Here is a 72,089-nt window from a genome sequence, read left to right as displayed (position 1 = left end):
CACCTTTCTCATTCCTGCTACTGGCATTTTTTTTCTTCTAATGCCTGATTAATCTGGCTAGTTTTATCAGCTTTCTGTTGATTTCTGTTAACATGGTATGTATTTTTTAACTTATTTGTTTCTTTATATATAAAGTGTATTTTTTGTAAGCAGCATAGAATTGGGTTTTCCTAAAAAAATTACATGAGAATTCTTGACTTTTAATTGAGGTGTTTAAACCATTTACATTTAATTTGATTATTTATATAGTTAGGTTTGAGTCGATAATTTTGATTTTTGTTCTTTTTTCTTGTTTTCTTCCATTTGGATCAAACATTTTTATTACATTTCATCTTCCTTTCTGGCTCATTAACTATGTAAATCAAAAGTAAAATTCTAAGCCCATCAACCAATTGAATGGACCCCTCCTCTCAAACAAGGGCATTCTTAAGTTAACCTGGAAAATCAGTTCAGGCCATGATGGGTAGTAGAGGTCAGACATGCCACACTATACTCACCTTTCTTTGGAATTCAAGCACAGCTGACCAGCATTTAACATTAAAACAGAGACCTTACAACTGATGAAACAGACTCTTGGTAGCCATTAAGATACCAACATGACAGACAGCAAGCCCTAAAATAAATAAAAATATTTTACCTCAAAAGATGTTTCTTTTCTCGCCTTCTTCTTTTTTTTTTTTTTTTTTTTTTTTTTTTTGAGATGGAGTCTCCCTCTGTTGCCCAGGCTGGAGTGCAGTGGCATGATCTTGGCTCAGTCACCACAACCTCCGTCTCTCAGGTTCAAGAGATTCTCCTGCCTCAGCCTCTTGAATAGCTGGGATTACAGGTGCCCACCACCATTCCTGGCTTTTTTTTTGTATTTTTTGTAGAGACGTGGTTTTGCCATGTTGGCCAGGTTGGTCTCAAACTCTTGACCTCAAGTGATCTGCCTGCTTCAGCCTCCCAAAGTGCTAGGATTATAGGTGTGACTCAATGTGCCTGGCTATATTTCTTAAACATATTTTGAAATGGCCCTGCAAAGCTGTCTCTTATGGGAAAATCTACCTTCTATAGAAAATCTCCTTTTATTTCCAGGTCTTCTTCCTGATCTGGGAGAGAATTAACTGAGTTTGGTACCTTTTTAAGTCTGATAAAAAACATTTACAATCTATTCTTTCTGAAGCCTGCTACCTGGAGGCTTTATCTGCGTAATAAAAACCTTGGTCTCCACAACCCCTTATTTTAACCCTTCTATTAATTCCAGGTCTTTAGATAAAAGCTTTCAACCAATTGCCAATCAGGAAATCTTTTAATCCACTTATGACTTGCAGGCCACAACCCCCCCACAGCCCCTTCCTCCCCCTTCACATTGCTCCATGTGGTGGTTAATATTGAGTGTCAACTTGATTGGATTGAAGGGTGCAAAGTGTTGTTCCTGGGTGTATCTGTGAGGATGTTGCCAAAGAAGACTGACATGTGAATCAGTGGACTAGAAGAGGCAGACCCACCCTAAATCTGGGTGGGCACCATCTAATCAGCTGCCAGCACAGCTAAAATAAAGCAGGCAAGAGAATGTGGGAGGACTAGACTGGCTGAGTCTTCTGGCCTTCATCTTTCTCCCATGCTGTATGCTTCCTGGCCTTGAACACTGGACTCCAAGTTCTTCAGCTTTTGGACTTTTGGACTTACACCAGTGGTTTGCCAGGGGCTTGTGGGCCTTCAGCCACAGACTGAAGGCTGCACTGTCGGCTTGCCTATTTTTGAGGTTTGGGGACTCAGACTGGCTTCCTTGCTCCTCAGCTTGCAGATGGCCTATTTTGGGACTTCACCTTGTGACAGTGTATACTCCTTAATAAATTCCCTTTCACATATACATTTATCCTATTAGTCCTGTCCCTCTAGAGAACCCTAATACACCCCACCTTTCCAGACCTAACCAGTGTATGTCTTACATGTATTGATTCATGTCTTATACCTCCCTAAAACATGTAAATTCAAGCTGTAGCCAGACCACCTTGGGCAAATGTTCTCAGGACCTCCTAAGGCTATGTCATGGGCATGTCCTTAACCTTGGCTAAATAAATTTCTGAATTGATTGAGACTTGTCTCTGGTATTTTTTGGCTTAAAATTATAATTGTTTATTTTGCTAATTTTGTGTTTGCTGCGGGGTAATAGTATATATCTTAAACTTATCACAATATAGCTTAAAGTGAATTATACCATTTCACATATACTATTCAAACCTTACAATAGTATACTTGCATTTCTCCCCTCTCAGTCTTTATGCTTTGTTGTCATATACTTTATTTGTATATACATATGTTGCAATAACAACACACTGTTATCATTCTGTTTAACCAATTATCTTTAAAAGAAATTTACATGAGGGGAGGTTCCAAGATGGCCAAATAGGAAGAGCTCCAGTCTATAGCTCCCAGCGTGAGTGACGCAGAAGATGAGTGATTTCTGCATTTCCATCTGAGGTACCAGGTTCATCTCACTGGGGCTTGTTGGACAGTGGGTACAGCCCATGGAGCATGAGCCAAAGCAGGGCGGGGTGTTGCCTCACCTGGGAAGCAGAAGGGGCTGAGGAATTCCCTTTCCTAGCCAAGGGTAGCCCTGACAGACAGTACCTGGAAAATCAGGACACTCCAACCCTAATACTGTGCTTTTCCAATGGCCTTAGCAAATGGTACACCAGGAGATTATATCCTGTGCCTGGCTTGGAGGGTCCCACGCCCATGGAGCCTTGCTCACTGCTAGCACAGCAGTCTGAGATCAAACTGCAAGGTGGCAGCAAGGCTGGGGGAGGGGTGTCTGCCATTGCTGAGGCTTGAGTACGAAAACAAAGCGGCCAGGAAGCTCGAACTGGGTGGAGCCCACCACAGATCAAGGAGGCCTGCCTGTCTCTGTAGACTGCACCTCTAGGGGCAGAGCATAGCTGAACAAAAGGCAGCAGAAACTTCTGCAGACTTAAATGTCCCTGTCTGACAGCTTTGAAGAGAGTAGTGGTTCTCCCAGTATGGAGTTGGAGATCTGAGAATGGACAGACTGCCTCCTCAAGTGGGTCCCTGACCTCTGAGTAGCCTAACTGGGAGACACCTCCCAGTAGGGACCGACTGACAGGTCATACAGCCTGGTGCCCCTCTGAGATGAAGCTTCCAGAGGAAGGATCAGGCAGCAACATTTGCAATCGATCAGTAATAACAAACTTCTCCGAGCTGAAGGAGGATATTCAAACCCATCTCAAAGAAGCTAAAAACCTTGAAAAAAGATTAGATGAATGGCTAACTAGAATAAACAGTGTAGAGAAGACCTTCAATGACCAGATGGAGCTGAAAAGCATGACATGAGAACTATGTGATGCATGCACAAGCTTCAGTAGCTGACTCAATCAAGTGAAAGAAAGGGTATCAGTGATTGAAGATCAAATGAATGAAATGAAGTGAGAAGAGAAGTTTAGAGAAAAAATAGTAAAAAGAAATGAACAAATCCTCCAAAAAACATGGGACTATGTGAAAAGACCAAATCTACATCTGATTGGTGTACCTGAAAGTGACGCAGAGAATGGAACCAAGTTGGAAAACACTCTACAGGATATTATCCAGGAGAACTTCCCAAACCTAGCAAGGCAGGCCAATATGCAAATTCAGGAAATACAGAGAATGCCACAAAGATACTCCTCGAGAAGAGCAACTCCAAGACACATAATTGTCAGATTCACCAAAGTTGAAATGAAGGAAAAAATGTGAAGGGCAGCCAGAGAGAAAAGTCGGGTTATGCAAAAAGGGAAGCCCATCAGACTAACAGAGGATCTCTCGGCAGAAACTCTACAAGGCAGAACAGAATGGGGGCCAATATTCAACATTCTTAAAGAAAAGAATTTTCAACCCAGAATTTCATGTCCAGCCAAACTAAGCTTCATAACTGAAGGAGAAATAAAATCCTTTACAGACAAACAAATGCTGAGAGATTTTGACACCACCAGGTCTGCCTTACAAGAGCTCCTGAAAGAAGCACTAAACATGGAAAGGAACAACCGGTATCAGCCACTGCAAAAACATGCCAAATTGTAAAGACCATCGAGCTAGGAAGAAACTGCATCAACTAACGAGCAAAATAACCAGCTAACATCATAATCACATGATCAAATTCACACATAACAATATTAACCTTAAATGTAAATGGGCTAAATGCTCCAATTAAAAGACACAGAGTGGCAAGACCCATCAGTGTGCTGTATGCAGGACACCCATATCACGTGCAGAGACACACATAGGCTCAAAATGAAGGGATGGAGGAAGATCTACCAAGCAAATGGAAAACAAAAAAAAGCAGGGGTTGCAATCCTAGTCTCTGATAAAACAGACTTTAAACCAACAAAGATCAAAAGAGACAGAGAAGGCCATTACATAATGTAAAGGGATCAATTCAACAAGAAGAGCTAATTAGCCTAAATATATATGCACCCAATACTACAGGAGCACCCAGATTCATAAAGCAAGTCCTTAGAGACCTACAAAGAGACTTAGACTCCCACACAACAATAATGGGAGAATTTAAGATCCCACTGTCAACATTAGACAGATCAACGAGACAGAAAGTTAACAAGGATATCCAGGAATTGAACTCAGCTCTGCACCAAGCAGACATAATAGACATCTACAGAACTCTCCACCCCAAATCAATAGAATATACATTCTTCTCAGCACCACATCACACTTATTACAAAATTGACCACATACTTGGAAGTGAAGCACTCCTCAGCAAATGTAAAAGAACAGAAGTTATAACAAACTGTCTCTCAGATCATAGTGCAATCAAACTAGAAATCAGGATTAAGAAACTCACTCAAAACCACTCAACTACATGGAAACTGAACAACCTGCCCCTGAGTGACTACTGGGTACATAACAAAATGAAGGCAGAAATAAAGATGTTCTTTGAAACCAATGAGAACAAAGATACAACATACCAGAATCTCTGGGACACATTTAAAGCAGTGTGTAGAGGGAAATTTATAGCACTAAGTGCCCACAAGAGAAAGCAGTAAAGATCTAAAATTGACACCATAACACCACAATTAAAAAAACGAGAGAAGCAACAACAAACACATTCAAAAGCTAGCAGAAGGCAAGAAATAACTAAGATCAGAGCAGAACTGAAGGAGATAGAGACACAAAAAACCTTTCAAAAAATCAAAGAATCCAGGAGCTGGTTTTTTGAAAAGATCAACAAAATAGATAGACCACTAGCAAGACTAATAAAGAAGAAAAGAGAGAAGAATCCAATAGATGCAATAAAAAATGATAAAGGGGATATGACCACCGATCCCACAGAAATACAAACTACCAGCAAAGAATACTATAAACACCTTTATGCAAATAAACTAGAAAATCTAGAAGAAATGGATAAATTCCTGGACACATACACCCTCCCAAGACTAAACCAGGAAGAAGTTAGATCCCTGAATAGACCAATAACAGGCTCTGAAATGGAGGCAATAATTAATAGCCTACCAACCAAAAAAAGTCCAGGACCAGATGGATTCACAGCCAAATTCTACCAGAGGTACAAAGAGGAGATGGTACCATTCCTTCTGAAACTATTCTAATAAATAGACAAAGAGGGAATCCTCCCTAACTCATTTTATGAGGCCAGTATCATCCTGATACCAAAGCCTCACAGAGACGTAACAAAAAAAAGGGAATTTTAGATCAATATCCCTGATGAACATCGATGCAAAAATCCTCAATAAAATACTGGCAAACCGAATCCAGCAGCACATCAAAAAGCTTATCCACCATGATCAAGTGGGCTTCAACCCTGGGATGCAAGGCTGCTTCAACATATGCAAATCAATAAATTTAATTCATCATATAAACAGAACCAAAGAGAAAAACCACATGATTATCTCAATAGATACAGAAAAGGCCTTTGACAAAATTCAACAGCCCTTCATGCTAAAAACTCTCAATAAACTAGGATTGATGGGATGTATCTCAAAATAATAAGAGCTATTTATGACAAACACACAGCCAATATCATACTGAATGGGCAAAAACTGGCACAAGACAGGGATGCCCTCTCTCACCACTCCTATTCAACATAGTGTTGGAAGTTCTGGCCAGGGCAATCAGGCAGGAGAAAGAAATAAAGGGTATTCAATTAGGAAAAGAGGAAGTCCAATTTTCCCTGTTTGCAGATGACATGATTGTATATTTAGAATACCCTATCGTCTCAGTCCAAAATCTCCTTAAGCTGATAAGCAACTTCAGCAAAGTCTCAGGATACAAAATCAATGTGCAAAAATCACAAGCATTCTTATACACCAATAACAGACAGAGAGCCAAATCATGAGTGAACTCCCATTCACAATTGCTTCAAAGAGAATAAAATACCTAGGAATCCAACTTACAAGGGATGTGAAGGACCTCTTCAAGGAGAACTACAAACCACTGTTCAACAAAATAAAAGAGGACACAAACAAATGGAAGAACATTCCATGCTCATGGGTAGGAAGAATCAATATCATGAAAATGGCCATAGTGCCCAAGGTAATTTATAGATTCAATGCCTTCCCCATCGAGCTACCAATGACTTTCTTCACAGAATTGGAAAAAACTACTTTAAAGTTCATATGGAACCAAAAAAGAGCCTGCATTGCCAAGACAATCCTAAGCCAAAAGAACAAAGCTGGAGGCATCACACCACCTGACTTCAAACTATACTACAAAGCAACAGTAACCAAAACAACAAGGTACTGGTACCAAAACAGAGACAGAGACCAATGGAACAGAGCAGAGCCCTCAGAAATAATACCACACATCTACAACCATCTGATCTTTGACAAATATGACAAAAACAAGCAATAGGGAAAGGATTCCCTATTTAATAAATGGTGCTGGGAAAACTGGCTAGCCATATGTAGAAAGCTGAAACTAGATCCCTTCCTTACACCTTATACAAAAATTAATTCAAGATGGATTAAAGACTTAAATGTTAGACCTAAAACCATAAAACCCCTAGAGGAAAACCTAGGCAATACCATTCAGGCCATAGACATGGGCAAGGACTACATGACTAAAATACCAAAAGCAATGGCAACAAAAGCCAAAATTGACAAATGGGATCTAATTAAACTAAAGAGCTTCTGCACAGCAAAAGAAACTACCATCAGAGTGAACAGGCAACCTACAGAATGAGAGAAAATTTTTACAATCTACTCATCTGACAAAGGGCTAATATCCAGAATCTACAAAGAACGTAAACAAATTTACAAGAAAAAATCAAACAACCCCATCAAAAAGTGGGCAAAAGATATGAACAGACACTTCTGAAATAAGACTTTTATGCAGCCAACAGACACATGAAAAAAATGCTCATCATCACTGGCCATCAGAGAAATGCAAATCAAAACCACAATGAGATACCATCTCACACCAGTTAGAATGGTGATCATTAAAAAGTCAGGACACAACAGGTGCTGGAGAGGATGTGGACAAATAGGAACACTTTTACACTGTGGGTGGGACTGTAAACTAGTTCAACCATTGTGGAAGACAGTGTGGTGATTCCTCAAGGATCTAGAACTAGAAATACCATTTGACCCAGCCATCCCATTACTGGGTATATACCCAAAGGATTATAAATCATGCTGCTATGAAGACACATGCACACGTATGTTTATTGTGGCACTACTCACAATAGCAAAGACTTGGAACCAACCCCAAATGTCCAAAAATGATAGACTGGATTATGAAAATGTGGCACATATACACCATGGAATACTATGCAGCCATAAAAAAGGATGAGTTCATGTCCTTTGTAGGGACATGGATGAAGCTGGAAACCATCATTCTGAGCAAACTATCGCAAGGACAGAAAACCAAACACCGCACGTTCTCACTCATAGGTTGGAATTGAACAATGAGAACACTTGGACACAGGCCCCCATCACACACTGGGGCCTGTCGTGGGGTTGGGGGATAGGGGAGGGATAGCATTAGGAGATATATCTAATGTAAATGACAAGTAAATGGGTGCAGCACACCAACATGGCACATGTATACATATGTTAACAAACCTGCATGTTGTGCACATGTACCCCAGAACTGAAAGTATAATTTTAAAATAACAGTAATAATAAAAAAGAAATTTACTTAATAAGAAACAAATATTTACTCATGTAACTGTAATTTCTGATGCTTTTCATTCCTTTGAATAGAGGTAGATTTCACTGGGTATCATTTCCTTCTGCCTGAAGAATTTCCATTAACATTTCTTTGTGGTATGGTTCTGGTACTGATTTCTTTTAGCTTTTGCATGTCTGAAAAGCTCTTTATTTTGCCTTCATTTGTGAAAATCTGATTTCCCTGAGTACAAATACTATAGAACTATTTCAGTACTTTTATTTTCTTTCCATATTATAGAAAAGCTATACTTGTTTTCTTGATTGCATTTCTTTTGATGAGGAATATGCTTTCATTCTTATCTCATTCTTTGTTAGTTTGTATCTTGTGTGCTCCACATCTGGATGCATTTAACGCTGTCCATCAGTAGTCTTAAACAATCTGACTTTAATGTGCCTTGTAATTTTTTCATGTTTGAGTTTATTGAGATTTTTGGAATTGTGAATTCCATGAAATTTGTAAATATTCAGCCATTGTGTACTCAATATTCATTGTTTTTTGTTTGTTTGTTTGTTTGTTTTTTGAGACTGAGTCTCACTGTATTGCCTAGGCTGGAGTGAAGTAGCACAATCTTGGCTCACTGCAATCTCTGCCTCGCAGGTTCAAGCAATTCTCATGCCTCAGCCTCCCAAGTAGCTGGTATTACAGGCACCCACCACTAGGCCCAGCTAATTTTTGTATTTTTATTAGAAACAGGGTTTCATCATGTTGGCCAGGCTAGTCTTGAACTCCTGACCTCAAATGATCCACCCACCTCAGCCTCCCAAAGTACTGGGATTACAGGTGTGAGCCACTGCACCTGGCCCTCATTTTTATTATTCTCCTCTTTACTACTTTTTGGGAACTCCAATCTTACATATATTAAGCTGCTTGCAGTTTATCTAGCTTACTGATTCCCTCTTCATCATTTTCACTGTTTTTTTAAATCTGTGTGTGACATGTTGGATAGTTTCAGTTGCTATGATTTTTATTCATGAATCTTTTCCTTTGCAATGTTTAATCTGCTGTTAATCTAATCCAATGAATTTTTATATCAGATATTGTATTTTTACCTTTAGAAGTTTTATTTTAGTGTTTGTATCTTCCATGTCTCTCCTTAATGTATATAGCTTTTCATCTACCTTCTTAAGCAAATGGAGTAGTTACAATAGCATTTTTAAACCATTCATAATTGAAGTGATATAGATGGAGTGATATCTACTATGTTTTTCATTGTTTTCTGCTAATTGAATTTGCTGTTTGTTATTTCCTACTCTTTTTCTGTCTTCTTTTTAATTGATCATTTTATATTATTCCATTTTATTTCCTTTCTTAGAATAGTAATTATACTTCTCTTAAAAAGGTTTTTAATGGTTGCTCTACAGTTTACAATATACGATTCTCAGTCCACTTTCAGATGTCATTATATGACTTTGTGTACAGTATAGGTACCTCATACAGAGTATTCTCAACTTCTCTCTCGTGTCTCTCATAATACTGCTATCATTAATTGCACTTATCCATATTTGATAATCATGCAATACATTGTAATACTATTATTTTTAAATGTTATGCTTTACATAGATTAAGAATAAGAAAAATAAAAGATTTAATTTTAATACAATTTATTCCCTCTCCAATGCATTGCTAGGCATTCTTCATTTCTGTTACTATATTTTTATTTCTAGAGTTTTCTTTCTTATTGCAGTAAAATATGCATAATATAAAATTTATCATTTTAACGATTTTTAAATATTCAATTCAGTGGCATTAAGTGTATTCACATTATTGTGCAATTATCGTAACTATCCACCTTCAGAACTTTTGTATCATCCCAAAACTGCCCATTAAACAATAACTCCACATTCCTCCAACCCTTTCCCCAGGCCTTGGTAACCACTCTTCTACTTTTTATCTCTGAATTTGACTATTCATGTATCTCATGTAAGTGTAATCATACAATATTTGTCCTTTTATGTCTCATTTATTTCACTTAGCATAATGTTTTCAAGGTTCATTTATGTTGTGGGCCGAATTGTATATCTCTAAAATTCACAGGTTGAAGTCCTGATCCCCAGTACCTCATAATGTGATATTTGAAGAAAGAACGTTTAAAGAAGTAATCAAGGTAAAATGAGGTCATACAGATGGCTATGAAACTAATATGAGTGGTGTCATATTGAAGAGATTAGGACACAGACACACACAAAGGAAAGACCATGTGAAGACAGAGGGAAAAGACAAATACCAATAAACCTTGAAGAGTCCAGGCACAGTCTGTAATTCTAGCACTTTGAGAGGCCGAGGGCAGGTGGGTCATGAGGTCAGGAGATCGAGACCATCCTGGCTAACACGGTGAAACCCTGTCTCTACTAAAAAAATACAAAAAAATTAGCCTGGGCATGGTGGTGAGCACCTGTAGTCCCAGTACTCGGGAGACTGAGGCAGGAAAATGGCGTGAACCTGGGAGGCAGAGCTTGCAGTGAGCCGAGATCATGCCTGGGCGACAGAGGGAGACCCCATCTCAAGAAAACAAAACAAACAATCAAAAAAACCTTGGAAAGAGGCCTCAGAAGATACAACCTTGTTGACGCACATGATTTTGGACTTGCAGCTCCAGACTATGGTAAAATAAATTTCAGTTGTTTAAGCTGTACAATCTGTGGTACTTTGTGATGGCAGCCATATCAAGATAATTCTTTTTAAGGCTGAATGATATTCTATTGAATGTTTATCCATTTATTCATTGATGGTCATTTGCATGGTTTTCATCTTTTGGCTATTGTGAATAATGCTATTACGAGTATCGGTGTACACACATCTGTTGAGTCTCTGCTTTCAATTCCTTTGAATATATATCTGGAGGTAGAATTGGTGAATCATATGATATTCTATGTTTAATTTTTGAGGAACCACCATACTGTCTTTTGTGGCAGCTGCACTATCAATTTTTCCATTCTCATCAAAAATGTGCCATCAATTTTTTCATATCCTTGCCAACATGTATGATTGTGTGTGTGCATGTGCACATGTATATTGGCCATCCTAGTGGGTATGATGTGGTTTTCATTGTGGCTTTGATTTGCATTTTCTTAATGATCGTTTTATGTTCTTACAGGTCATTTGCATATCTTCTTTGGAGAAATGTCTATTCAAGTCCTTTGCTCACTTTTAAGTTGGATATTTGAGAGTTTTTTGTTGCTGTTGAGTTGTATGAGTTTTTTATATATTCTGATATTAATCCTAACCCAATTTTAGTATTTCTTTTATTTTTCCTTTCTTAGAGTTTCCATCTCTTTTTTTATATCACCTATCTGTTCTTGCATGTGGTCTGCTTTTTCCATTAGAGTCCTTAATATATTAATCACAATTAGTCTACATTTTCTGTCTGGAAAATTCCAATAGTTGTATCATACTTCAGTCTGCTTCTGATAGTGTTTTGTTGTGACTTTTTTTCTTGTCATTTGTCATGCCTTGTAATTTTTTTCTTGTCTGTATTGGGTAATATGGACTGGGGTAAATAGACCTGCAACGTGGGGATTTATAGCTAGGAATTAAGCTATGTTTAGTATTTTCTCTACCTATACATCTAAAATGCTGCAAATTTCTCTGCTGCCCACCTTTTTGTCTCCTCTTGACTTTGGGCTTCCCAGGTTACTGCTCTCCAGAGACAGTCTGTTTCTTGGAACTCTTTTGGCTATAATTCACTGTAACGCTATGGGATTCTGTTGGGATAGAGGTGCGGTCTAGGGGAGAGAGAGTGCTCTGTAATCTTCCATTTAAATCTCAGTTTTTTGTGTGGCTATGTCCCAGGACTGTGAACTTTACAAGTATTTCTGACTCTTCTCCAATGGTGTATAGCTTTTCTTATCCCCAGCCCTCAATCCTTTCCCAGGCTACAAAATCTTCCATCTATTTTTTTGAAGCTCTGATTTCTGTTTTTCCTCCTTAGGTGATACAAGAAGGCTGAAATTGGCTGGAGTGGGAAGAATTTCCTTCCACCAACCAGGATAAAGCTCTTACAAAATATTTTCTCCCGGTGAGTATGCTTTTTTTGGAGAAGTTTCTAGGTGTATTTTATAGTGATTCCTCTTCCCCTTTCCAACTATAACCATGAGAGATCTTTCTTAAATCTCCACCCTGAGCCCTGTCGGAGTTCCTACAAGTAAAACCTATTAAAGTGTTAGGGCCATCCTAAAACTGGGGCCCTTAGAACTAAGAAGTTTCTCCTACTCAAAGTAATCAAAGCAGGCCCCCTTCACAGGCAGGAACTGGAGTGCACAGAGGCACTGGCAGGGGCAAACTCCACTCACTTGGCCCGCCATGCTCCACCCCCATGGGAGGGGGAGCATGCAGGAGACTGGGTGCCGGAGCTGGAGCTAGCGCTATTGGACATCGGCAAGCACGAACTCCATACCAGCCCCCTGACAGCATCTACAGGAGGGTGCCCACAACCCCTGATGCCCCAGAAGGAGTGTTACAGTGCCCTTTTAGCTTTGCCATCAATGGATGACTTAAGTGTTAACAGCTCAGTGGAGGCTCAGTGAGACAGCCTTTATACCTGCACTCATGCCCCTGACTTCTTGTCTGGCATCCAGGAGGAATGGAGCCACACAAATGAATTAAGGATGGTAAATGTGGGGGATTTTATTGCCGATGAAAGTGGATCTGAGCAGTAAGGGGAGCTGGAAAGGGGACAGAGTGGGAAGGTATTCCTCCACTGAAGTCCAGCCATCCCAGGCCAGACTTCTCCTTCTGGCCTATGCGGTCAAGCTGTCCCTCTGAAGTCAAACTGCTTCTTTTCAACATCAAACCATAGTTTCTAAAGTCCAGCTGCTTCTTCTCTTCTCCTCTCTCTGCTGGCTGAGCCTGGGTTTTTCTTTTTTTCAATTGAGATGGAGTCTCGCTTTTGTCACCCAAGCTGGAGTGCAGTGGCACGATCTTGGCTCACTGCAACCTCTTCCTGCTGGGTTCAAGTGATTCTCCTGCCTCAGCCTCACAAGTAGCTGGGACTACAGACGGTGTGTGCCACCACGCCTGGCTAATTTTTTGTATTTTTAGTAGAGACAGGGATTTACCGTGTTAGCCAGGATGGTCTCAATCTCCTGACCTCGTGATCCACTGCCTCGGCCTCTGAAAGTGCTGGGATTACAGTGTGAGCCACCGTGCCTAGCTGACCTCGTGACCCACTGCCTCGGCCTCCGAAAGTGCTGGGAGTACAAGCGTGAGCCACCGTGCCTAGCTGACCTCGTGATCCACTGCCTCGGCCTCCGAAAGTGCTGGGATTACAAGCGTGAGCCACCATGCCTAGCTGACCTCGTGATCCACTGCCTTGGACTCCGAAAGTGCTGGGATTACAAACGTGAGCTACCGTGCCTAGCTGACCTCGTGATCCACTGCCTCGGCCTCCGAAAGTGCTGGGATTACAAGCGTGAGCCACCGTGCCTAGCTGACCTCGTGATCCACTGCCTCAGCCTCCGAAAGTGCTGGGATTACAAGCGTGAGCCACCATGCCTAGCTGAGCCTGGGGTTTTTATAGGCACAGAATGGGGTGGTGAGGCAGGCCAGGGGTGGTTTTGGAAAAGGCAACATTCGAGTGGGAAAACAGGGATGTAAGTTCTCACTTTGGACCATGGTATTAGGCTTTTTGGCTTCAGGGTGGGGTTTTTGCCAAGGACTCACCCTCTCCAGCCCAGAATTTCTCTGCCTCCTGTCCCTATCACATTCACACTAAGCCTCCAATAATGCATCAAAATTACCACTGAAGAGTTTCTACCAGCTTATGGTTTTTGTGGCCTCTGCTCTAGGTAAGAAGGTCTCCGTTGTATATCTCTAGAAGTGCTTATCTCTCTAGATTTTTGGGTAACAGTTTGCCCTGTGACCTCAGTTCTGTGATGGCTTTAAAGAAAAGCTTTGTTTCTTCTGGCTCTACTTGTTGTAAGAACTGAAGTGACAACTTGCAATCTATTTACACATTGCTGCTCAAGCAAGAAGTTTGACAGTAGCTTTCTAAGAGTTCTTCTCTACTAATTCTATCATCTGTGTTAATTATGAGTCTTCTGTCATGATTGATTTTATCCTCATTATGGATCACATTTTTCTCCCTTGAATTCTTGGTAATTTTTCGCTAGATATCACACATTTTGAATTTTGGTATCTGAATATTTTTATTTAAATATTCTCCAGTGAAACAACTATAACTGGTTTAAATTATCTTAAAAATAACAATCTTTTAAAGTCTCTGAAAATCAACTTAAGAGGATACAGAAAGTGAAAAATGTCTTCATAAAATTCTCAGTAAGAATAGTGAGAATTGGAGACTTGGGCCCTGACCTGCTCCCTCTCTCTACTCCCTCTCCACTGCTCAGTGTAACACAATCTCTACTCTGGATAGGTATGGCCACAAAGATGGAGTTCTCTCTATACTCAGCTTTCAGTCAAGAGCTATGATGGCTCCTTTGGAGGGTAAGGCCACCAGCATAGCTCATTCTCCCAACTCCTTAGCACAGAGGCTAAATTCCAGGTGAGTGTAGCCAAGAGGTCAGGAGCTTCCTTCTATCCCCCACTCAGAGGCTCCTCTGTCCCCCACTCAAAGGCTCCATTTCATGCATGGCAGGGTGAGAATGCTTGATACCTTCACCCCAGCTTGCTCAGAGGGAAAGATTCCAGACCAGAGAGGTAAGCTGAGAAGTTCAGAGACTACTGCCCTCACCAGCACCTTCCACCCACAAAAACAGCAGTGTCACTTTGAGAAAAATGGGCCACTGTCTCCAGCCCCAGCTCTAGAGAAGTGGCAAAGAGATTTTTTTCCTCGGGGAGATGTTATAAAAACAGAGAGCTCTGATGCTCTTCCCAAAGGTTCTGACTTTATTTAAAACAGAGTTGGGGGAGTTCCACTCTAAGGGAACACTTGAAAACAATGGAGATTTTGTTGGTAAGCAGTTAAGAGGAGGTTTGCAGCTCCATGACAGTAAGCCAAACTACAGGCCAGCTAGTTAGGAAGACCACGTAAAGACCCCTCCTGGGGTCAGAACAAACTTCAAAATCTACCCCTGAAAAGGAACCCAAATTTAATTGGATTAAGCATGGGGAACTTCTGGCCCAGGATACTGTCATGCACAAGAAAGAAATCAGCTGGAAATTAGTGAACATTAACAGCTGGGTATGACCAACAGAGTCAGACAGCTTAACAGAGAGAACAGGAAAAGAGACATCCTACATGAGTTCTGCTAAAACTACTGTCTTCCCAAGGTGACTGTGCCAGTGCCCAAAGCTGTGCCCTCTGAGGAGTGACATTAGAGGCTTGCTACTGTTGGGGAATAGATTTCACCAAAATAGTCCATCCAAGTCACTCAATAACCAAGCAAACAACAAAACAACCAAGCCCCGTGGTCAGGGGAATTAGTATCCAGAGTTGCTAAAATGTATTATTTAAAATATCCAATTTTCAACAAAAAAATTGTAAGACATGCAAGAAAATAGAAAAGTATTACCTATAGGAAGGAAAAGAGAAGCAGATAATATAAACTGCTAATGAGAAGGCCCAGATGTGGGATTTGGCAGACAAAGACTTCAAAGCAGTTATAAATTTTGTTCAGAGAACTAATGGTTACCAGAGACTGGGAAGGGTAGTGGGAGGGTGGGGTGAGGGTTGGGATGGTTAATGAGTACAAAACAAAATAGTTAGAAAGAATAAATAAGACCTACTATTTGGTAGCACAACAGCATATTTTAAAATAACCCATTTCCCATTTGCCCCAAGAATACTGCACTGGCAGTGAACTGTAACTTTCTTTTTTCCTAAATGCAAAATAGGTTAAAGAGTGTAACTAGATTGTTTGTAACTCAAAGGATAAATGCTTGAGAGGATAGATACCTCATTCTCCATGATGTGCTTATTTCACATTGCATGCCTGTATCAAAACATCTCATGCACCCCATAAATATACACACCTACTAGGTGCCCACAAAAATTAAAAATTTTAAAATGTTCAGAGAACTAAAATTAACCAGGTTAAAGAGGTATAGAAAGATATGATGGCAATGGCTTATGAAAAAGAGGATATCAATAAAGAGAAATTATAAAAAGAATCAAAAATTTTTGAGTTGAAATATACATTAACTGAATCAAAGTTTCACTTGAGTGTCTCAACAGTAGATTTCAACTGGCAGAAGAAAGAATCAGAAAACTTAAAAGATAAGTGGATAGAGAGTATGCAATCCAACAAACAGAAATGAAGAGGACCTCAGCAGAAGGTGGGACACCATTAAACACACCAATATATGCATGAAAAGATTACCAGAAGGACAAGAGAGAGAGAGCAAAAAGCAGAAAAATGTATTTAAAGATATAATATCTGAAAACTTCCCAAATTTGAGAATAAACATTAAACATCTACAAAATTCAACAAACCCCAAGTAGGATATACACAACATGCTTCACACCAAGACACATCATAGTAAAAATGTTGAATGCTATATGGAGAACATTTTGAAAGAAGTAAGAGAAAAATGGCTTATCGCATATAAGACAACTCCAGTAAGAGTAACATCTAAATTTTCATTGGAGGTTCTAGTAACTAACTGTTAAGTATTGCTTACTCTTGGTATAGTTAAATGAGTATTGATTGTTCTGAATGAAGTTAATTGGATATTGACAGAACTTGATACATTTTCTGGGGTTAGCTTCAAGTACCCAATGACTGAATGCTTCTAATATTATCAAAGGACCAGTACAAAATATTCTGTATCAGTTTATCCTGTTTGTTACATTTCTTCAGATGAAGTGACTCACTTGACTGCCCATGCAGTGCGATGCTGTGGAAAGAAATATTGTATTCCATATTAACCTCAAAGTAATGGTTTGATAAACAATTGAAATGAGTAATTAAAATATTTGCTTAAAAATAGGAGATTGGACAAAGGATTGGAGAGCCGAGAGCTGATCTACGAATCTCCAGTATAGTGTTTTTCAACTCATCATGAGAGGACTAAGGATGGGTCTTGGTTGGATAAATGGGTATGTTTTTGTGGTGGCATTGGAGAAGGTAGAAAATAAAAGGGAATTTATATACAACTGTTCTCTACTTCACAACAATTTTGTTGTTTCCAATGCTGGATCTGGAAGTCCCTATAATGGGGCTAAAATTAAGGCGCAAGTGGCTGGTAATATTACAAAACCAGACAGTATGCCCACTTTGACTAATGACAAGAATTCCAAAGAGATTAATGGGGTGGATGATACTCTGTCTGCATCTCGGCAAGTTGGGACTGCCTATGCAAATGTGCTGCCTATTGGGTGGAATAGCCATTATTTCTCTGTACTTATCCAATCCATCCCCATATGTGTGCAAATGGACAAATGAAGCAGTCCTGGCATGTCTCATCTTGCTACTGTCACTATAGCCAAATGAGTTACTGACTTCAGGAGGAAAGGTTTGTTTTAAAATTAATGATAAATGAGAGAAAAGTGAATCAGGCTGAGTGGAAGAGAGCCAGTAAGTGTGTGTTACAAAAGGGAAAAATCAAAGATAATTTTGATGTCCTAAGAGAGGTTTACAACAAGTGAATAACATGCTCTCTTAGCTTTGACTCAGATGTCCCCTAGGGCAAAAGACTGCCAAAACTTTCTACACTTTAAACAAATGAAGAAGCTGTAAAATGACTAATCTAATAAATATACTTCCACTATTGATCTATGTCCTTCTAATCAATAAGCAGACTGGAGCTCAGGCAATGACTATGTGAAACAACACTAATGTGGCTGTCTCATATGGTTCGTTTCATAGAGAATTCAATTAGTATAAATGTATACTAATAGAAGTATAAATCTCAATTGATGTATATCATACAATACAGATAGCTGAAGATCAGGGAGAAAAAAATGTACAAAATATGTGGCACTTCCTGTTGGCATTACAGGATGGTTTAAATTCACAACCCCTCAGGGGTGATTACAATTCTTTCAAATCTGTTTGTGCGTTTTGATTGCCTATTGATTATATGCTGTTGAAAGCCAAATGATTCCGTCAAGCTAAGACTGATTGTTTTGTTGTAAAAAGCTCTGACCAAAAATTATGGGGGTGGAGTGGAATGCTGTAAAAGGTAAGCCCAGCAGACCTGGAATTAGTGTGAACTGAAGTGTTTGCATATCACTGATCATTGGTCAAGGAATAAAACATACTGATTAATAGTGCTGCTTTTCATCCATGAGTCCAAGATGTTTGGGAGCAGTTTTTAACAGTGCATAAGCAGTGTTTACCGTTAACAGTGAGACTGATGATTTATGCCTGGTCTCATTGGAACCTTCAGAGTCCTCTGCTGTTGGGGCTTGTTTCCTAGCAAGAATATGCCTATGTGTCCAGCAGGGTATAAGAGACGCCAGCAGAGAATCCATTTTGGGGTTTCTGATGTGTTTTGTGCACATGTTGAATCCTTATGTGATTGTGAAATTGTGTCCATACAACACTTGCACAAGGAAAAATGGAGTTCGTGCATGGCCCTTACCCAGACCCCTTGCTGTTAGGCAGCCTTTGGCTGTGATGTAAATACTGACTTTAGTGGTATTGCTATGTTGTACCCGTTCCCTTAATAAATGGTAGATATTTAAGCACTGTCATTTTGGGCCTTGTGAGCCTTCATTAGCAATTGACTCTTGTTTAACTGCCACTGTTAAAGTACCACATTTTTTTGTAATGTGGCAGTTCTGTAGTTTTAGGCCTTGTGGCCATTTCTCAAGGTGTCACTTGCTTCACTGCCTAGGGAGTTACCTGTCCATAACTGACAGAGAAAACGTAGCTTCTGAGGCCTTCACTTTAGCGTATCCTTTTCTGAGCCCAAACATGATCATGAAGTAGAAAAGCACAATAGGGAAAAACTACTGAAATCTGAAAAAAAAAAAAGTGTCTAGTTAATAATGTTATCAATGTTTCTTAGTTATAAAAACATACCATAGTAATATGCTAATAGGGGAAACTGGGTGAGGAGTATATACAAACTATCATTGTAATTTTTCTGTAAATACATTCTCAAATAATTTTTTTAAAAAAGAGTACTCCTTTTCATCTATATTTTTCTGAAGATTAAGCATGTAGAAAGGTATGCTTTTTGACCCTCAATTCCCTTGGGCACTGTGCAGTAAGCTCAAGTAGCATCATGGTATCAGAGACTAAGGCGAATACAAAAGAAGGAAACATATTTCCATAACAGATGGCACCTTTCTGCCAGGAGCAGTAAGTACCTGAGGAAGGTAAGCAGTGCCAGGGCCAATCCCACACCAACTCCTTCATCATTCCTCCCTTTTTCCTCATGAGCTGCCCAAAGTAGTCCCTCAGTGTCTGATGTGCCAGCCCTGGAGGTGCTGATATGGTCCTCGTCCGAAGGTGGGCTCTTCTTTCATGGCTCATCTTTGCAGTGATGCTACTCAATTAACTGTTAACAACAGTGTCAAGGAGACACCTGTCCTCTAACTAATTCTAAAGATGCCATCATTCTCCCTCACACTATCCTTGCCCACAATATAACAAGGGATGGGCATTAGAGACATTTTTCTTGGGTCAACTGATTTATTGTCCTCATGCTTAACCTATCAGATCAAACTTGCAGAAAGCAAGATGATCAGGGCTGGGAAAAATTGTTACTGGTCTAGGTTTTAAAAATGATTTTGTCTACTTTCTTTTCTGTGCTCATCAAACCATAGGCTAAAATGATGGCACATAAACTAAATGCTTTCTTGGCTAAGATTATGCCACACTATATTGTTTTACCAAAAGTGAGTCTGCTTTCTCGTACCAGGACTGTACTTCTGGGACAAAGTAGCCCTTTTCATTCCAATTCCAAAACCTGCTGTCTTCGTTTGGTAGAAATACCACTGGTTTGCGACGCAGTGTGAGGAGGCATCATGATGTTGGAGGAAAATATTCCAAACAGGATGCTGAGGCTATATGCATACAACAGAGGAGAGGAGACCACTTGCTTTATAATCATCCTGTGCAAAATGAGTAAGTGGAGTGGGGTAAAATAAAAATAAAGGCAAACAAAAAGTATGTAAGAATCACCCTGTCCTCCCCAGCAACCCCCCTCCAAACACACAAACACACAAGGTGACTGGGGAAATCTCAGCTATCTCCAAGGTCCTAGAAGAATAGGCAAGACTAGTTTTAGGACAAAACTAATTAATATCCAGACATAGCAGGCAGGCCAAAATCTAACAGCATTGAGGGAAGCCAACAGAGGACACAGTCACTCAGAAAAGGAAGTGAACATGCCCAGTGCAGATTTGGCTGTTGGCGCCCACTAGAACTCACCAGTGAGTTATAACGTTTATATACAGACTAAAAGATCTTCCACAGAGCTCAGACTATTCACATTTATTCATATTCTCCATAGAATTCAAATTATTCCATTTTTAACTTCACATTCTACAGTGAGTTTTTCTATAGGTAAATATTTTCTTATATATGTTCTATAAAATTTTTGATATTACAAAACAGAAGCTTGGTACATCAGTTCTAGGTGAATATTTTATCTCCAATTCTAAAACTGACATATTTCCTCAGAAAAAAATACCTAGAAAAATGTCATTTATTCAAAATATGAAATTTTATTATAATTGATGTTTAATGCAATTCACTTTAAGAAGGCTTTTGTGGTTTTCCCTAAAATTTGTTTTAATGAAGGCTCCTGATCATCCTGGATGTTGACAAGTTTTCTTCTTCATGTGACATCTCTGATGCACAATAAACTGATTAGTTTTTTTAAAACTGATTATACTCATAGGGTTTCATCTCACTCTAACGGAAAGTTTAAGCTAAACTATGTCCATTTAACTAATAACCCAAATTTGTAAGAGCTTAACAGACTATAAACTTAACTCTTGCTTTAAAACAACAAAAACAAAACCCTGGTGAAGACCTGGAAGTGAATTCTGTTTGTTTTTCAGACTCTAGCTTCCTTGACCTTGTGCTCTATGGTTTTTAACACACAGGACCCAAGTTTGCTGCAGAAATAACCTCCAAATCCATCTTATGAACCAGGAAGACTGTGAGGTGGTTTTTTTTTAAGGGCCAAGAGTAAATGTAATATATATCATTAGCACCACATCCCATGGTCAGCCCCACCTGAATAAATGGCATATTGGGATTCTTTGACAAGCTATGAGCCTAATGAAAAAGGAAATGGATAAGGGAAACAAGTTCCCAGCCTATGTCACATGAGTTTCTGCACTACGTGTTACATGGTAAGGTATGCATTCCCTTAGGACTTCCCAAATCCATTACATGCTAGGATTTTCTCTCTGGTATGCATTCTGGTGTGATGTACCCTAAGAGCTGCCTTACGGACAAAAGTTTTCCCACATTCATCACATTCATAGGGTTTCTCCCCTGTGTGAATTCTCTGGTGTACTCTGAGAGTTGAATTCTGGGCAAAAGCTTTCCCGCATTCATTACACTCATAGGGTTTCTCCCCTGTGTGAATTCTCTGGTGTGCACTAAGGTGTGATTTCTGGGAGAACATTTTCCCACAATCATTACATTCGTAGGATTTCTCCCCTGTATGAATTCTTTGATGTACTCTGAGGGTTGAATTATGGGCAAATGGCTTCCCACATACATTACATTCATAGGGTTTCTCCCCCGTATGAACTCTCTGATGTGCACTAACATACGACTTCTCAGAGAAGGTTTTCCCACATTCACTACATTCATAGGGTTTCTCCCCTGAGCGAGTTCTAAGATGTGCTCTGAGATGTGATGTCTTGGAGAAACTCTTCCCACATTCATTACATTCATAGGGTTTCTCCCCTGTGTGAATTCTGTGATGTACCCTGAGGGCTGAATTATCAGCAAACGTCTTCCCACTTTCATTACACTCATAGGGTTTTTCCCCAGTATGAATTCTCTGATGTGCACAGAGGTGTGTTCTTTGGGAGAAAGTTTTCCCACACTCATTACATTCATAGGGTTTCTCCCCTGTGTGAATTCTTTGATGCACTATGAGGGCTGCCTTATAGACAAAAGTTTTCCCACATATGTTACATTCATACGGTTTTTCCCCTGTGTGAATTCTCTCATGTCCACTGAGGTATGATTTCTGGGAGAAAGTTTTCCCACACTTGCTACATTCATAGGGTTTCTCCCCTGTGTGAATTCTCTGATGTGTACTGAGGCGTGTCTTCTGGAAAAAAGTTTTTCCACATTCACTACATTCATAGTTTCTCCCATGTGGATGTTCTGATGTGCTCTAAGGGCTGAATTATGGGCAAACGTTTTCTCACATTCATTACATTCATAGGGTTTCTCCCCCATGTGAATTCTCTGATGTATTTTGAGGGCTGAATTATGGGCAAAAGTTTTCTCACAGTCACTACATTCATAGGGTTTTCTACCTGTGTGAATTCTCTGATGTGCTCTCAGGGCTGAATTATAGGTGAAAGATCTCCCACATTCACTACATTCATAGGGTTTCTCCCCTGTGTGAATTCTTTGATGTGCCTTGAGAACAGAAATATGGGCAAAAGACCTCCCACATTCATTATATTCATAAGGTTTCTCCCCCGTGTGAATTCTATGATGTGCTCTGAGGGCTGAATTATGGGCAAAAGTTTTCTCACAGTCACTGCATTCGTAGGGCTTCTCACCTGTGTGAATTCTTTGATGTGCTCTCAGGGCTGAGTTATAGGTAAAAGATTTCCCACAGTCATTACACTCATAGGGTTTCTCCCCTGTGTGAACTCTCTGATGTACACTGAGGTGTGTCTTGTAAGAGAAAGTTTTCTCACATTCAACACATTCATAGGGTTTTTCACCTGTGTGAATTCTCTGATGTGCTCTGAGATGTGATGTCTTGGAGAAAGTTTTCCCACATTCAATACATTCATAGGGTTTCTCCCCCATGAGAATTCTCTGATGTCCTTTGAGATGTGATGTCTTCCCATATTCACTGCCACCAGAGTTCCATCTCTGCATCTGTTTTCTGCTGTCCTATGAGGGGTGACTTGTAAGATCTCCCACAGCCATTGTTATCACAAGGTTTCTTTTTTGTGTGAATTCTCAGATGTTTACTGAGGTTTGAATTCTGACAGAAAGCTTTCCCACATTCATTACATTCATAAAGTCTGAATCCCACATAAGTTCCAGGATGCTGAATAGGAAGTGAACTTGAAGAAAAGGATTTTGCACATTCCTCATATTGGTAAGTTTTCTCTCCTGAGTGGGGCCTCTGATGCTGAATGAGGTGTGCTTTCTGGTAAAAGGATTTTCTGCATTTCCCATGTTCATCCAAAAGGTAGAATTTATCTTGTGTATGAATTCTCTGATGTGCTGTAAAGTCTAATTTCTGGTAGAGGGCATTTGTACATTCATTATGTTCACCAAATTTATCTCCAGCTTGTGTTTTCTGATGTACTATATGGGCTGAGCTCTGGCTAAAATTTTCTTCACAATTATTGCTTTCAAAAGCACTCCATCCCGTAATAGTTCTCTGAGATTGAGTGAGGGGTGACTTCCTACTGAAATTAATCCCCCTTTCATTACACTCATAGTGTGTCATAGCCATGTGAACTTTATTGTATTCAACAGCGGTGGTTTTGTCACAGGATGTCCCATATTCATTAAGATCAGAGCATTTCCCCCTTGTGGCAGTTCTCATGTGGTTAAATAAAGTGGTTTTATCAAAGTTTTTTCTAAATTCATCATCCTTACAGGACTTTTCTCCTGTTAGAAAACTCTGAGGTGTAATACAAATTGTCTTATCATGTAAACCTTGTCCAGATCCATCACATTCAAAAGATTCCTCCAAAGTTTGAAATTTCCAATGCTGATCTTTCTTATAACTGAAAGCTTTCGCATTTTCACCATGTTCATAAGATTTCTCTCCAGCATGAGCTTTCTCATGCTTAATATCAAGCTGCAATTTCTCACACACATTCATGTATTCAGTCTTCTTTCTTGAATATTTTCTTTCACTTATAATTAATTCAGAAGCAATTGGCAAATTCATTCTACATGAGTCACATTTACAGGATATTTTTTCTGAGAACTCTGGAGCTATTTCCAGATTAAATGGTTTTTCTAAAACTTTCTGTCCTTCTTTACTCAATGTTTTGTCAGCATCATTGATGAATATTTCTTGCCACAGAGGTTTTTCTTGTTTTTCCTGGATCCCTTTGATGTGATCAACTTTAAAATATCCTAAAATGAGAAAAATTGAAAATATACTATAAATATTACATTTCTCATGGAGAAGAACTTATACTCATATTTCGATTTTGGTTTTTGAGATAGGGTATTGCTCTGTCACCCAGGCTGCAGTGCAGTGGTGTGATCATAGCTCACTGCAGCCTTGAACTCCTAGGCTCAAGTGATCCTCCCACTTCAGCCTCCCTACTAGGTGGGACTATAGGGATATGCCACCATGTCCTGTTAACTTTTTTTATATTTAGTGGAGACAGGGTCTTGCTACATTGCCCAGGCTGATCTTAAACTCCTGAGCTCAAGCGATCCTCCCGCCTTGACCTCCCACAGTGCTGGGATTACAGGCATGAGCCACTGTGCCCGGCCCATGTTTTGTTATGTATTTTATTCTATTGTTTCTGGTCATGTTTCCAAATATTAAATAATTCATGTACACAGACAGATTCTCTCCTCATCCATGCTGTTTATAAAACAGGAATTATTTCCGGGGCCAGTCAAGGTGGAGTAGTAACCCCTTTCCTCCCACCTTCCCTCTTACAATTAAAAATCCCTAGAGAAAAAAACAAAACAACAAAAAAAGATTAACAAATATACAAAGACTACAAAATGGAAAGAAAGTGGACTTCAGGACTTAAGAAATGACACAGTATGGAATTCCAAGGCTATTCTATATCCTAGACTGGGTGCTGAAGAAACCTACAATCCTGCACTGACAGGCACAGACAAAAAGAGCACAAAGAAAAGCCTGCTTCTTCCAGCCAGAGGTCTGAGAAAATGGTGGTCTAACAGAACAGGAAACACTTTTGATGTTTTCTCATGCTCAGGCCAAACCAAAATGATACACGCCTGTGGTTCCATGGAGGCTGAGCAGGGAGCTAATGTTCCCTGCTGTAGATACACAGGATCTGCATGCTCTTATATGTTTTCTTCCATGAGCCATGAAGAATCCTGAGAAAGTTCCATTCTTGGCATATGCTTGGAGATGGTCACAGCAGCCACTACCAAAATTCTGCCTGGAACCAAGTTATTATCTAATTTATGGAACCAATGTCTTAATCTGCAAGGGCAAGAATATAATAAGTTGTTTTAGGGCACTGACAGAACTCATAGCAGCTATGGGAAGGAAAGAAGAAAAAAAGAAGCACAGAAGTAAGAGCAGAGGCAGGAACACACAGTTGGCCCAATACTCAAGCAGAAGAGATAAGATAAAGTAGCACTTGTGATAACCATGGCTTCAAACCTGAAGACACAATGCATTCAATAGCTGAATTCACATTCTTCTCAAATGCACATGGAACAATCATCAAAACAGACTATATTCTAGACTGTAAGACAAACCTTCACAAATATAGAAGAAACAAATTATACAGAGGATGATCTTAGGCCACAGAGAAATTATACCAGAAATCAGTAAACACAAATTTATCTGGAGAAATACAAAAGAACTGTAAGTTATACATTCCTAATTAACCCATGGGTGAAAGAAGAATTCTCAAATGAGATATTTTGAAGTGAATGTAAACAAAACAACTTAGAATACAGAAATTTGTGGATGCAGCTAAGGCAGTATACAGAGATAAATTTGGGGTTGAAATTTTTTTGGTCAGATGGGGTGGCTCACGCCTGTAATCCCAGCACTTTGAGAGGCTGAGGCGTGTGGATCACAAGGTCAGGAGTTTGAGACCAGCCTGACCAACGTGGTGAAACCCCTTCTCTACTAAAAATAGAAAAGTTAGCCAAGCGTGGTGGTGCACACCTGTAATCCCAGCTACTCAGGAGGCTGGGGCAGGAGAATTGCTTGAACTCAGGAGGTGAAGGTTGCAGTGAGCTGAGATTGCACCACGGCACTCCAGCCTGGGTGACACAGTGAGACTCTGTCTTTAAAAAAATTATATTTGAAAAGAAAGATCTCCAGTCAGATGCTTGTTTCCCCCTTAGGAAACTAAATAAAGACAGGACATTAAGTTGAAAGAAAGTAGAAGGATGACAAAAAAGTCAAACCAAAAGCTTAATTTTTTTAAAAGTTTTTTTAATGATAAAAACCATCAGAGAGAAAAAAAGAGAAGACACAAATTATCAATACCAAAAATTCAAGAGAGGACTAACTACTAACAGACATCCACAAGATAATAAAACAACATTAACAATAACTCTGTCTTAGTTCAGGCTACTGCAACAAATTACCATGGACTAAATGGCTTAAAGAATACACATTTATTTTTCCCAGTGAAGGAGACTGGAAGTCTGAGATTAGGGTGCCAACATGACTGTGTTCTTGTGAAGATGTCTTCTGGTTTACAGACCACTCACTTCTTGTTATATCCTTACATGGTGAAAAGTGAAGTAGCTAGCTCTGACACCGTTTTGTAACAGCATTCTAATCTCTCTTTTTTTTTTTAACTATAAAAGCAAACTAACTTTATTTGGACAATCTAAGTGGAAAGAAGGGACAGGTGAATGTGTATTGTAACCACAGAGAATATATTCTATGTCAAATGTTAAAACATAATGGCAGAATAATCTAAAAGACATTTTTTTCTAAATGAGCTGTCAGTGAAAAGGATATTTATGACAACATATTAACTTACTTCATTATGATGGAGGATATGTTAACTGAATGTCTAATTTACTCAAATTTTAACTATGTTTGCATATGTAAATAAGGCTTAAGAATGTAATGAAATCTTCCTCTATATATGTGTGCGTGTGTGTGTGTGTGTGTGTGTGTGAGTGTGTGTGTGTGTGTGTGTGTGCAGTTCCAAAGAACAACTTCTGGACCAAATGGTTTTAACTAGTAAATTTTACCAAACATCCAAGGAAGAAATAATATCAATCCTACACAATGTCTTCTAGAAAATAAAAGATGGAATATTTCCCAAATCATTTTATAAGGCCTGCCTCATCCTCATAGCAAGATTAGGCAAATACTATTCAAGAAAAGAAACTTTCAGACCAATATCTCCCATAACATAAATGCAAAAATGTCCCAAAAAGTACACCAAAATACATAAACATAGATAATATATCAGTGAAATTTACCTCTAAAATGCCAAACAGTTACTATACTGCAATACTATAAAAACTATAGTTTTTATGCTGCATTTCAGGTCAATGTAATCTCCTACCAGTAGTCTGAAGAACTAAAATCACACAATACACCAATACCAAAAATTTTAACAAAATTCAAAATCCATTTATTAATTTAATAAAAGTAATCTATAAAAAGCCTATAACTAACATTATACTCAAGAGAGACTGAATGTTTTCCCTCTAAGATCAGGAAAAAGACAAAGATGCCCACTACCAGTAGCTTTACACAAGATTGCATTGGAAGGACCGGCCAGTGCAAAAAGGTAAGAATAAAAACACAAAGATACAGAGTAAATTTACACAGAAAATAATTTAAAATCAAAAAAGTTCCTTGAACTAATAAGTGTTTTTAGCAAGGGCAGAATCTAATGCCAATATACAAACGTATGCCTACAAACATACAATGATGAATTGGAATTTTAAATCACAGAAACAATATTTATCACAGCACCAAAACAAAATTAAAAACAAAAATTAAAAAAGCCTCATTATCTGTGCTCTAAAAACTAAAAGACATTGATGAAAGAAATAAAAGAAATAGTAAATAAATCAGTAGGGATATTTTGTGTATGGACTGGAAGACTGTACGTTGTTAAGATGTCAGTTCTCCTAAGCTCTACAGATTCAATGCCACTCCAGTTTAAATGCCAACATGTTTCCTTTGTAAAGATTATGAACCTCACTTAAAAATTTATACAGAAGATGAAAACTGGAGAAGTACTTGACTTCAAAACTTAATAAGCTAGAGTAATCAAGTTAATGTGGTATTGGCATAAGCAAAGACATGTAGATGAATGAAAAGGAATAGAAACTACAAAAATAGACCCACAAATGTACAGCCATCTGTTTTCTAAGAAAGGTGGAAATGCTATTCAGTGGAGAAGTAACAGTCTTTTCAAAAAGTGATGCTGGAATAACTGGACTCCCTGTTCCAAAAACATTAAACTTGACACATAACTCATACTTTCTATAGAATTTAACACAAAATGGATTATCAACTAAGTGTAAAAACTGAAGCTGTAAAATTTCTAGAAGAAAATAGGATTCCTAAATCTGTTACTTTGAGTTTCAAAGTTTCTAGACAGAACAACAAAAGCAGGTTCTGTAAAAGAAAATTAGTAAGTTGGACTTTATCAAAATTAATATTCAGTTTTAGTGAGCCTCCTCTGAAGTTATACTAGCGGGAGTGAGGTGCAGCATCACTGCCTGCTACGTGGGGATGGAAGTCCAGTTCCCCATTGATCTGATGCCCTGGGGGTGGAAGAGGAGGCTTCTACTTTTTTTTTCCTTCTTTTTGAGACAGTCTCTCTCTTGTCACCCAGGCTGGAATGGAGTGGCACAATCTCGGCTCACTGCAACCTCTGCCTCCTGGGTTCAAGCGATTCTCCTGCCTCAGCCTCCTGAGTAGCTGGGATTACAGGCACCCACCACCACGCCTGGCTAATTTTTGTACTTTTAGTAGAGATGGGGTTTTGCAATGTTGGTCAGGCTGGTCTCGAACTCCTGACCTTGGGTGATCTGCCCGCCTTGGCCTCTCAAAATGCTAGGATTACAGGTGTGAGCCACCATGCCTAGCTGAGGCTTCTACATTAACCCTGGGCATGGGTGAAAGATCAGGAGCCCCACAAGGACTCTGATAACACTAACCACCTTGTATTTTGTCAGATGCCAAGACCCCTAGTGCATATTCATTCTTCTTTCCACCCTTCAGTAGTGTGATCTTGGCTCACCATAACCTCCACCTCCCAGGTTCAAGCAATTCTCATGCCTCAGCGTCCCAAGCAGCTGGGATTACAGGCATGAGCCACCGTGATTGGCTAATTTTTTTGTATTTTTAGTAGAGACAGGGTTTTGCCATGTTGGCTAGGCTCGTCTCAAACTCCTGACCTCAAGTGATCTGCCTGCCTCAGCCTCCCAAGGTTCGGAGATTACAAGTGTGAGCCACTGTGCCTGGCTAGATATTGCATTTTTTACAAACTGAAGGTTTGTGGCAACCCTGAGTTGGGCAAGTCTGTTGGTGCCATTTTTCCAACAGCAAGTGTTCACTTTGTGTCTGACTCAGCAGTTTTTAGCAAACAAATATTTTAATTAAGGCATGCATACTGTTTTTTAGACATGTTATTGCACATCTAAAAGACTAAAGTATAGTGTAAACATAAAACTTTTATAAGCCCTAGGAAAACAAACATTGTGTGTAACTTGCTTTATTGTGAAATTTGCTTCATTGTAGTGGTCTGGAACAGAAACTGCAATATCTCTGAGGCATGCCTCTATATACAGATATTTAGCTGCACTTCGTGGGTAGAGTAGAAAGGAATACATTTACTCCATCCTTCCCCTGGGTAATGCATTCTGCATTTTATTAAATCCTTCCCTAAGAAGAGTCATTAACCTATTCTATATGATCTTCTAGAATATTTCCACTTTTGCTTTGATAATTAGGTCTTAAGCCAACTGAATTTGACTTTTTGTTTTGCTTTGATCTATATGGATACCTTAAGATCCTTTCCTCATTGTTCTCCAGTGTCATCTATCTAAGATGTCTATCAAGTATATGTTTTCTTTTCTCTCTCTTTTTTTTTTTTTTTTTGAGATAGGGTCTTGCTGTGTCGCCCAGGCTGGAGTGCAGTGGTGCAATCTCGGCTCAGTGCAAGCTCTGCCTCCTGGGTTCACGCCATTCTCCTGCCTCAGCCTCCCAAGTAGCTGGGACTACAGGTGCCTGCCATCACGCCTGGCTGATTTTTTTGTATTTTCAGTAGAGATGGGTCTCCATCTCCTGACCTTGTGATCCACCCACTTTGGCCTCCCAAAGTGCTGGGATTACAGGCATAAGCCACCAAGCCTGGCCTCATGTTTTTTTCTTGAACTTTCTACTCTGTTTCACTAATTTACTAAATCATCCCACCCCCCAGATCCATGCTACTTAGCTACACAGCACTTTACATAAAGCCTCAATATCTGGTAGAGCAGCAAATCCTCCTGTATCACTCATTTTTATGAATGGGATTGTGTTTGCTATAGCATTACCTCTTTACAAATGTATCCCGACTTGAATTTATTATATAGGTGTTTCCTCTCTTTTATCTTTGATAGGGTTAGCTGAAGTTTAATTCATTTTCTTTTTCTTGTAAGAAACATTCCATTTCTGTTTTCCATTTTATTAATTTCTAATTTTACTTTTAAATTCTTCTGTTTTCACTATTGTATTTTTGATGCTGTTCTTGCTTAATTTATTGAGACTACGAACTTCCTTCTGTCCACTACTTTAGCTACACCTGATGGTTTCTAACTGGCAGTTACAATTATTTCATTACAGAAATCAAATCCAAAATTGCATTACACTTTTTTGTATATTGTTTAAAAGAGATACTTTAAAATTTTTTCATGTGGATTTTTTTCATTTTATTATTAATTTCTAGATTTACCAAACTAGGTTCAGAGAATACTGTTTGTGTTTATTCTAATTTGTTAGATTTATTGAGGTTTTCTCTTTAGACTAATAGTATACTCTATTTTATCATTATTCCATTAAAACATTAAAGTTTTGTTTTTTGCATTAGCATACATATACACAAATGTATGGTTCACTTTAATACAAATGTAATTTATACCCTCTCTAGGCATATTTATTTAATGTCCATTGTACCTACTGTTTAATCAGATGAGACATATTATGATGTCCTAATTCTAATGAGTTTTAAGTTCTTAGAACTCCATTTTTTTATGTTTTAGAAACATTGATATTATATTATTTGGTGCAGTCATTCAAATCCTTAAAGGTTTTCATTTCCCTGTGCTCTTGAATGAGAGCTTTTCCTACTTTAATGAATTTCTTGCCTGAATTCAAATCTGAATGATATAGAACATGAAACCTACATTATTTTATCTTTATTGACTCAACAACTTTACTGATTTTTTTTTTTTTTTTTTTGAGACGGAGTCTCACTCTTTCGCCCAGGCCAGAGTTCAGTGGTGCTATCTCGGCTCACTGCAAGCTCTGCCTCCCGGGTTCACGCCATTCTCCTGCCTCAGCCTCCCAAGTAGGTGGGACTACAGGCGCCCAGCTAATTTTTTGTATTTTTAGTAGAGATGGGGTTTCACCGTGTTAGCCAGGATGGTCTCAATCTCCTGACCTCGTGATCCGTCCGCCTTGGCCTCCCAAAGTGCTGGGATTACAGGCATGAGCCACCGCACCTGGCCCAACTTTACTGATCTTTTATAATGATCTTTCTATGTTGCTTATTTAGGGATATCCTTTTTAGACAATCAATATGATCCAATAATTTACATTTAGTGACTCAGCAACATACTTGATCTAAATTATGTCAATCTTTATGTGATGCTATGTGTTGGTACGGCTTCAAATAAAAACCTTAATTGTGCTTCACTTCTAATAAGATGATTTTACTTTTTTATTCTAAAAATGACATTGAAAACTCTAACTTTTTAAGATTTCTGGAATCATTTATTCGTACGAAGGCTAATAGGCATATAAAAAGATGCCTGATATCATTAGTGACCAGGGAAATTGTTATAGACTTATTTGTGTCCTTCCCAAATTCTTATCTTGAAGCCCTAACCCCCAGTGTAACTGTATTTGCAGACAAGGCCTTCAAGGAGGCAAAAAGGGTAAAAATGAGGTCACAGGGAAGGACCCTAATCCAGTAGTACTGACACCTTTCTAAGAAGAGGAAGAAACACCAGAGTATTCTCTCTCTCCCACTGCATGTGCACAGAGGAAAGGCCACATGAACACACAGCAAGAAAGTGGCTGTCTTCAAGCCAGGAAGAGACGCTTCACCAGAAACCAACTTATTAGTACTTTCATCTTGGACTCCCAGCCTCCAGAATCATGAGAATTTCTGTTGTTTAAGCTACCCAGCCTACGGTATTTTATTATGATAGCCCTAGCTGACTAATACAGAAATGTGCATCAAAACCACAGTGAGATATCACTTCATATCCACTGGGGTGGCTAGAATCAAAAAGTCAAATAATAACAAGTATTGGTGAGGATGTGGAGAAATCAGAACCCCCATATGCTGTTGTTAGGAATGGAAAAATGCTGCATTTAGAAAAACAGTCTGATGGTTCCTCAAACAGATAAAGACACAGATACCATATGACCCAGCAGTTTCACTCCTAGGAATATACACAAGAGAAATAAAAACAATTGTCCATGCAGAAACCTGTAAATAAATGTTTATATTAGCATTATTTGTAGGTGGAATCCCAAATATCTACTGACTGATAAATGGACAAACAGGTGGTATATCCATACAACGGGACATTATTTGGCCATAAAAAGAATGAAACGTGTATTTTATATCAGTTGTAAACATTATGCTAGGCAAAATAAACCAATCACAAAAGACCACATATTATATATGATTCAATTTATATAAAATGTCTAAAATAGGCATATCTATAGACACAGACGTAGACTGTGGTTACCTAGGGCTGCAGAGGGCAGGGGGGATGGGAGAGTGATAACTAAAGGGTACAGGTATGTTTGAGGTGATGAAAATTAACTGTGGTGATGTCTGCATATACAGTCATCCCCTGGTATCCATGGGGAATTGGTTCCAGGATTCTCTTAAATACCAAAATCCACAAATGCCCAAGTCCTTGATACAAAATGGCATAGTATTTGCATATAACCTATGCACATCCTCTTGTATACTTTAAATCATCACCATATTAATTATGCTACCTAATAACAATCTAAATGCCATGTATATAGTTGTTATGCTATATTGCTCAGGGAATAGTGACAGGAAAAAAATGTCTATACATGTTGAATGAAAGTGCAATATTTCTTCCCTGAATAGTTTTATCTGTGGTTGCTTGAAGTCACTGACCTGTACACTTTAAAGGAGTGAATTGTAGGCATGTGAATTATATCTCAATAAAGCTGTTTCAAAAAAGCTTTCAAAGGTGCTCTCCCTCTAAAGTCTAAGTACCCCCAGGGGGCTCCTTCTGTTAATGCCCACTCACCTGGGTACCTCTGGTTCAGGAATTCATCTTCTAAGGACCATGGCTCTTCTCCTTTCTCCAACTTGGAGATCACCTTGGGTTTAGTAATGCAATATCCTGTAAACAAAATAATTGAGGGTATACATGGACCAGATTCACAGGCTTTTGGGTTTCCAAAAGTAAAAAAAGATATGGCAGCAAAGCATTAACTGAGGGTGTTCATTTGAAATTTTTAATGGGAAAGTAATGACATGTTGCTTTTGTTTCTGTAAAGGTTTCAACTACTTCAGACCTTTTAATCCAAAGCCCTTTAATCTCTATAAAGGGTCCATGTGTTTTGACACTTTTTAAAAAGGGACATATATTCTCGAGAGAGCCCCATGGTAAGCTGTGCTCACCCACTGAGACGAGGTGGCTGTAGTTCTCCAGCATCACATCTCTGTACAGGGTCCTCTCGACAGGGCCCAGGTGCTGCCACTCCTCCTGGGTGAATTCCACGGTCACGTCCTGGAATGACACTGATGCCTGTAACAACATTTATCACAACAAATATAACAATGGTTTGTTCAACGGTTCAGAATTGGGTGACACAGAAAATATCTTTGAGAACTACTACTCAAATGAATGGTTATAAAGACCTATTTTAGACCCAAAATTGTCTTAACATATGTAACTCAATTAAAACAGTTTTTAACTTGCCATAATTTCTCTATGTATTTATGAATTCTAGGTTTTTGTAAGACAAAAAAATTCAATGTAAAACAACTTCCTTCCAACCACCTCCTTCCTTCTTCCACATCTCCGCAAATTATCCGGGGTAGTCTCTGGGACATTCACACCCTCCCTGGACATAATCACTGTAAATTCTGGGGGCTAAAGAAGGGATATATGTGAAGTCTGGAGATACCCTGACCAAACTTATGTTTAAATAAATGTATAGAAATATATAAGGGTAGAGCAGGGGAAGAGCAGAGAACAGCTACAATAGTTGTAACCAAAGAGACTCGCATAAAAGAACACTTCCTACACTGAGGTCACAGCAATGGATGTAAGAATAGGGATATAATCACACAAGAGAAGCAACACCCATTTAATACAATACTTTCTTGTACAGCTACTCAATCTAGCTGTATGAGAAGCTCCTTTTAAAAAAATTTTGTTTTTAATTGACAGAAAGACAAATATTTCAAATTATATTCACTTACATGTGGAATCTAAAAAGTTCAAACTCATAGATGTAGAGAGTAGAATGGTGGTTACCAGAGGCTGGGGGTGAGGGGTGAAGAATGGGGACACACTGGTCAAGGGCACAGAGTTTCAGTTACATAAGAGGAATAGTTTTTGAGCTATTGCACAGGATGATGACTAGAGTGAAAAATAATGTAATGTATATTTCAAAATAAGCAGCTGCTTGGTGGTGCCAAAATTGGTATTTGGGAAAGAAGAAAGCATGTGTTAGAAGATTCAGTGAGAGTTCTGTTCATGTTGATACGTAGCTAGAACTGTTCCTTCAACCAGGATACACATGATTTTACAGCACAGAAGGTAAGATGGGGATGAAGATAAGCATTTAGGAGTCACTAGCAATTTAGGTGGTGAGTAAAGTTAGCAGAGACAGACAGACAGCTCCTTGAGCACACAGGGATTGAAGAAAGAAAAGAACCAAAAACAACACCTGAGGAACCACAAAGCAGAAAAAGTACAGGCCACAAAGCCAGAGATGTTTTCCGAAAAATAATAATAGAATCAGGAGGGGGCAGAGTCTTAGAAATTGAGAAAAGAGAAAGTTTCCACAACAAGAAGACTTCAAATTCAAATTAGCAAGTGATGACAGTGAAGATACTGAAGATCCAAGAAAATTCCTTCTTCCATAAAAGCAATGAGAAGCTGGCAAAAACTGCACAATCGACTTTTTCAGAACTCTAGAAGCTACCAAAGGCTTACAGCAATCTGCGGAACATTGACATGAGAAAAACAGCTGCATCACAGTAAGAACAATGATCTTGTGTCATTTCAACCTGCCCTATTTCCTTCCCTCTCACTGCCACTCAGCATTAGGTTTGAGAAACATCTGAAACAACAGGAGAATCCAGTGGCCTGGTATCCACTGGATGAGGCAGACTGGGTCAAAGGTTGGCCAAAGCCTCATTCCCAGAAAACCCTCATTATCTGACCTAATCTGTGGTTCCCTGGAAGAGCTGACTTGCAAGGCTGATTCTCTGAATTAAGTCAGAGTTCCCCAGTGTGAAAAGCCTTATTTTTGAAGGCATTTGCCAAAAACATTCAAAGGCAATTGTTTAACTTAGCAGCTACCTGAGGCGGTGGATAACACCTGACATAAATAACAGCCTAATTGAAAAGCTTTTTAGAAAGGAAAAACTGGAGAATGGGATGTTCATAAAGCTTTTGAAAGGCTCCTATAGATTCTAGAGACTCTAGGTCACCTACATGCATAGAGCTGAGCATATGCCCAGGGCTGTGATTATGCTCTGGAAAGATGTGAGAAGGCCCTAAACTGTCACCCTGGGTGACCCTAGGGTTTGGGGTGAACTGGAAGTGAAGGAAGTGAAGGTTAACATGGGGTTATAAATTGCCTGGATGTCTGTTGAAGGAATGCCCCAGCACTCATGAGGCTCTTTGGCAAAGACTGAGAGCCTTACTTAAGGTTTCAGGCATTTAAGAAAATTTCTGCAGACTTCTGCGGCCACACATGACAATAAACACAGGCTCTACTGAATCAATTAAAAAGTCACTAAACAAATTTCAACAACAACTCCTGCAAATTGAGAAAGTTTTCTAGAGTTGCCACCTTATTTTATTTAAAATGTATAGTTTTCAACAAAAAAATGCAAAACAAGAAAAGAAACAACCAAGTAAGACCCATATGCAGGAAAAAACTACAATCAACAGAAACTGCTCACAAGGAAGCAGGCATTGGACTTAAACAGACGATGACTTTAAATCAACTATATTACATATGGTCAAAGACTTAGAGGAAATGATATGTAAGGACCAAAGGAAAGTATTAGAATAATATCTCACCAGATAAAGGATATAAATGGACAGAAACTATAAAAAGGGACCAAATAGAAACTCTGAAGTTGAAAAGTACAAAACTAAAACAAACATTTTACCAAAAACACCTGTTCAACAGCAGGTCTGAACGGGTAGAAGAATGAAGCAACTGGACAACATGCCCACTGAGATTATGCAGTGAGAAACAGAAGGAAAAATAACAAGAAATGAACTGTTGGACAGCATCAAGCTTATCAACATATGCCAAATAGACTAACAGAATAGAGACAGAAAGGGTCTAAAACAATATCAGAAGTAGTAATGGCCAAAAAACCCCACAAATCTGATATTAATGATAAATCTACATGCCCAAAATGCTTCACAAACTTTAAGTAGGATAAACTTGGAGAAAGAAATCCACACTGGCTGGGCGCAGTGGCTCACGCCTGTAATCCCAGCACTTTAGGAGGCGGGCAGATCACTTGAGGCCCAGAGTTCGAGACCAGCCTGGCCAACATAGTAAAAGCCCATCTCTACTAAAAATACTAAAATTAGCCAGACATGGTGGTGAATGTCTGTAATCCCAGCTACTTAGGAGGCTGAGGCACAAGGATTGCTTGAACCCAGAAGGTGGAGGTTACAGTGAGCCGAGATCATGCCACTGCACTCCAGCCTGGGTGACAGAGTGAGAGACTGTCTCAAAAAAAAAAAAAAAGAAAAAAGAAAAGAGAAATCCATACCTGGACATGAGAATCAGACTGTTAAAAAGACAGACAATCGGAAAGCTGCAACAGAGAAACAAGTTATCATATTACAGGCTGATTTCTAATGAGAAACTATGGAGGACAGAGGGCAATGGGGTGACATATTCAAAGTGCTGAAACAAAGACTGTCAACCAATAACCTCTATATCCAGGAAAAATAGAGAAACTGTAATTTTCCCAGGTAAACAAAACCTGAGAGAATTCATCACAGGCAAGACTGCCTATAAGAAATAATAAAGGGAGTGGTTCAGCAAAACTATGGAGACAGAGGAGTAGGTTAGTGGTTGTTTGGGGCTCAGAGGGAATCAAGTGGTAGTTACAATGTATACAGCTTCTTTCTAAGGCAATAAAAATGTTCTAAAATTGACTGTGGTGATATTAGCACATTATCTGAGAATATACTAAAAAAAAAAATCACTGAATTCTACACTTTAAATGGGTACATGGTAAGATACATGAAATGAATCTCAAAAAAGTGGTTTTAAAAAAAGAAAAAAACAAGGGAAGACAAAATCATTTGGAGACAACAGAGAAGACTAAAGAGCCAAGGACAGAAACTGAAGCTGAGCCGAGTGAAAGGACGAGGAAGGTGGCTCCATGAAGGCATCAGCCGGTGAAGGACCGGTGAGGTGCAAGTATCACTAACGGAAATGTTCCAGGACAGAGTGAGACATTGAGGCAAGTGCTGCGGAAAAGCCAAGCAAGTTAAGGAAAAGACCACATCCACTGGATTTGATTATACTCTGGGTAGGGACACTGGAGGTCCCAGGCAAGTGGCAAGAAAAAATCAAGGCATCCCATGGAGAGTTGATGTTAAATGCTAAGTGTGGAAATATCTGAAAGAGAACAGAATTTTGGACCATCTGCTGAGCAACCTGAATATCATGGGTACTCATTTATGGAGAGTGATTTTAAAGACATTCAGTTGATTCATCAGAAAAATGTTAAATTCAACCCTTGCATTAGAGTACTTGAAAAATAGTACTGAATGTGTTCAAATTTAGCATTACAATTTCTACTTCTATTGAAGAAGTAATATTCTGTTATTTGGCAATTTATTAACTAAGTCACCTACTTGAAGAACAACAGATACATTTTGTTATCTTTATGTTTATATTCCATGATAAATCAGTTTGCTTTATCTTTCTCATCAATGTAAACCTTTGAGTATTGTCTGTCTGACACTCCACCATGACTGTCAATAACCTCAGAAATAAATATGAAACCAAATTTGGTAAATTTGTAATATCAGAGGATCTGCATCTATCCACATGCCACTTTGCTCTGCTATTCATCTGCATTTCTACATCTTCTATGAATGTGTCTGATCCATTTCTATTTCTACTTTTCCATGTTAATGTACAGACACATAAACCCTTACAAAACCTATTGTAAAATAAACTGGTTTTTAAAAACCGAACTCACCTGATACATGTTCATTTTCTGCTGCTCCTGGAAGAGCGTAGAGAACTGTGGAGGTTCAGCTGAGGAGGAGGAAAGAGCAATGGGGTCATGAGAGACCTGGTCTGCCTCACAGTTCTTACAGAGGTGGTCCCTGACATGAGATGGTTCGACTTGATAATGGTTTTACTGCGACATAACCCTACTGTAATCAAGGAGCATGTAATCCTATTCATGTGCCTAAAAAAAAATATCATTGCACTCAGCTGGAGAAAAGGATTCCCAATGCAGAATATCCCTTTGACTCTTGAAAAGGGACAGGAAGGACCACTCAAAGATAGCCACACCTGAATATGTGCATCTCTGATACGATTATGTGTGCTTAAACTTACATTTTCACTGAGTAAAGTAATACTGTTTTTTGTTGATTTTATAATTATGTTGATTTATTAACAATTATGTTCCCTTTTGACTAAGAAAAAAGTAAAAAGAAAACAAAGGATTAAGCAAGTTCAGGTACACAGAGATGAAGCTGTTTACCTTCATTAAAGCTAATGTCAAAGAACTACTCAGCCGGGCATAGTGGATCACCCCTGTAATCCCAGCAATTTGGGAGGCCGAGGGGGGTGAACTGCTGGAGGCCAAGAGTTCAAGACCAGCCTGGTCAACATGGCAAAATCCTGTCTCTACTAAAAATAGAAAAAAATCAAAAATAAATAAATTTAAAAATAATTTTTTTAAAAAAGAACTACTCGGGCTGACTTATTAACCAAGTTCTTACTGTCTTTACACCCAGAATTAGCGCTTCCATGGAAAAAATAAAGATGGGATGTTTCATGCAAGGAATTTCAGGCCCCATATTTTTGGGCTTCCAATATAGGAAATTCTTCCTCTACTACCAGGAAAGAGGGAGCATTATTATCACTCTAAATGCCACATGTGGTGATGAACACGGTGTGAGAGGGACTCACAATGTGGAAGAAGTGAAGGCAGAAAGGAAAATAGGCTGCTGTTTGGGATCTGGACAGCTGATTACATCTTCCCTGGATATCATGACCTAACCAGCCCTCCAGTAAAGTGTCTTTTTCCACTCAGCTTGATAGTCACTCATCCCTCTCAACTCCAGGGAATTGCCTTCTGCAAGTTAGTCCACAGCAAAGTCACACGGTCTGTGATGGCTTCTGGATGTGGCGACATCACGAAATCTGACGCATATATAGGCAATCAACAACCGCCTCTGGGGAAGCAATCAGGACCTGCTTCTTTCTAGAATCTTCTGCCTCTGCTCTGATGCTCTAGAAGAGGTCTCCATCATATGGGCTGTTCTTCTATGGCAGTAGTCCCCAGGACTCCCTCTTGACTGCCTCATAGGAGCTGCTTTGCTCCAGAGGGGCTGGGACTTAGGCCTGAGAAACAAACTCAATTGAAACCTTCACCTAATACCCTAAACCTGACTCTTGAGATTCACTAGAAATGTGCTATCCAGCACTGCAGCCATCAGCCACATAGAACCATTGAACACCTGAAGTTTGGCCAGTGCCACAAGTTGAATATTTAGGATGCAATGAGTTAAGTAAAATAAAGCAGTAAAACTGACTTTGCCTGCCTCTTCTTTTTTACTGTAGCTACTGAAAAATATTAAACTCTTTTTTTTTCTTTTTTGAGACAGAGTCTCACTCTGTCACTCAGGCTGGAGTGCAGTGGTGCAATCTCGGCTCACTGCAGCCTCCGCCTCGGGTTCAAGCGATTCTCGTGCCTCAGCCTCCCAAGTAGCTGGGATTACAGGAGTGCACCACCACGCCTGGCTAACTTTTTTATTTTTGTAGAGATGGGCTTTTGCCATGATGGCCAGGCTGGTCTCGAACTCCTGGCCTCAAGTGATCCACTGGCCTAGGCCTCCCAAACTGCTGGGATTACAGGCATGAGCCACCGCGCCTGGCCAAAAATTCTGATTTATATTTGTGTTTTGCCTTATCTTTCTATTGGACAGCACAGCACCAGAATATCAATCTGTGCCTTTGAGGAGACAGCGGGAACAACACAAGAGGATTCAGGAGCCTAAGCCTGAATCAGAGGTTTTGTAGAGACCGGACAAATCGCAGAATGTATCTACCACTTGGTGAGATTCTGTCCACATTTCACAATCATCTACACAGATCTGGTAACAGGCCACTCTGCATAAGTGCTCTGAAGGCTTTAGGCAGGTACTGGCAAGTCTGGGTTTCAGGCAGACAGCATATTAGAACGAGCAGGAGAGGGAGTCACATCTCTCAGCATTTGCATCTCACCTCTCTCACCTACTAGTGTGTGCCCTGGGATACCCATCCCCATGAACTTTAGTCCATTTTTTTAAAAATGGCACGTTTATACCAAAGAGGTTGTCGTGAGGGTCAGGTGGAATACCAAACGATGAGAATAAGTGTCTCATAATTGTGAGAGCAGCTTACATTTCACACAGTGACTATTACAGACACTTGACAAAATGCTTTACAGGTGACAACTTATTTAATTCTCAGAATAGGAACACGAGTTACTAGTAACCTCCTCCTGTTCGCCGTCAACCTTATCCACGCACATTCCTCTTCCCGGCCCGCAACCCCGCAGGGCCCAGCAGCCCCTACACCTGCGGACAAGACTCGGCCTGGGCCCGCGGACTGGGCCAGGGAGAAGAGGGAAGGGCCGTCCTGGGGACTCCTGAGACTGCCTGCTGCTGTCCTCCGCACACAAGCCCGCCCGTCCCCAGGTTCCTGGGCCGCGCGGAGCCCTGTCACCGACGCTCTCACCCCAGGTGCGCAGCCTCCGCTCCCGCGCAGACCTAAAGACTCGGACACCGCCGTGTCCCTTTCAGGCCCGGGAGGGTGGACTGCAGGAGGTAGGGCTGGGTTTACTCATGCGCAGAGCGAGCGCCGAAGCCCCATTCCCAAAGTGCTGCGCGGTAGGCGCGTTAACATTGAAAACTACAATTCCCGTAAGCCCGTGCGTCCGAAGGAAGTACTATAATTTTTTCTGCTGCTTTGACCGGCTGGGAGGAACCTTCGGAGCCCAGGGATTTCCCCAATTCCCGGAGGTTGTCAGCATGACCACAAACTGCGAAGCGTGGTTCTTGATGCGGTCCTGGTTGGAGAAAAAAGCACTTCAAACAGACATTAACAATTGGGGAAACATGACTATCGACAGGACATTAGAAATATTAAAGAAAGTTACCGTTACTTTGAGAATAATAGCTAGAAGATGTAGGACATTGTTCTTATATTTAAAAGATATGTACAGAAACATTTACAATTGTATGCTTGTAGTTTAATTGAAATACTTTAAAAATAATTTCTCAAAACAATGAAAGCAGATATAGTAATAAGTGAAGAATTGTTAAATCTGTATAATACGTGCATATGATGCTCATTTTACTATTTTCTACCATTCTGAGGGTCTGATTCTTTTTTTTCATACTCAGTAAAAGACGTGTGGGGCAGCGCAGTGCAGAGGGAGTGGAGAGGCTTTACTATCCCTTCAGAAGTATGCCGTTAAACTCAAAGTTGCCAAGGGAAGTAAAAGTACATAAAAATAGCTTTATGAATAAGGTTATGAAATCGAACAAATACTAGAATACATAAACGAGTAACATCTGTGATCAGCAGGGTTTATGGGGGTTGGAGGAGGAAGCTAGCTGTTCAAAATACATACGTAACGCGTGAAAACACATGCAACCCAAAATATGAAAATGATTATTACACCAACCTTGCATTTTCATGAGGAAACCTTTTTTGAAACGTGTATACCCATCTGACTGTTTAAAGAATTAGGAATCGATAGGTACTATAACTTTTTTTTTAATTAATAGACTTTTCTTATTTTTATTTTATTTTATTTTATTTTTTTGAGATGGGTTTTGCTCTGCCGCCCAGGCTGGAGTGCAGTGGCGCTATCTCGGCCCACTGCAACCTCCATCTCCGGGCTCAAGCTACTCTCCCACTTCAGCCTCCTGAGTAGCTGAGACTGCAGGTGCGGGCCACCATGCCTGGCTAATTTTTTGTTTCTTTCGAGACGGAGTTTCACTCCTGTTGCCCAGGCTGCAGTGCAATTCTCGGCTCACCACAACCTCTGCCCCCTGGGTTCAAGCGATTCTCCTGCCTCAGCCTCCCGAGTAGTTGGGATTACAGGCATGTGCCACCACGCCCAGACAATTTTTTGCATTTTTAGTAGAGACAGGGTTTCACCATGTTGGCCAAGCTGGTCTCAAACTCCTGACCTCAGGTGATCCACCTTGCCTCGGCCTCCCAAGCGCTGGGATTACAGGCGTGGGCCACTATGCCTGGCCTTTTTGTATTTTTTTTTGGCAGAGATGGGGTTTCACTATGTTGCCCAGGCTGGTCTCAAACTACTGGGCTCAAGCGATCTGCCCACCTCAGCCTCCCAAAGTGCTGGGATATTAATAGATGTACAGAGCAGTTTTAGGTATACAGAAATATTGAGCAGAAAGCACAGAGTTCCCATATACCTCGGCTCATCAACCCACACAGTTTCCCCTATTATTAATATATTGCATTAGCTTAGTACATTTAAAATACATAGTTTATATTAGCTTTCATTCTATCTGCTCTACAGTTCTGAGTTTTGCCAAATGCATGTATTTTAGTGCGATTTCCACTAATGCAATGATGTAATATCCACCATTACAGTATCATAAAAAATAGTTTCACTGCCTGATATGGTTTGGATTTGTGTCCCCGCCCAAATCTCATGTCAAATTAAAGGAGGGGCCTGATGGGAGGCGATTGGATCATGGAGCAGATTTCCCCCTTGCTGCTCTGGTGATAGTGGATTCTCACAAGATCTGATGGTTTAAAAGTGTGTGGCACTTCCCCCTTCGTTCTCTCGTTTGCTCTGCCATGGTAAAGATGTGATTGCTTCCCCTTCACTTTCTGGCATGATTGTTAGTTTCCTGAGGCCTCCCAGTCATGCTTCCTGTTAAGCCTGCAGAACTGTGAGTCAATTAAACCTCTTTGCATCATAAATTACCCCATCTCAGGTAGCTGTTTATAGCAGTGTGAGAATGGATTAATACAGAAAATTGGAACCAGGAGTGGGGTACTGCTATGAAGATACCTGAAAATGTGGAAGCAACTTTGGAGCATAGCTTTTTTTATTTCACATTGTGCCAGCAACATTTGTAGAAAAGGCTACTTTTCTCCACTGTATTGCCTTTGTTCTTTGGTCAAAGATCAGTTGCTGATACTTGTGTGGGTCTTTTTCTGGGTTCTCTATTTTGTTCCATTGATCTATTAATACTTGTCAGTTATTTCACCAATATGACACTGCCTTGATCACTGTAGCTTTATAGTAATTTTTGAAGCCAGGTGGTATTAGTCTTCTGACTTTGTTTTTCTTCAATATTGAGTTGACTGTCTGGGTCTTTTGCATTTCCATATAAACTTTAGAATCAGTTTGTTGATGTCTACAAAATAACTTGCTGATATTTTATTGAGATTGTGTTGAATCTATCGATCAAGTTGGTAGGAACTAACATCTTAACAGTATTGAATCTTCCTATCCATTAACATGGAGTATCTCTCCATTTATTTAGCTATTTATTTCTTTCATCTGAGTTTTGTACATTTCCTCATATAGATCTTGCATGCATATTGTTAGATTTATACCTAAGTATTTCATTGTTTTAATGATAATATAAATTGTGTGTTTTCAATTTCAAATTCCAATTTTCATTGTTGGCTTATAGGAATGTAATTGACTTTTGTATAATAAGCTTGTATGCTGCAATCTTGCTAATAATCACTTAGTTCCAGATGTTTGTCTGTCAACTCTGGGGTTTCCTACAGGGACAATCATATCATCTGCAAACAAAGATAGTTTTATTTCTTCCTTCCCTATCTGTAGGCTTTTTACTTCATTTTAGAGTTTTGTTCCATTAGCTAGGACTTTCAGTATGATGCTGAATAGGTGTGGTGAGAGGGGACATCCTTCCCTTGATTACTATCTTAGGGGCATTTTCTTTCTCAGCATTTAACTATGATGTCAGCCATGAGTTTTCTGTAAATGTTCTTTATCAAGCTGAGGAGCTTCCCTCTATTCCTTGTTTGCTGAGAGTATTTATCATAAATGGGGATTGGATTTTGTCAAATGCATTTTCTGCATTTATTGATATGATTATATGATTTTTTTCTTTAACCAGTTGACAAGATGGATTAGGTTAATTTATTTTCTTTTTCCTTTTTTTTTTTTTTTTTTGAGATGGAGTCTCATTCTGTTGCCCAGGCTGGAGTACAGTTGCGATCTTGGCTCACTGCAACCTCTGCCTTCCAGGTTCAAGTGATTCGCCTGCCTCAGCCTCCTGAGTAGCTGGGATTACAGATGCACACCACCATGCCCAGCTAATTTTTGTATTTTTAGTAGAGACGGGATTTCACCATGTTGGTCAGGCTGGTCTCAAACTCCTGACCTCGTGATCTGCCTGCCTCGGCCTCCCAAAATGCTGGGATTACAGGTGTGAGCCACCATGCCCAGCCCAGATTAATTGATTTTCTATGTTGAAACAGCTGTGCATACATATGCGGGCTAAATCCAAATTATGGTATATAATTCCTTTTAAATATTGTTGAATTCTATTTGCTAATATTTTGTTGAGGGATTTTACTTCCATATTCATGAGAAACATTGATCTATGGTTTTCTTATCTTTTAATATCTTTGTCTGATTTTAGTCTTAGGCCACTGCTGGCTTATAGAATTAGTTAGAAAGTATCCCCTCTATTTTACTGAAAAGATCGTAGAGAATTTCTGTCTTAATGTTTGGCAGAATTCACCAGTGAAACTATATTGGCTTGGAGCTTTTTATAAAAAGTTATTAATTATCAATTCCATTTCTTTAATAGATATAGGCCTACTGAAGTAGTCTATTTCTTATTTGTGTGAGTTTTGGTGTATTTGTCTTCTAAGGAATTGGTCCATTTCATCTATGTTATAGAATTTGTGGGCACAGTGTTGTTCATTGGATGTGAAATTCTAAGTTGATGAATTTTTTTCTGTCAACACTAAATATTTCTTTTTTTTTTTTTTTTTTTGAGACAGAGTCTTGCTCTGTCGCCCAGGCTGGAGTGCAGTAGTGCGATCTCAGCTCACTGCTCCACCTCCCAGGTTCACGCCATTCTCCTGCCTCAGCCTCCTGAGTAGCTGGGACTATAGGCGCCCGCCAACACACCTGGCTAATTTTTTTTTGTATTTTTAGTAGAGATAGGATTTCACCGTGTTAGCCAGGATGGTCTCGACCCCCTGACCTCATGATCTGCCCACCCTGGCCTCCCAAAGTGCTGAGACTACAGGTGTGAGCCACGGCCAGCACTAAATATTTCACTCCACTGTCACTTGCCTGGTTTCTGAAGAGAAGTCTGATGTGGTTGTTACTCTGTTTCTCAACATGTAACATCCCCTCCCCCCACCTCCTTTCAAGATTTTCTCTTTGTTTTTTATTTTTCTACAGTTTGAATATGATATGTTTAGGTGTATGTTATCTGATATTTATCCTAAGTGTTCTCTTAGTTTCCTGGTCTATAGTTTGGTGCCTGTTATTAATTTTCAAAAATTATCAGCCATTATTACTTCAACTATTTCTTATCTTTATTTTTCCTCTCTTTTTTGGTATTCCCATTATATGTATGTTACTTTTGTAATTATCTCACCTTCTTGGATATTCTGTTCTGTTTTTAAAAAATCTTTTATCTCTTTGCGTTTAACGTTTGGAAGTATATATTGCCATATCTTTGAGCTCACGGAGTCTTTCTCAGTTATATGCCATCTACTGATGAGCACATGAAAGCAGTCTTCATTTTTGTTTCATCGTTTTTGAATTGTAACATTTACTTTTGATTCTTTCTTAGAGCTTACATCTCCCTGTTTACATTATCCATCAGTTCTTGCATGGTATTCGCTTTTTCCATTATAGCCCTTAGCATATTAATCAGAGTCATTTTAAATTTCAAGTCTAGTAATTCCAAAACCTCTGCCAATTCTGAGTCCAGTTCTGATGCTTGCTTTGTTTCTTCAGATTGTGTTATTTTTGCCTTTTAATGCACTGCAATTTTTATTGGAAGCTGAATACGATGTATCAGATAAAAGGAACTGCAGTAGATAGATAATGTAAAGTTTAATGTTTGTCTGGCTAAGAGTTAAACTGTGTTTCCTGTTTGCCATAGCTGTGATGTTAAAAGCAAAAATTTCCTCTAGTGTCCTTGTTTCTGTCTCCCCTGTTGTCTTTGGGTGTTCATAGACTCCGGAAATAGGGTCTGAGCCTTCAGTTCTTTTAACTGTAATTCCAGGCTATCATGCAGGAGCACTATTTATGCAGTAGTAATGAGTGGGAGGAGGGCAAGCCTTCTATAACCCTCTGGTTAGATCCCAGTCTTTTAGTGAACTGAAGTTATATATTTCTTTTCGTCCCTGTTAAAGTCTGCAGGGAGCTGGGGTTGGGGATTGCCTTCCCCAGGTCACTTAGGTTTTCATAAAAACCCATTAGGCTGGGTTCTGGTAAAGTAGTTCCCCTGAGTGTGGGCCTTGTTAAGGGGAGCAGAGAGCTCTGAGCACGTCTCAAAAATGGTTACTTTTCCCCTCCACCCTGAGAAAAATCATCAAAGGAATTTTCTCTGATCTCTATACTGAGAACCTGGTAGGGATCTTGCAAGTAAAACTCTGTGAAGTATGGGGGCTGCCTCCAAGACCAGGTTTCTTCTGAGGTTTTAGCTCTAAAGTTAGTCCACATTGAGCCTCTAGCAATTTACGAATTACAGTTTAAAAGGTTGCTGCCCATACTGCTGTGGACATCTTCCTCTGGGCATCTGCTCCTGGTAAGCTGTGATTCTCTGTATCTGCCTGTCTGTTTCTCCAGTTGTCCTGATAGCAGTTTGTCCCATGATCTCAATTGTCTACTTGAGCTAAGAAGAGTTGTTAGTTTTCAGTTTGTTCAACCTTATTCTTGCTAGGAAGATAAGAATAATGACTTCCAAACTCTTTGCATCAGACCAGAAACCAAAGTCTGTTTATTGTGTTTTGAATTGCATTGCTTTATGCTGTAAGAACAGGTCTTTGTGAAGTTTAGTCAGACTTGCTTCCGGGCTTCTACTTCATTCCATGAAGTATCTTATCAAAGAATTTAAGCTAATTGAGTCTGTGACCATCCATAGTAGCACTACTCACCTCTGTTATTATCTTTCTTTTTTCTCATAGTTCTCTCACTACACAAAGTATCCTAAGTATGTTGACTAACAACAAAATGTCAACTTCCTGAGGACAGGGAGCTTGTCTTTGTCTCACTGAGCATATATGTGCTCAAAAATTTCTTGAGAAAGGAACAAGGACCTAAATCTGCTAGATACTACTAGGCAGTGGATTTCTGGTAATTAACAAGACATTACCTACCTTCCCCTAGCTTAGCATCTAGAGGTGGAGATGATAAGGACTATGATGAGAGACAACAGAGCAGAAGACAAGGACAGGAATTCTCGTGGTAGTTGGCAGGGGCTTCTCTGAAGAGGTAACACTGGCACTCACGCTCAGAAGGCGGGAAGAGATCACGCGCAGAATGGAGGGTAAGCCCCCACTCAGGAAAACCAGCGCTCGCTATGGGAAAGATTTTATCCCATTTGAGGAAGACATAAAAGTCAAGTGCAGACACTTGAAGCCATTAAGAATGTTCCTTTGGCTTTACTCTGAGAAGTGCCTACCACAAGCCAGGCTAGCAACCACCTTCTCTTTTGTCTGAGCTAGACTGTCAAGCAAACCTCAGTGATGAAGAAGGCAAAGTGATATGGGTCCTTTCCTTCTTTTAAAGTAATTATTTATTATTCAAATCAAGAAGTTAATTTATGAAAATGTCCGTCACTCCCAGGCCAACTAGACCAAGACAAGAGTAATCAGAGCAATGGAGAGTGCGACTGAGAGAGAATAAGAATGACTATCCCTTTACACACCCACCAGAATGGCTGCTTACGAGTCTGGCTGGCTAGAATAACTATTTTCTTTTTCTTTCTTTTTATTTTTTTGAGACAGAGTCTCACTCTGTCACCCAGCCTGGAGTACAGTGGCATGATCTCGGCTCACTGCAAGCTCCACATCCCAGGTTCACACCATTCTCTGCCTCAGCCTCCCAAGTAGCTGGGACTACAGGCACCCACCACCATGCCCAGCTAATTTTTTGTATTTTTAGTAGAGACGGGGTTTCACCGTGTTAGCCAGGATGGTCTCGATCTCCTGACCTCGTGATCCACCTGCCTTGGCCTCTCAAACTGCTGGGACTACAGGCGTGAGCCACCACGCCGGGCCTAGAATAACTATTTTCTTGTTATTCTGAAGCTACTTTGGGTTCTTTTCTCAGTTCACAAATATTACACACATTTTTCAAATAGCAGAGATTCTTAAATATTCTGAATTTGAAGCCATATCACCCGATGCTCATTCAAACTGCATGAAACTGATTATCATTAAAAAATCATGACTACTATTAAAAATGATGCAGTACAAACTGTTTTAGGGTAACAGAGTTAAAGAGGAAAAGGCCTTCTTTGTAGGAAAAAATAGAGTTAATAATTTCACAAGGATTAAAAGACTATCACCACCGTGCAACCTGAAATAATTGTTGTAGACGGTAATCATCAGCAGCTGCTAAATCCATTCATGATAGCTTAATAAGAATTTCTTGAGATAAAATAACATAAAATTTATCATTAACTAAAGTTTATCATTTTAGCCATTTTTAAGTGTACAGTTCAGTGGAATTAAGAATATTCAATTCACATTGCTATGCAACCATCCCCACCATCCATCTCCAAGATTTTTTCATCTTCCCTAATTGAAAATCTGTACCCATTAAAAACAATAACTTCCTCTTCCTTCCTCCCCGTAGCCCCTGGCAACCGCCTTTCTAATTTCTGTATCTATGGGTGTGATTACTTTAGATACCTCATATAAGTGAAATCATACAATATCTGTCCTTTATGACTGGATTATTTCATTCCCTTAGCATAATGTCTTCAGAGTTCACTCATGTTATAACAACTATCAGAATTTCATTCCATTTTAAGGCTGAATATGCACCGTTGCATGTATATACCATATTTCATTTATCTATTCATCCGTTAATGGACACTTGGGTTACTTTCACATGCTAGCTGTTGTGAATAATGCTGTTAGGAACACGAGAATATAAATATCTGTTCAAGTCCCTGCTTTCAATTTCTTTAGATATATTCCCATAAGTGCCATTTCTGGGTCATATGGTAATTCTCTGTTTAATTTTTGAGAAGCCGCTATGCTGTTTCCCACAGCAGCTGTAGCATTCCAGCAATGTGCAAGCATTCAAATTGTTCTTCATCGTGACCAACACATTATTATTTATTAATTAATAACCATTCTAATCAGTGTGAAGTCATATCTTTTTTTTTTTTTAATTTTTTTATTTTTTTATTTTATTTTTTTCTTTTATTATTATTACTATTATTATTATACTTTAGGTTTTATGGTACATGTGCGCAATGTGCAGGTAAGTTACATATGTATACATGTGCCATGCTGGTGCACTGCACCCACCAACTCGTCATCTAGCATTAGGTATATCTCCCAATGCTATCCCTCCCCCCTCCCCCCACCCCACAACAGTCCCCAGAGTGTGATGTTCCCCTTCCTGTGTCCATGTGTTCTCATTGTTCAATTCCCACCTATGAGTGAGAATATGCGGTGTTTGGTTTTTTGTTCTTGCGATAGTTTACTGAGAATGATGATTTCCAATTTCATCCATGTCCCTACAAAGGACGTGAACTCATCACTTTTTATGGCTGCATAGTATTCCATGGTGTATATGTGCCACATTTTCTTAATCCAGTCTATCATTGTTGGACATTTGGGTTGGTTCCAAGTCTTTGCTATTGTGAATAATGCCGCAATAAACATACGTGTGCATGTGTCTTTATAGCAGCATGATTTATAGTCCTTTGGGTATATACCCAGTAATGGGATGGCTGGGTCAAATGGAATTTCTAGTTCTAGATCCCTGAGGAATCGCCACACTGACTTCCACAAGGGTTGAACTAGTTTACAGTCCCACCAACAGTGTAAAAGTGTTCCTATTTCTCCACATCCTCTCCAGCACCTGTTGTTTCCTGACTTTTTAATGATTGCCATTCTAACTGGTGTGAGATGGTATCTCATTGTGGTTTTGATTTGCATTTCTCTGATGGCCAGTGATGGTGAACATTTTTTCATGTGTTTTTTGGCTGCATAAATGTCTTCTTTTGAGAAGTGTCTGTTCATGTCCTTCGCCCACTTTTTGATGGGGTTGTTTGTTTTTTTCTTGTAAATTTGTTGGAGTTCATTGTAGATTCTGGATATTAGCCCTTTGTCAGATGAGTAGGTTGCGAAAATTTTCTCCCATTTTGTAGGTTGCCTGTTCACTCTGATGGTAGTTTCCTTTGCTGTGCAGAAGCTCTTTAGTTTAATTAGATCCCATTTGTCAATTTTGGCTTTTGTTGCCATTGCTTTTGGTGTTTTAGACATGAAGTCCTTGCCCATGCCTATGTCCTGAATGGTAATGCCTAGGTTTTCTTCTAGGGTTTTTATGGTTTTAGGTCTAACATTTAAGTCTTTAATCCATCTTGAATTAATTTTTGTATAAGGTGTAAGGAAGGGATATCTTGTGATTTTGATTTGTATTTCCCTCATGACTGGGGATGTTGGCTATCTTTTCATGTGTCTCTAAGCCATTTGTATATATTCTTTGGGGAAATGTCTCTATTCATGTCCTTTGCACATCTTTAAGCTAGATTGTTTCTTTTTGTTGTCACATTGTAGGAATTATTTATATATTCTAGATATTAATCCCTTATCAGATATGTGATTAGCAAACATTTTCTCCCAGTCTGTGTATTACCTTTTCACTCTGCTGAGACTGTTTTGATGCACAAAAGTTACCAATTTTGATAAATTCCAATTTATCTATTTTTCTTTTGCTGCCTGTACATTTTATGTCAGATCTAGAGAACCATTGCCAAATCCAGTGTTGTGAAGAGTTTCCTCCATTGTGTTCTAAAGTTGCAGAGTTTTAGCACTTAGTTTAGGTCTCTGATCCATTTTGAGTTAATTTTTGTATATGGTGTAAGGTAAGGGTCAGCTCATTCATTTGCATGTAGATATCTACTTTTCCAGCACCATTTTGCTGCTTCTAGGATAGGTAGATTCATTTTAAAAAATCAAATTTGGAAAGTTTCAGTCATTTTCTTTCCCTCCTTTTTTTCTCTCAGTATGCATACATTAGTATGTCTGATGATGCCTCGCAAGTCTCTCAAGCTCTGTTCATTATTGTTTATTCTTTTTTCTTTCTGTTTCTCCAACTGAAGAATTTCAAATGACTTATCTTCAAGATTGTTAATTCTACCTTCTGCCTGCTCAGATGTGTTGTTGAAAGCCTCTGGTGACCTTTTCATCTTGCATATTGTACATTTCATTTCCTAAATTTTTATTCTGTTCCTTTTATGTTTCCACTTCCTTGATGATATTTTCTAGTTTTTATACATTGCATTCTGCTTTCCTTTTGTTACTTTTCCATGGTTTCCTTTAGATCTTTGAGCATCTATAGGACATTTGATTTAAAGTTTTTGTCTATAAAGTTCAATGTCTGTTCTTGTTCAAGGATACTTTCTCTTTTCTCTTTTCTTGTAAATTAGCCATTTTTTTCTTATGTCTTTGCATGACTTAGAATATTTTGTTGAAAACTGGACATTTTAAATGTTATAATGTGGTCACTCTGAAAATATGTTTTTCTCTTTTAAAGTTCTGTTACTGTTGTTCACCACGGTTTGTAGTTGCTTATTTGTATACTGACTTTTATAAACCAGTTTTTTAAAGACTGTATTCTTTGTTTTTCATGGCACCCGCTATGGTATATGTCTTCCCTCAAAATTCGTATGTTGGAATCCTAACTGCCAAGGAAATGGTGTGAAGAGGTGAGGTCTTGGGAAATGATTAGATCTTGAGAGCTGATACTTCGTGATTGGGATTAATGTCCTTATAAAAGAAACTTCAGAGAGTTAAGTAGCCCCTTCCATCATGTAGGGACATGGTGAGAAGGCACTGTCTATGAAAGGGCAGGCTGGCATCTTCATCTTGGACTTTCTAACCTCCAGAACTGTAAGAAATAAATTTCTGCTGTTTACTAACTACCCATTTATTGTATTTTGTTACAGAAGCCCAAATGGACTAAGATAGCCTCTGAAGTTTTTGTTCCTTTATCTTGTGGTCAGCTAGTGGTTTGACAGAGATTTCCTTAAACACATGTTTCAGTTGCCTCTGTTTTGGCTTAGCATTTGCTCGGTTGCTGTAAACTGTGACTATTTTTCAGAGTTCTGACAAAGTTGATTCTGACAGATTTTGCTCTGTTTTTGTGTGTGTGTTTCTGTGAAGGATGAGCCCTGATGCTTTCTACCTTACCATTTTCCCTGGCATCACTCAACAGCTCTGAGGGCTTTCAAGTTTTGACAATTCTTACAGGATATCTTTCCAGTGTTTGTTCTCTGATCTCTAATATTGGAGAGCCATGTCTTTTTCCTAAATATTGATAACACAAGGCCAGTGAATTCATACTCAGGTTATGAGGGCCTGCAGTGCATACTTACAGGGCATTTTTCTTGAAGAAAATATATTTATGCCCAGATCTCATAGTTTCCTAGAAACATACTTTTGCTCTTTAGGGAGCAAGTATACTCTCCAAAGTTGTGAATAAAACTGAAATAAATTTTTTTTTAATTCTTTACTCTTTTCTAAGATGTTATCAAGTTGATGGTCCTCTAAAAATGAGAAAAAATAAGGTCTCTTAATCCTTTCTTATAAAATAAGACTTATATACATAAGCCTTATTACAGATTAGATATTTTGGTTTCTGGCATATTATCTACAGAATAAAGTGATTCCAAGTGTATATTTTCTATATTTTCTTCATTTGGAAAAAAATATGTTCAGAAAAATTATCTTTGGGAAACTGGCATTGAATGTACACAGGTATTTTGGTATTTTAAAATGTGATTTTTCAAAACTCAGTGGTAAAGAAAAATAAAGAAATAGTGAATAGAGGACAATAGTCTTTAAGATTAATTCTAGGAACTGGAAAATCAGATAACATAGTGAATTAAACAAGAAATGTGAAGAGTAAGTAGAATAAAAAGCAAAATCAGTGCACAAAAATTGTCAGGACTTTATCAGAGACAGGGTTTAGATTAGAGAGGGATAACAGGGTCCAGATTCTCCAACTGTCAATTATAAATTACAATGGTAGGATACTCATTAGTCCATATACTTCCGGTTGGACTTCTCTTTTCCATTCCACTCATCATGAAAATAAATTTAGGATGTCAACAGTTACCTATATTTAAAGAACAGACTTATAACCCAGGCTGTAATATCCCTATCACATCACAGACATAAATGCACAAGCAGAAGTATAAAACTGGTGGGAGTAAAAGTCACTTTCCACTTCTCTGGATTGGGTTCATTACTGTATCTTGGCTCCGTTGTCTATTTATGATATCAGTGTTGTTCAACAGTGATCATCCTCACCATCAAATTGCAATTTTCCTCTTTCCCATCTGTTCTCTTATTTTTGCCAAAACAGTCATTTCCCTGATGCATCTTCAACTCATATTCCACCTACTTTTCAAGATACTTATTTTCTGTTGATTCAAAGAGCCTTAGACATACTCCTTAGAGCTTTTAGTTTTTATCTCTTATAAAAATTCTTGTGTGTACTCTACTGTTATCATCCTGCTGCTACCCACATTCCAGGCAACAATGTTAGGCCAGTCCTGTAAAACCTAATATGGCCTCGAAATCACTGCTTAAGATACTAGTAGATAAAAGAATTAAGAGACAACATTCTGAAAACAAAAGTTTTACCTCAATTGCATGGACATTTGGTGTTCACACTACCACTCTACAAATCCATAGTGTGGTCTGCTTTAGTCTAGACAAGCTGTTAATCCCTTTTAAATGTTTTGTTTCCAAAAATAATTTTATACTGAAAGCTTGTCATACGTGTACCCTGCATGCCATCACAACACAAAAAAATGCTGGTGCCCTGGATATGGTTGTGGCTGTGAGCAATAAAATCCTTTGTCTTTGACCCAGAAGTCTTGTATCTCCTGCCAGAATCCATGAAACTTGGCAAGCTAACATGTTAGCTTGCATATAGGGTAAAATGTCATGCCCTTTATAATTCTTGACTAGAATCTTATGTAATTTCCATAATTATCTATTTAGTTAGAGCTCCGTGGCCTGATGAGAGTCATGAACCACATGTAACTATTTGCCTTTATTATTTAATATAACAACAAATCAGTTCCTCAGTCACTTTAGCCACATTTAATGTGCCCAATAGCTACTTGTATCAAGTAATTATTGTGCTGAAAATGCAAGTATAGAACATTCCCATTATTTGGAGCAATTTTAACAGGACAATGTTTATTTAAACGTTATTTAATAATTCCTATTGCATAACCAATGACAAAATCAGTATGTTTATCTTTCTTTTTTTTGAGATGGAGTCTCACTCTGTCGCCCAGGCTGGAGTGCAGTGGCGCAATCTCAGCTCACTGCGAGCTCTGCCTCCTGGGTTCACGCCATTCACCTGCCTCAGCCTCCCGAGTAGCTGGGACTACAGGCGCCCACAACTACGCCTGGCTAATTTTTTGTATTTTTAGTAGAGACAGGGTTTCACCGGGTTAGCCAGGATGGTTTCAGTCTCCTGACCTCGTGATCCACCCGCCTCGGCCTCCCAAAGTGCTGGGATTACAAGCGTGACCCACCATGCCCGGCCTCAGTATATTTATCTTTCAACTCATTCTTCAACCTCCAATTTTAGTTTCCTTTATTTCTTAGTTTTTATATTTGTAATGTTAATTATAATTTTACTAATTAGTTTGTCAGCTTTAAGTAATATTGCTGGTGCCTAGTTACATTCTGTACCTTACTTTCCACCTTACTCTCCCATATTAGATACATCATTTCTAAACTTCCCGAAGTAAAGTTCTCTAAAAGCAGAGTCTTGACAGAAATGTTTTCAAGTGCCCACTTCTGATTATCTAGGATTTCCTCCTGGATACTTTTTGATGGTAATCAATAATGCCTGGGGCCCTTCTGTTCACACACTTCCTCTAATAACAATGGAGGCAGAGGGCGGTGTATCACCTGAGGGGTCAGGAGCTCAAGACAAGCCTGGCCATCATGGCAAAACCCCATCTCTACCAAAAAATACAAAAATTAGACAGGCATGGTGGTGCATGCCTGTGGTCCCAGCTACTCAGGAGGCTGAGGCAGAAGGATCTCTTTAGCCCAGGGAGGTGGAGGTTGCCGTGAGCCAGGATTGTACCATTGCACTTCAGCCTGGGCGACAGAGCGAGACTGTCAAAAAAAAAAAAGAAGGAACAATGGAGGTTATCTTTGTTTCAACTTACCTGAAGATCACTTCTGGTTTTGTAGTGCAGTACAATTTAAATGAAAAATAATTTAGAATGTAGGCCAGCCACATGGATTTTAATGCATCTGAAGGTAGAAGAAAAGACAATTTTAGATTTGGTCAAATGAAATCCTCATATTAACTTATTTTGGGCAAAACTGACAACAAAAGTATTCTTTCCATTACCTAAATGGGATCAATCACTGTAGACACCCCTGAATCATAAGCCTAAATGACATTAAACTTTAATGAGTCTGTTAAACTTTAATAAAAGTTCAAACAATATACTATCTAAAAGAAACTATACTATTTTGACAGAAATACGTTAGAAGTAAAAGAATGCAAAAAAATTACAACATGAAAATACTAAACATAATAAAGTTGGAGTGGCTACTTCAATATCAAATAAAATAAAGTTCAGATAAAGCAATATTACCAGGCATGAAGAGAATACTGCTTAACAATAAAGGGGACAATTCAGAAAGAGTACATCAAAATCCTAAATATTTATGCACCAAATTACAGAACTTTAAAATGCCTTAAGCAAATCTACAGTGCAAAAAGAAAAAATAGCCAAACCTACAATTAAAGGGTAGAGATTTCATCACTCTTTTGTCAACAATTGATAGCAAAAATAAACAGAACTGTGTAAGGAAAGAGCCCCATCATGGTGGCTGTTTTTGTTTTCGTTTTTGTTTTTGTTTTTGTTTTTGTTTTTTTTTTACAGTCTTACTCTGTCACCAGGCTGGAGTAAAGTGGTACGATCTTGGCTCACTTCAATCTCCACCTCCCAGGTTCAAGCAATTCTCCTGCCTCAGCCTCCCGAATAGCTGGGACTACAGGCACCCTCCACCACGCCCAGCTAATTTTTGTATTTTTAGTAGAGATGAGGTTTCACCATGTTAGCCAGGATGGTGTCGATCTCCTGACCTCGTGATCCACCCACCTCAGCCTCCCAAAGTGCTAGGATTACAGGCGTAAGCCACATGGTGGCCTTTCTATATGTATCCCTATAGGACAAGCAACAAAGATTTGAACTGCTGGCCAGGCACAGTGGCTCACACCTGTAATCCCAGCACTTTGGGAGGCCAAGGCAGGCAGATCATGAGGTCAGGAGATTGAGACCATCCTGGCCAACACAGTGAAACCTGTAATCCCAGCACTTTGGACTGCACTCCAGCCTGAATGACAAAGCGAAACTCCATCTCAAAAAACAAACAAACAAAAAAATGGAACTGCCTCTAATCTGAGTCTTGCCATGGCAGCTTGCAATTCTCCTGGAACATAAGAAAAAGGCTTGGGAGGAGCTGCCTCAACACCATCACCCATTTGCCTCCCTATCCCTCTTAGGAGGTTGTTATAAGACAGTTGCTCATTACCTGCTGGTATGTGGAATGATGCTTTCTGCTGTACTCCTACCTAGGGTTTAGCTACAGACCATAATACCCCTTGCTGTCATCTAGAATTTGTTCCTCAGGAATGTGGTCTCCCATGAGTTATGTTGCAGTTATCTGACCCTTTTTACATTAGTGGTGCCCTTTTAGGCATGTGGCACAAGGGCTGGGAGCTGTCACCTTTGGCTACTCTTCCTTTCATTGTCTCTGTAATAAACTCCTTGAATCTGTAAGCAACTTGGTGTGTCTTTCTAGACCAAATGACTTCGTTGTTGGCCTTGCCTGCTGTGTGTGCCTGACTCCACCCTACATGGGCCAATACAGCTTCAATGTTCCTCTGGAAGACATGGGGCCATGTGAACAAGGTTGGGGATAAGATAGATTCCCTGCACAGGTTCTCATCTACATGGTGGGATAAAAGGGGAGGGTGATACAAGCTCTCCAAACAAAGGATGGAATGGAGCAGTTTAGGAGAGATAAGACTCTCCAAGATTTAGCATTAGATGGGATTACATGAGACAGATTAGGGGATGACATAAAAATTGCTGAAATCTGGTTGCATATGCTCTCTCCTAAAGGTCAGGCAAATCCTACTCTACCTGTTTAGGGCCTGTATGGGGCAAGTTAGAGAATATGAGAAGACTCCCTGGGATCTGATAGCATATGCTGTCTGTTGATACAGGTTTGGAGTCAGGCAGCTGGAGATGGGATTGAAACCAGCTACCAACTTGTGCCTTACATTTAAGTGTATTAAGTATTTCTCTTGACAAAGAAAAGCCTGGATCAGAGGGCTATTCTGGTAAATTCTAACAAACATTTTAAAGAAAGATTTACATCAGACTTTCTCAAACCCTTCCAAAAAGTGGAGGAGGAGAGAAAACTTCCTAACTCATTCTTTGAAGCCAGCATTACCCAGATACCTAGGCCAGAAAAAGGCAGTATAGGAAAAGAAAACTACAGACCAATATCCCTTAGGAATATTGTCACAAAATCCTCAAGAAAATACTAGCAAACTGATGGCCAGGTGCAGTGGCTCACGCCTGTAATCCCAGTACTTTGGGAGACCGAGATGGGTAGATCACGAGGTCGGGAGTTCAAGACCAGCCTGGCCAATATGGTGAAACCCTGTCTCTACTAAAAATATAAAAAGTTAGCTGGGTCTGATGGCACAGGCCTGTAGTCCCAGCTACTCGGGAAGTTGAGGCAGGAGAATTGCTTGAACCCAGGAGGCGGAGGTTGCAGTGAGCTGAGACCGTGCCACTGCACTCAAGCCTGGGCTTGAGTGAAACAGAGTGAGACTCTGTTTCAAAAAAAAAAAAAAGAAAATACTAGCAAGCGGAGTTAAAAGAAGGAAGGGGAAAAAACCATCTGACCATCCCAATTGATTCAGGAAAAGCATTTGAAAAAGATCAACATCCTCTCATAATTAAAAAAAAAAACTCAATAAACTACAAACAGAAGGAAACTTTTTCAACATAATAAACACTATATATGTAAGAAAACTCCCTGCTAACATCATACTTGATGCTAATAGACCGAACTTTTTTTTTCTTAAGTTCTGGAACAAGATAAAGAGGCCCACTCCTACCACTTCAATTAACGTAACTCTGGGTGTTCTGTCCAGAGTAAATGAACAAGAAAAAAATTTAAAAAGGAATTGAAATTAGAAAGTAAGAAGTAATGTTATGTCTGGTCACTAAGGTGATCTTTATGTAGAAAACCCTAAGGATTCCACAAAAACAAACAAGGAAAAAGTATTAGATCTAACAAACACATTCAGCAAAGTTACAGGTAAAAAATCAATCAGCAAATCCAGTTGTGTTGCTATACACTAACAATGAACAACCTGCAAAGGTAATAAGAAAAACAATCCCACTTACAATAGCATCACAGAAAATACCTAGGAATAAACTTGATCACGGAAGTGAAAGACTTGTACACTGAAAACTACAAAATATTGCTGAAAGTAATTAAAGAAGACATTAAGCAGATGGAAAGACATCCCATGCTCATGGTTAAAAGACAAAAAACCCTTTCTAAGATTCATATGGAATCTCAAGGGAACCTGAAGAGCCAAAACAATCTTGAAAAAGAGAAACAACGTTGGAGTTCTCACACTTCTTGATTTTAAAACTTACCACAAAGCTATGGTAATGAAATATTGTGGTCTGCCATAAGGGTAGACACAAAGATGAATGCAATGGAATACAGCACTTAGAAATAAGCCCTCACATACACGATCAAATGAGTTTCAATAAAGGTGCTGAGACTATTCAGTGAGGCAAGGACAGTCTTTTCAACTAATGGTGTGGAAAATCGGGATATTCACATGTATATGAATGAATTAGACCTTTGCCTTACATCACATACAAAAATTAAGTCAAAATGGATTAAAGACATAAATTTAGGAGCTAAAACTATACAGTTCTTAGAAGAAACCATTGGAAAATCTTCATGACATTAGATTTGTCAGTGTTCTCAGATATGACACCAAAAACACAGGCAACAAAAGGAAAAATGTAGAGAAATTGGACTCATCAAAATTAAAAAATTTCTGCATCAAAGGATACTACTAGCAAGACAGTAAAGGCTGGGTGTGGTGGCTCATGCCTGTAATCCCAACACTTTGGGAGGCCAAGGCGGGTGGATCACGAGGTCGGGAGATCGAGACCATCCTGACTAACACAGTGAAACCCCATCTCTACTAAAAATCCAAAAAATTAGCCAGGTGTGGTGATGGGCACCTGTAGTCCCAGCTACTTGAGAGGCTGAGGCAGGACAATTGTGTGAACCCCGGAGGTGGAGCTTGCAGTGAGAGGAGATCGCACCACTGCACTCCAGCCTGGGGGACAGAATGAGACTCTGTCTCAAAAAAAAAATAAAAAAAGTAAAAACACAACTCACAGAAATACTTACAAAGCATATATCTGATAGGAGTTTAATATCCAGAATAGATAAACAACTTCTGCAATTCAAAACAACAATAAAACTAACTGAATTTTTTTATTGACCAAATACTTGAATCAACATCTCTCCAAAAATATATAAATAGCCTGTAAGCACATGAAAAGATGCTCAACATACCTGGTCACTAGGGAATTGCAAAGCCAAACCACAATTAGAAACCAATTCATACCCATTTAGGATGGTCGTTATTGGAAAAAAATGGAAAATACCAAGTGTTGGTGAGAAGTTGGAACCCTTGTGCAACTGTTGGGGGGAATGTAAATGATGCATCCTCTGTGAAACACAGTTTGGTGGTTCCTCAAAAAATTAGAATTACCATATGATCCAATAATTCCACTTCTAGATACAGACCCCAAAGAAAGACCCAACCAGATACTCGTATACCATCGTGCACAACAGCATCAGTCACAACAAACAAAAGGTGGAAGCAACCCAAGTGTGTGGACAGATGAATGGATAAACAAAACGCAGCATGTACACACCATGGAATATTATTCAGCCTTAAAAAGAGAATGAAATACCTGGTGCTTGCTACAACACGAATGAACCTTGAAACATTAGGCTAAGTGAAATAAGGCAGAGGCAAAGTCACAGATATTTTATGATTCCACATATATGAAGTGCCTAGAATAGATAAATTCACAGAAGCAGAAAAGTAGAATGCAGATTACCATGATGTATGGGTCTGCACCCCACCCACCACCAGAGATCTCTACATGTTTTCACTTGGGTAATACCAATGACAAAAGGAGGAAAGTAAGGAGTCTTTTATCCTGTCTCTGAAGCCCTATAAGAGGGAAGTGTCAACTTCCATGCTGGAAGTATGGGGTATGGGGACTTTGACTACACAGTTTCTGTTTGGGATTATCCACAATTTCTGGTAATAGATAGCAGTGATGCTTGTGTAACATTGTGCACATGCTTAAAGTCACTTAATTACACACTTTAAAATGGTTAAAGTGGCAAATTTTATGTTATGCATATTTCACCACAGTAAAAATAAATAAATACATAAATAAATAAATGAACTTTGGAAAAAACAAACAAATCAACCTGGCCTGCATCCAGTCTTTCTTTTCCATAGCATCTATGTAGACTGCCCGAATTTTCATGCTTTCTTTACTGGGGGGCAGGGGGTGCAGTCTTGCTCCATCATCCAGGCTGGAGTGCAGTGGCATGATCTTGGCTCACTGCAACCTCTGCTTCCAGGGTTCAAGCAATTCTCCTTCCTCAGCCTCCAGAGTAGCTGGGATTACAGGTGCCTGCCACCACGCCCAGCTCATTTTTGTATTTTTAGTAGAGATGCGGGTTTCACCATGTTGGCCAGGTTAGTCTCGAACTCCTGACCTCAAGTGATCTCTCCACCTCGGCCTCCCAAAGTGCTGGGATTACACGCGTGAGCCACTGTACCCTGATTTTTCATGCTTTCTTTTGCCCATTTTCAAGTTATTTTCCTCCCAGAGACTGCAAGATAGAGTTCACTTAAATTCTGAGACATCTTTAACAGATGAGCAGTTTCCCTTCATGCTACGTAACGCTTTGATCTTCAAGGTACTCATGGTTAAAAGAGCATATGCATTTCAGAACTAAAATAAGATGAAAACTACTGATTATTTGTTTAACCTTAGCACTAAAAATAGGCCTCTGATGTTAGAGACTTCACAATATGATTTCTTCATTAATCTGAATATGTGTGTGCATGTGTCTCTGCATGTGTATCTCAACTTATTGTAGCTTTAAAAAAAAATTCAAAATCCCATTTACCATAAAAACAAGGTTATGCTTCGGTTTTCATAAAGCGTCTTAAGGTCTAAGCAGAATATTGCATATTTGTAATTTAAAATATTGTCATTAAAAAGTGCATTTGGTGAGACCTAGAAAGTGGTCACTTAAAACCAAAAGTAAATACAATGCTTTGTTGACAGGTAGGAGCTGCTTCCTCTTTCTACCTGCCTCCTGCCATGCCCCTTCTCCCAACAACCCCTTAGCTTCTAGCTGAGTAGAAAGGATGTTCTAGCAGCTACTGAGTAGCTCCTGAAGCGCCTGTATGAAGTGCTTGGTCTGTGTGTCTGTTAAAAAATGTCTAACAGAGGTTTAGGTAAAATTTATCCTAAAGGAATAAGAAGGTAAATTATTTTGTGAATGAGGCTCTGAGCTGACTCACTGTATGCATTGTTGTAAAAATGTGTAACTGGAATAGTATGTTGCTTGTCTGAACTGTAAGTGCTTACAAAGTATTTTTTAAAATCTCTCTAACATTGAAATGTTTTACTGTGTAAGTGATGTCTTGTTAGTTGGCAAGTTAAAAATCTTTTTCAGGGTCCTTGGCTGCACATCAGCAGGAATAACTGATAAGTCCCCAAAATTCGAGAGTGTTGCTTTGATTTTTCTTGTAACATTTCTTGAAACAATGTAGGTAGAATCACATCACTGAATCCCCCTGGCAAAGAAAAAACTGTTGCCTTTTACAAAGAACAGTATGTTCCTGATCTAGAAGTTGCAGCTTTTGGAAAAGTTGCCCCATTTGTGGCCGGGCACAGTGGCTCACGCCTGTAATCCCAGCACATTGGGAGGTGGAGGCGGGCTGATCACGAGGTCAGGAGATCGAGACCATCCTGGCTAACACAGTGAAACCCCGTTTCTACTAAAAATACAAAAAATTAGCCGGGCGTGGTGGCGGGCGCCTGTAGTCCCAGCTACTCGGGAGGCTGAGGCAGGAGAATGGCATGTACATGGGAGGCGGGGCTTACAGTGAGCCGAGATCACGCCACTGCACCCCAGCCTGGGCTGCAGAGCGAGGCTCCGTCTCAAAAACAAAAAACAAAAAACAAAAAACAAAAAGTTGCCCCATTCATGATGCAGTTCTGATGGAGAGATATTTGAAGTTGATATGGAAATTGAGAAATAATCTGTGATTATCAAGACCATGTTGGAAGATTTGAGTGGATGATGAATGATGAAGGATATGATGACCTAGTTCCTCTAGCAAATGTTAATGCAGCAATATTTAAAAAGGTCATTCAGTGGTGCACTCACCACAAGGACGACCCTCCTCCTCCCCAGGGTGATGAGAACAAAGAAAGGGGAACAGACCATACTCCTGTCTGGGATCAGGAATTCCTTAAAGTTGACCAAGGAGCACTTTTTAAACTTATTCTGGCTGCAGACTACTTAGACATCAAGTTTCCTTGATGTTACATACAACACTCTTGCCAATATGATCAAGGGGAAAACTCCTAAGGAAACTGACAAGTCCTTCAATATCAAAATGACTTTATGGAAGAGAAAGAAGCCGAGGTGCACTAAGAGAACTGTGGTGTGATGAGAAGCAAAATGTGTCTGACACTGTAACACTATAAAGACAGTTCCAAACACTAGTTGTACTGCTCTGTTTACAGTTGCTAATGTTAGACAAATGCAGCAGCAAATCAATTCTGTTAGCAGAATATTGTCATCGTTGCATGAGCAATCTGAGTAGTTTCCAAGTGTATGGCTAAGTTTCTTCTGGTATGATTGAAAGTTTCTTTCTTTTTCCTCTTAATAAAACTAAACTTGGGTTCTCTATTTAAAAAAAAAAAAAAGAAAAAATTAAAACACTCCCAGTTTGTAGATGACGTGATTTTCTGAGTAGAACTAGTTAAGTGAATTCAGCAAGTTTTTAGGATATAAGATCAACACACAAAAACGTACTAACGAAAGACATGTGGAGATGGACTTTAAAACACAATATGATTTAAAATTATTTCATAAAAAAGGAAATATTTAGGTACTAAATTATGTACAAATTTTAACAAAATACATAAAAGATCTGTATCCTAAAATTTAGAAAATGCTGATGAAAAGAATCAAAGAAGACCTAAATAAATGGATATATACCATGTTCATGAATTGGAAATTTCAACATATTAAAGATGTCAGTACTTCAAAAGTTGACCTATAGATTTAGTACAATTTTTATGAAAGTCCCAACAAAGTGTTTTGTAGACATAAACAAGTTTCTTTTAAAACGTATATGGAAAGGCACAGGACCGAAAATAGTGAAAACAATTTTCAAAAAGAGTAAAGTGAGAGGAATCCCTGTGCCTGGTGTTGCTATATGTCTACAGAAAACAATGCAATGTGTTGCTGGCAGAGGCAGAGACACCTAGAACACAGGAACAGAGTAGAAAATCCAAAAATAGACCCACACAATTATGCCCAACGAATCTGTAAAAACAATTAAATGGAGGAAGGATAACCTTTCAATAAATTGTATTGGGACAATTATTATGCATCCATGGATAAAATAATGAACTTTACATTCAACCTCACATTTTACCAAAAATGAACTAAAAATGAATCACAAATTCTCCCTGGCTGGAGTGCAGTGGCGCCATCTCGGCTCACTGCCACCTCCGCCTCCCGGGTTCAAGCAATTATCCTGCCTCAGCCTCCCAAGCAGCTGGGATTACAGGCGCCCAACACCACGCCCAGCTAATCTTTGCATCTTTACTAGAGACGAGTTTCACCATGTTGGCCAAGCTGGTGGCGGTTAATTCCTGACCTCAGGTGATCCGCTCTCCTCAGCCTCCCAAAGTGCTAGGATTACAGGTGTGAGCCACCGCACCTGGCCTAAAACTATAAATATTTTAGAAAAATAAACATAGGAGAAAGTCTTCAGGACTTAAGACTAAGTGGTGTTTATAAAATAGACGGTGCTTTCATAAAATTATGTGGTTTTTTTAAAATAAAACTGAACACATATCTATCATACAGCCCAGCAATAAAAGTTTTAGGCATTACAGTATTACAGAGAAATGAACATTTCTGTTCACATGAAAACGTGTACAGTTGTTCATAGTGGCTTTATTGTATTAACCAAAAGCTGGAAATAACCCAGATGTTTTCCTATAGTGAATGGTTAAACAAACTGTGGTAAGTTCATAGAATTATCTTTCCTTTGAGATGCCATTTCTGAAACTATAAAAACTTTTCTGGAAAACCTAAGCAATGAATTTATCGCTGTTTCGTTTGTATTGCCTATTTAAGGAAGTAAAATGAACGATCATTTTTGCCCTCCTTTACCTATGGTCATGTGATAAGCCCTTAATAGAAGTCAGTTTTTGCTAGCGGGGCCCAGTGGCTCACGCCTGTAATCCCAGCACTTTGGGAGGCCGAGGTGGGCGGATCACCTGAGATCGGGAGTTACAGACCAGCCTGACCAACGCGGAGAACCCTGTCTCTACTAAAAATAGAAAATTAGCTGGGCATGGTGGTGCATGCCTGTAATCCCAGCTACTCGGGAGGCTGAGGCAAGAGAATCGCTTCAATCCGGGTGGTGGAAGTTGCTGTGAGCCGAGATCACGCCATTGTACTCTAGCCTGGGTGACAGAACTGGACTCTGTCTCAAAAAAAAGTCAGCTTTTATTATATGGGGCTCTCCATCTCCAGATGCCTGTAAGGAAATGAGTGAGCTAAGCATCTGGAACACCGTGGGTGTGGGTTTTGGACTGAGTGCATATGGTGTTTTGGGCCCTGTGTAGGAGTTTCATATATATTATTTTATAACACTATGGCTAGCTCTTACTACCCAAATTTTACAAGTTAGGAAACTAAGGATTAGCATTACTTACTCAAAGAAACAGTGGGTGAGTGGGGAAATTGGAATTCATATCCAGATGTCTCTGAGTACAGAAACCATATTCTCCATACCACACTTTTTGTCCCTTCATAACTTCATCTGTGTGAGTGGCCAGGAGTAACGGATTATGCAACTGCCTGAAGCGCTGTGGTCTTGCGTTCAATGCACAGGATGGGGAACATTCATTTAAAATCTTCCTGCCCATTCCATGGATGAGTCTCATCTCTAGCCAGCAGAAACCCATTTTTAGTGGCTGGTAAGCCACTAAATTTACTCTTTGTCCCCAAAATGACTATCACTGCATATTTAAGTACATTTTATTTCTAGATGCCTGATTCATTTCAAATCTATGTAAATTGTTAGTTTCTTATGAACAATTAAATTTAGAGTTTACATATGTCAACAACTTTTCTGTTAGTGAAACTGTGAGATCCTATCACTCAGTGTGACATCGCTGAAAATTAAGGGATTCGCAATCTTTGCTGACTTGGGTTCCAAGTCTGGGTCAACTATTTGCTGTATGATGTTGGCAATATTATTTAACCTCTAATAAAGTTCATCTGTTTATCTATTAAAACAGTGAAATGATATTTATCTGAAAGAATCCAGTATATTAATTTAGAGGTACACCCATTAACAAACACATTACTTAATGTAAATTGGTAATCTATATCTGCTTCTGCTTATTCATTACTTTAAATAACAACAAAGAAAATATTCAGACCCAGGGACATAAAATAAGCACTCCAATAACATCTGTTGAAAAAAATGAATGACACTTTTGTCAAACTATTTCTAAAAAAAAAAAAAAGTAACCAATTTAGAAAATCTCAAATCTACATTAAGGACCTTGTATTTTAGCATCGTCACCACTTTTACTGAGAGTCAATAGGGACTATTCCTGATTCTGAAAGGCAGAACATACATAAAGAGACCCACAAAATTGGAGTCTGATCTGGGTCACATTTTCAACATTTAAAATTACCGTGTGACTTTGGGGAGTCATTTGAATTCTCCATTCCTGTTCTCTATCTATAAATAGAAATAATAAAGACATTTATTCTTAAATTTTCAATTTTTCATCTATAAAATCAAGTGCTAAATATACACATTTAGCAATTATAATGCTATAGAGAGATGTTTCTGTAATTTCTATTCCTCTTCCAACTTTGCACCATTTTGCAAACATCCTCATGTTAAAGGTTGCAGTTTCTTCCAATTTCTTACTACCATGCTGTGCTCATAAATGCTTGAAATCCCATTTGAATAGGATTCAGGACAGCGTAAGGTGTTAATCTGACTGTTTGTTTTTAAGAGTCTATCCTGTTTAAGGCCATGAGATACATTTCTAAGTGTTCGGAACTACATCATTTAAATCTTCTCATATCCTGTTTTTAAAAAAGTGGTACTCTTGGGTGAAGCCACTTGATCAATAATTTTTTAAGGTCCTTAATTTTCTCAACTCCAGGACATTTTCCTATCCATTGGACCACTTGAATTTCATCTTTATGTTTTGTAGGTGTTTTTAGTAATTTCCTTTTTACTGCATTCCATGACTTTTAATGTTTCCATTTAGGGAACTGTTCTCAAAGAATTTGAATTGAAACTCATACTACATATTTATAAAATGTATAAATTATTTACAACTTAGCATTAAAAAATCAAATATGTCCAATTCACGTAGCTGGTACAGAATCACTTATTTGCTTAAATATGATACATTACAATTATATCATGTTTTAAATCTCTAACAAACATGACTCCATAATATTTGACTACAAGTTTCTATAATACAAATGCTTATATGATGGCTGAGAAAACAAAAATTTTCATTCTTACACTTTTTAAATTGTTATTTTGTCTTCTTCTTTTAATGGAGACTTGGTACAGTTTCACCTGGATGCTCTCTATATTCAGGGGAATTGCAGAGTTACAGGGATACTGTACTGTGTGGAATTGCCCCATCAATTAAATGCAGGATCATGACAATGAGGAAGTAAGGAGGATTTGATGCCACTCCTTTACAAGAATGCCTTGCTAGGGTTTGGCTGTGTCCCCATTCAAATCTCATCTTGAATTGTAACTCCCATAATTCCCGCATATTGTGGGAGAGACTCAGCGGGAGATAATTGAATCATAGGGGCGGTTTCCCCCATACTGTTCTTCTGGTAGTGAATAAGTCTCACGAGATCTGATGGTTTTATAAGGGGAAACCCTTTCACTTGGTTCTGTTTCTCTCTGCCTGGGTAAGGCATCCCTTGCTCTTCCACCATAATTCTGAGGCCTCCTCAGCCATGTGGAACTGTGGGTCAGTTAAACCTCTTTCCTTTATAAATTACCCAGTCTCGGGTATGTCTTTATGAGCAGTGTGAAAACAGACTAATATACTCCTCCACGGGAAGAAAAGGTTTGAGGGTCTTTGGAGAACAGGGTATGAGAGAAGGATGCCCAGTAAGGGGGTACCAGTGCCTGCATCTGGAGGCAAATCTCACAGGCATTTATCACAGTCAGACATTAAATTATGTTGTATTATTTTAAATGTAAGCAGTTGACAACTACGCCAAACTACAAGCTACTGCCTCTTTTAGAAGTAGGTAATAAAATAATTAACTCTGAAGCAACGTACTGTTCAGAAGCAGAGCAGATGTACATAAACCTAAACACTAAGAGCTGGGTCTCCAATACTAAAAGAATGCACTTTGGCACTCCCTGAGAGAGGGAGCGCTATTAATAATGTGGAAACGTTTTTGCTAAAAGAGAAGGATTAACATTCATGCCAGCGTCCAAATTGCTCTTCTTAAGATATTGTATATTTATATTATAAAATATGTCCTGTTTCTGATTTTATTAATTTATTTCATTCGTTAAAGATATATCAGCAAGTGGCAGACTAGGAAGCTCCAGGGCCATATTTTCCCATAAAAATGTCAAATAAAAAATATATAGACCAAAGTCACTTTGTAAGAACTCCTAAAATTAGCTAAGAAACAAAGCAAATGCCTAACTGAAATTTCATGGCATTTTTCTTGCCCTTAACCCACCTCCTCTTCAACGTAGTGTGATGTGATCAGGAGGAATTTGCCCAATCCAAGTTCCAGCCTCAAGCTGGAAGAGGAAGAGAGGAGCTTATCTGGAGATTGACTGGAAGACTATTTCTATCTTACCTGATTTAAAAAGCTGATGGAAGTGCTGGCATAGTTTGAATAGCAGGTTCAAGGTCATTTAAAACAGACAGGCACCATGGTGACTAAGAGCCACAAGCAGTCAGAAGACCCCCGCTGGCACAGATTATAGACAAAGGAATACAATAAAAATTCCCTGACCTCTAAGAATCAGCAGCAATATGCCTCTTTGAGAAATTAAGACATTTAAAGCAGCCTTGTATGTGGGGAACTGGAACAAAAGCATACACACAAGGCAAGGAAAGACACATCTCCAGTAAAGGTATGAAAGGAGCTTGTACCTTTATGCCAGGATGATTAGTAAAGGTCTTCCCCTGCGCAGAGCCAGTCCACAAAAAGCTAGGAGACAAGGCTACTTTTTTCAAATGCTCAATTTTCAACAAAAGATCACAAGACACACAAAGGAACAGGAAAACATAGCCCCTTCAAAGGAACAAAATAAATCTCCAGTAACTGATCTTAAAGAACAGCAGAGCTTGGGCTTATTTGATAAAGATGTTCAAACAATAAAGATGTCTAAAGTATGCTAAATGAGCTGAAGGAGAACATAAACAGACATACAAGCAAACTCAGGAAGATATTTTATGAACAACATGAGAATATTAACAAAGAGATAATTTTAAAATCACAGGAAACAAAGAAACATTCTGAACCTGAGAAACAGAGTAACTTAGTTGAAAAATTTACTATAGGGAGACTTGATCAGGCAAAAGAAAGAATCAGTAAACTTAAAGATATTTGTCATTGTTGAATCTGAGGAGCAAAAAGAAAAAAGAATGAGTAAAAGTGAACAGAGTTTAAGGGACATATGGGACATTGTCGAGTGAACCATACGCATTATGGAATTACCATAGGAAGAAGAGATAAAGAGACAGGGAGCTTATCTGAAGAAACAATGGATGAAAAGTTCCCAAGTATGAGGAAAGAAATGAATACACAGGCTGGGTGCTGTTGTTCATGCCTGTAATCCCAGCACTTTGGGAGGCCAAGGCAGGTGGATCACCTGAGGTCAGGAGTTCGAGATCAGCCTGGCCAACATAGTGAAACCCTGCCTCTACTAAAAATACAAAAAAAAGTTAGCCGTGTGTGGTGGTGTGTGCCTGTAGTCCCAGCTACTCAAGAGGCTGAAGCACAAGAATCGTTTGAACCTAGCAGTCAGGGGTTGCAATGAGTCGAGATCACACCATTGCACTCCAGCCTGGGTGACAGAATGAGACTATCTCAAAAAAAAAATGAATATATAAATACAAGAAGCTCAGTGAATTTTAAATCAGATGGATCCACAAAGATCCACACTAAGACATATTATAATCAAATTGTCAAAAGTCAAAGAGAATCTTGAAAGCAGCAAGAGATAGGTGACTTAGTATGTAAAAGAAAATCTATAATATTAACAGTGAATTTCTCATCAGAAAATTTGCAGGCCAAAAGGCAGTGGGATGGTATATTTAACTGATTTTTTAAAATCCGGTCAACTGAGAATACTACATTCAGTAAACTGTTTTTCAAAAAAATGAAGAGAAGTAAGACATTTCTAGATAAAAACTGAGGAGTTTGTTACTGTTGGGAAAGGCAGTCTTGTGCATGCAATCTTTTGACCCTCGCTTGGCCATGTGACAATGGGCCTAGGGTCTGGACCACTTCTTTATCATGAGAATAAAGAACCTTCATATCCTGTACTGGGATTATCACTTGTGTGGAAATATTTTAGCCTGTTTCAGACTCAATGTGTATTCCTTCGTTCAGCTTAAAATTGCACATATTATAGTACCCAGCCAAACCTGATACTATATTTGCCCCCTGCAGGGAGGGGAAGTGTTCTTCTGTAGCACAAGAGAGGTATGTACAGACAAATTGTCCTGTGTCAGCTGCTGGGCAGGACCTGCTGGCCATGGGAGACCCATGACCACTAGTGGAGCTGGCCGTGCTCTGCCTCTACTCTATGTAAGTGAAGCATTAATCTATTCAGCGACTGGCTGTACTGTGTTTTCCTTGGCAACTCCAATACCAAGATGCAGTAGGCAGAAGTGTCAGGGTTCTCACTCCTGGTGATAGACAACTGATGTCACTTGCTTGATAGTAACCACTACACCATTCCTATTAGAAATGTTAAAGAAAGTCCTTCAACTTGCAACAAAGGACACTAGGCAGTAACTTCAAGCCCTATAAAAATGTAAAGTTCTTTGGTAAAGATAAATGTATGGACAAATATTTAAAAATTGTGTTATTATAATTTTCATTTGTAATGCCACTTTTAATTATTTAATAGGATTTAAAGTTTAAAAAGCATAAGTATAAATCTATATTAATGGGTACACAATACAGAAAGATAATTTGTGACATAACATAAAGTGGGAGTGTGAAGAGAGTTATAAAGGAGTAGAGTTTTTGTATGTGATTGAAGTTGCTATCAGTTTAAAATTGATTTTTCTAACTTAACTGTTTTATATAATCCCCATGGTAACACAAAAGATATATCTAGAGAATGTACACAAAGAGAAATAAGAAGAAAATCAAATAAATGTCACTGAAAAATCAACTGAACATAAAGGAAGGCAGTAAGTGAGGAAATAAGGGGAAAAAACCTATAAGACATAGAGAAAAAATTAGCAAAATAGCAATAGTAAATCTCTAATCATAAGATATATTTTGGCAGAATGGATAAAAAAACAAGATGCAACTATATACTGTCTACACAAGACTTGTTATAAATCTGAAGACATCCACTGGGGAAGGGAAAGAATGGAAAAAAGATAATTCATGCAAATATTAACAGAAGAGCAGCAAGTGGCTATATCGATATTGGATAAAAGAGATGTTAAGTTGAAAGCTGTCACAAG

The 72,089-nt window shown here is 39.0% G+C and overlaps 1 protein-coding gene and 1 pseudogene across 1 annotated transcript; one reads left to right on the top strand and one right to left on the bottom strand.

Annotated features, from left to right (window-relative positions):
• Positions 1 to 20,507: 20,507 nt before the first annotated feature.
• On the bottom strand, positions 20,508 to 41,488 carry LOC100444748 (zinc finger protein 658). The gene is given in 6 exon segments (XM_063714131.1): positions 20,508 to 22,364; positions 22,367 to 23,100; positions 23,102 to 24,341; positions 33,432 to 33,527; positions 33,809 to 33,935; positions 38,615 to 41,488. Coding segments are annotated over 6 exon segments (3,171 nt in total). The 5' UTR covers positions 38,630 to 41,488; the 3' UTR covers positions 20,508 to 21,405.
• A 17,829-nt stretch (positions 41,489 to 59,317) lies between these two features.
• On the top strand, positions 59,318 to 63,806 carry LOC100442671 (S-phase kinase-associated protein 1-like; annotated as a pseudogene).
• Positions 63,807 to 72,089: the final 8,283 nt, after the last annotated feature.

The sequence above is a fragment of the Pongo abelii genome, chromosome 13 (assembly GCF_028885655.2).
Source record: "Pongo abelii isolate AG06213 chromosome 13, NHGRI_mPonAbe1-v2.0_pri, whole genome shotgun sequence".
Classification (NCBI taxonomy): Eukaryota; Metazoa; Chordata; class Mammalia; order Primates; family Hominidae; genus Pongo; species Pongo abelii.
Note: the sequence above shows the minus strand (reverse complement) of the source record. Positions and strands in the feature narration are given on the sequence as shown.